Source organism: Impatiens glandulifera, chromosome 4 (genome assembly GCF_907164915.1).
Source record: "Impatiens glandulifera chromosome 4, dImpGla2.1, whole genome shotgun sequence".
NCBI lineage: Eukaryota > Viridiplantae > Streptophyta > Magnoliopsida > Ericales > Balsaminaceae > Impatiens > Impatiens glandulifera.
In genome coordinates, this window is record NC_061865.1 from 3,856,014 (window position 1) to 3,910,219 (window position 54,206).

Genomic DNA, 54,206 nt, shown 5'->3' on the forward strand with positions numbered 1-54,206 from the left:
TGAGATTCCAGTTAATTATTTGGAATTACCTCAGATTCCAGTTTATTTTTTTAAATTACCTGAACACGAGATGATGTATTTAGATAATCCAACGAACAAAGAAAATGTATTGAATTAACAATTATACTTACATTTGTATATATTCATGTTTTGTAGACTAATTAACTATTATGATTTTAATCTACGGATGTATTTCGCCTCACGCGAAATGTATAAATTTGACGCAGGTAGGGTCGATTGATCGGTCGGTCACATTTTGCATGTTTCTTTGTCTAATGTTTCTTCGTCCATTGTTTTATTTATTGCTGACCTGGATATATCTTTCATCTTCTGATATAGGGTCGGGATGACGTCATTGATGAATCAGAAAGTATCACGTGGAGCTCTATGAAGAATATGAGTAATAATCAAACTAGATTGGACTGAGACTGCACCGATATATGAATTGGGACCATTTTATTAGACATTATTTTGTTACATTAGATTCAATACTAGACTTTATATATTTGCCTTCTGTCTAATCTCTAGTTTGACAATTATTTTATGGTAATACTTCTGTTTGAAAAAATAATTGCAATGTTAAAAATATGAACATTATAAAAATTGTGAGGAACATTATAAAAATTGTGAGGAACATTACAGGAAAGACAAAAAAAAATTGTGACGAACATTATAGTAAAAATCATGACGCAAAATACATATTTCGTGACACGCACAGGTTAACAGGGACATTTCACATGCCCAAAATGTGATTTTATGACACAATATCAAAGTGTGAGTCATTTTTCTAATTTGACCCCATTATATGAGTCATTTTATCAAATTTTCTATTTAAAATGCCTTATATATACAAATTCACCTCGCAACTACCCTTAATAGAAGTATAGTTGGGCAACCCTAAACATTTATTATTAATTTTTTTTTATTTAATTTAACAAATATCTCATATTGATAAAGTGTTTTCACTTCATAAATATAATTACTTTTGTGATTAGTAAATGATTGAACTCTTGTATGTATATAAAAATTAGAAAAATAATATTTTTAACCAATTAGGTTTTCAACAATATGGATTGAGCCTCCAACTGAAAAAAATAAATAAAAGGACATCTTGGATTAATTCTAATAATCATGGAGGGCCACATTAAACAGGAGAAACAAGTATGAGGGCTAGATTTATATTCTCTAATTGCTTAATTTTTGTCCTAGTGTTGTGTTCAAGGGCTAAAGGTTTTTAACTCGTGAAAGTTGATTTATTTTTCCTTATTATTACACGTGTCTCCTTCTGATTGGTTCTTTCTATACTGCATTCTCCACCAATTTTTATTTTTCTTATAAAATATTCTCCACCATTTCTTTTTATAATGTATTATCTCATGTCCTTCTCAGCTTTTTTTGGCTTATATGTATTAAATAAACTATTCCTTGGATCACACGTTCAATAATTTTTATATAAAAAATATACAGAGTCTAATAGATTAAAATTTTGAATAGGTAAGATTATCTTGTTAAAAAGAAATCGGAGAACTTTTAACAACGAAAATAGGTCGTTAAAGATTATTCATAATTTCATTATTATAACGATGTTGGAGACTAAATTCTAATCAATTAATTATTCTAATGTAATCAATTTGTACCTAACTTTTTTCATGTCATACTTTTATCGTTGTGCTTTGACGATTTTTTTTATTAAATTGATATTTAAAAAATATATATTATGATATGCGAGTGAAATCGTGTTAATATTTTAAAGAAATAAAATAAAATTAAATAATAAATTTGATTGAAAATTTTAATTTAACTCACTAACTAACTTGAATTAAGAAGTTCATACTTAAAAAAGTTAAAATATTATTTTTGAATTTTACTGAACAAATTTAATTGATGATTAGGAGGATAAATTATTACTACCTCTTTCAAATAGTTAACTTTGATAATAAAAAACAAAACAAAATGATTTGATTAGATATTTTTAAGCAAAATGAAAATAAAATGTTACTTAATTTGCATGAAATAAAGTATTTAAAATTATTGTTTGACATGCTTTATGGTATAAGTTTAGTTTTAAATTTTAGAAACCGAATGGTTAAGGGCTCTTTATTGGGATTAATCGAAAAGTTAAACTTATTCTTTCAAATTTAACAATTTGGATCTTATCGTAATCTAAATTTTGTCTTTAACGGTTTCAAACAACACATTTATAAATAAATATTTATGTCACTAATTTAACTATCACATGATTTTGATTACTTATTTTTTAAAATTCGATAATTAAATTAGTGATACTGATATTTTATTTATTTATAAATGTTACATAAATAATACGTTAACGAAGAACTCGTTAATATAAAACCTCATATATAATTTTAATAATAATAATCTCGAATTGTGAGGTTATACAAATTAACCAATAAAGAAACCCAAATTTATATTTAAGTAGATAATAATATTATTTTTGAAAAATGTAAACTTTTATTAAAAATAGCGCAATATGCGATCAAAGGTAAAAGGAGAAAACAAAACAAAAAATAAGAAAACAACGTAAAAATTTTAAATACCAATAAATCAAAAAACTTTCGTCCCGTATTAGCTCAATTTTTTGGATTAAAACAAATGCGTGTAATTGTTACTCTTTTGAGACGACAGTGTCTATAATTTTTCATTAAAAGACTTTTATTTCTTTCTTTAAAATTGACTATTCAATCAATTAAAGATGAGGTAGGAAATAGCTAATGGATAAATATTCTACTCTTTTAAAAATTAAAAAAATAAAAACAATAAAAAATGGAAAATTTGATGAAATGGCCCTACTAAAGGGCCTAAATACAAAAATGGACCCCGCTTGATAATGTTGGTAAAAATGGTCCCTTTGTCCTGCGAAAAGTCTGTAATACCCCTCGCGCGCCTAATTACCGCTCAATTACGAGAAATGTCATTCACGCATTTTTATCTAAAACGCATGAGTTTATAAACGCGTTTTAGATGAAACGCGTAACATTTCCTGTAAATAGAAAGTCGAGAAATGTCACTCACGCGTTTAATCTAAAGCGCGTTTATGAACTCACGCGTTTTAGAAGAAAAAGTGTGAATGACATTTATCGTCTTTCATCGTAAATATACTTTTGTTTGCCCTAATTTAAAAAAAAAAAACTCATTCACGAATATCAATCGACTCTACTCTCAAACTTTACTCCCCTAATTTCAATGCATCTTCCTTATCAGAGCAGAACACGAATTTTGAATGAAGGTCAGTTGTTCTAACAAGTATTATAAGGTCTTTATTATAAGGTCAGTTGTTCTAACAAGTTGCTCGTGGTCGTGGTCTTCAGGGGAGTAGGGTTTGAAAGTAGAGTCGGAGTGAAAAGTGAGAGAGTCGATCAATATTCGTGAATGTGTTTTTTTTTTTTTAAATTATGGCAAAAAAAAGGTATATATACGATGAAAGACGAGAAATGTCATTCACGCACTAAAACATGTGAGTTCATAAACGCGTTTTAGATGAAACGCGTGAGTGACATTTCTCGACTTTCCATTTACGGGAAATGTCACTCACGCGTTTCATCTAAAACGCGTTTATGAACTCACGCGTTTTAGATTTAAATGGGTTAATGACATTTCTCGTAATTGAGCGGTAAATTAGACGTACGAGGGGTATTACAGACTTTTCTCTTAACAAAATGATCATTTTTTGCAAATATTATCGATCGGGTCATTTTTGTATTTAGGCCTACTTAGTAGGGCCATTTCATCAAATTTCCCTAGACAATAGGTTGTGTTTGAATGAATCCAAAATAAAAGTTGGTATCTTTCATTTTTATAATCGGAGACGACGATCCCGCCAAAAGTCGGTCTCCATTGACGTTCTTCCTCAGTTGAATAAAATATACAACTTCTTCACCAACTATGAATCTCTCTCTATCCGACTCCAGTCTATTTCCCTTCCTATTGAACACGGAAGCAGCAGCAGCAGGTGTACTGAACTCAGTTGCAGAGGTGATCGATTCCACTGTTTCATTATTCATTAGTCTCGTATCGTATTTCTACCTATTGTTAAAGGAATGAAATCAGCTTTGTAGTCAAAAGAACTTAATTTGAATGAAGGTCTATTTTAGAAGTATTGTAGTTAGAGAATCAACGATACTTCTGATTCAAACTAAGTTAAACAACTAGAAAGAGCTCAAATGCAAAATATCAATTTGAACATTTTCTTCTTTCATGCATGCGATGTTAAAAAGACAGTTGTTGGAGCAATTGGGTTGTTCATTTTACTAATGCTCATCCTATATAGGTAGAAAGTGGCATATGCTCTGTGTGATGTACTGATGTTAATTTATGTTCCGATCTGGTATTTCAATCTAGTATTGTTAATGATGAGAATGACTTTTCCTTCCTCAACAGGAATATAGACAACACCCAGACAAGTCATTTCTGTCACTGAAGCTTAAGTGGTTGCTGCAAAAATCTGGAAATTACTAAACAATCAAGATGAAGCAATATCAAGTTATGTGCTTCTGTTGAGGAGTATTATTGTATAAAACTAGAAATGGGCTTTCATCCTTTTGTTTGGTTTTGTCGCCCAGTGGAATATGGTGGTATTTGGGCACATGAGACAAATAGCACTTTTGGTGCATATGCACCGTGCGGGATCGACTCCCTTGCAATCACTGTCACTCATTTAGTTTTTCTGGGCTTATGTTCGTATCGTATTTGGCTGACTATGACGAGCATTAAAGTGCAGAGGTATTGCCTAAGATCAAAGATCTGCAACTATGTGTTAGGTCTATTGGCAGGCTACTGTACTGTTGAGCCATTGTTCAAATTGCTCATGAGAATTTCAATGTTTAATTTGGAGGAACAAACTGATTTTGCACCTTTTGAGGTATGTGTTCATTAACTTTTCATATTCAGAGTATGATAATCAACTATCAGAATTGAGTCTGTATCTTAGATGTTTTGGCATACTGTGATAGGTTTTGTCAAATTAAAATAAGAATTCTGCTTCTAAATATAGTCATTTAGATTGTGCATCTCTTGTGCAATAATATTATTTTTGTACACTCCGAACGTTGGGAATGACATGTGAGAAGAATCTACATTTATATTTGCAACTTAGACAATCTATGGGTAGTGGATTCTAATTACAAAACCAAAATGTGCTATAATAACTACAATGCCAAGAGTTCCTTAAGTCAATTTTAAGTCCTAATTCATGCACAAAATAAATCATAGTATGTGCAAAGTAATAGTTTCCTGTTGTTTATCACAAAATGGTGAATATCATAATTCCAAACACCAGCCAGGATAACAAGAGTCCACGTCTTAAGGGTGGCTTGTATACAATTCTATTTGTATAATCACTTAATTTTTGCTTTCAGGTAGTTTCTTTGATCACTGAAACTATAGCCTGGTGTGTCATGTTAGTTATGCTTGCTACAGAGACTAAAGTATACGTTAAGGAATTTCGCTGGTATGTCCGATTTGGAGTTGTTTATGTTTTGGTTGGTGATGCTGTCATGTTAAGCCTCATTCTTCAAGTGACAGATTTCTTTCCGAGGTTAGTTTTTATTTATAATTGAGACAACTAATGACGTACTTAGCATTTTTGTGTTCTGATTTAACTTGATGTATTTCGTTTCGTGCACAGATAACTAACTAGGTGTTTGATGGCAATAAATACTCACTGTCTTTTTTATTTGTACAGATCCAACTTCTACTTGTATGTTGCCAAACTATGTGTCCAGGTTTGTACATTTACTATCTTTTAATGATTTTATAGTTCATTAATTTTGTATGGCTATTAAAGACAGTGGTTAAGAAGGTTCTCAATCAGATTAAGTTGTAGAATACATTGCTCAATATTGCCGGCTGTTAAATTTTCAACTCTTCTAGTGAACTGCATACAAGTTGTCTAGACATTGCATTTTTTTTAAAAAGGTCAACTTTTATTAAAAAGAACGCAAGATGCATTCAAACGTTACAAAAGGGAAGTAAAAAACAAAACAATAAATAAGAAAACAACATAAGAATATTAAATGCCAATAAAATCAAAAAATTATCATCCCGTACAAGCCCCTCGTTTTCGGATTGAGGCGAACGCGTGTAACATAAATCCTTTGAGACGCTCGTATCCATAACTTGTCTAGACATTGCATTGATTAGGTAGAAATAATTGCATGTTAAGTTCAGTTCTCTCTTTGGGGAGTATATAGTTTTAATCTTGATGAGAAGGCTATATTCTTTTTTTTAAGAGAAAAAAATGTCAAGTCTGATACCAAGGTCATGATTATAAAATGCAATAAACGTGACGAACATAATTGTGTACATTTACTATTTTTCTCTATTTTTATTTACATATCTGCTTCAAATTTTTGAGACGTCTTCTGTGTGGAATTCAGCTATTTCCGTTCTGCTCTTTCATATGTTATATTTTGTTTTGGTTCAGGTTACAAATATATATTTTATTTATGACCCTCAGATCGTTTTAGTGATTGAAGATTTTATCTTGGTACAGAATGACATGGGTTCAAATCAAGCCATTAAGGAAAAGATTGATTTTATGCATATTTGGTTTTAGAGAATGAGATATGTTTCACAGGCATGCAAAGATAATGATAAACTTCAATAAACTTAACCTTCGAGATAAATCAACTTAAAACCTAACTAATTAGGTAATCATGTTGTGAAATCTACTATTAATGTCTTGAGGTATCAATTTATATATTGAAGTACCTATGTCAAATTATGAACTGACTTTTTTATACAAGCTTTAAAAATATTATTATAATATATGATAGAATTCTTTCAATCTCATAACTCCTCTCAAATCCAATTTATAATTTGGATTTTTTGAAACATCAACAAAAACGCTAGTTAGTGTCAACATCCACAGACAAGGAAAGAACGCTAACATAAACAAAGGCATTAAATGGAAAATAGCCCAAATTTTCTGGTTACTAACCACTAGAAAATGCACAAACTTTTAGCTAAAAACCTTTTGAATTCATCATCTATGGAACTTCACAAGCGAAAGGAGAATTGAACACAACAATGCAATAATAAATCTACTCTTAAAACAAAGAGAATTATAGACACATAAATGTAAACTGCTTGCAAAACCATCTAAATTTGATAATAAGCTAAGTAAAAGGGAAGTATAGCAACGTTATATATTATTATCTTGAATTTCAAATAGATTGATCATTTTTTCATCCTGTACAAATCCCCCTTTTTTGGATTGATACAAGTCCATAAGCTTCATCTACCACGGGTCTCTTTTTGCTTTCCAAACATATTTTCATTTTTGTTCTCAACATTTTGAGAGAAAAATGGACTTGTATTGATACCTTTTATTCGAAGAAAGGTCATTTTATATAAGTTGTTGTGATAACGATCAAAACAAATTACAAGCTGTATTGATACCTATTGTTACCATGTAGGTTTTTTTTGGTGCATTTCTTCTTTCCTATGTTCCTCATTTGAACCCTTATCCTGAATATGTCCCATTATCGACCGAGTACCCTGATGATGCCAAATATGAAATATTACACGGGGAAGACCATATTTGTCCAGAAAGGCATGCCAACATATTTTCGAGTAAGCAAACACAACACAACTGAGCATTACTAAAGTTTTTTTTATACCATTTTTTCTAATTATGAAATGCTTTTGCTGATTTCTTGAATAAAGCATCTATAAGCAGCATGAAGGTCTTGGGGTAGTTTGCATTGATTAATGAAATTCAATGATTGTTGTGCAATGTGTATGATTCATTTACTTCTTATATGCTGATGTCTTATGCAGCACCGTCAGATGGGTTAAATCTGGCACAATGTTGTTGTCTCTTTTTATGATGTTTCTACCCTTCTTTGGTTCTCATTCTTATTAATTAAGCACGTCTTAAGAGCAATAGGACAATACTTCAAGGAAGAAAATTATAGCTTCTAATGCACATAGGTCATGCTTTATAGGGCATCCCTTTCTTAAATCCTTAAATATCAAATGATTTAAAGAATGACGTTACTTTATGATCACAAGTGAGGTGATCACAAATCTCTGGCTACTAAGATTAACAATAGAAAATTGGGATTTTTTTTATAGGAATCTTTTTTAGTTGGATGACACCTCTCATGAAACAAGGGTATAAAAGGCCTCTCAAAGAGAATGATGTTTGGAAGCTAGATGCATGGGATCAAACTGAAACATTGTTTACAAGGTTTGTTATCTATATAAATGTTCTCATTGTATGTGTGAGCACTAGGTTGGCCATACTTTTTTGATCTTCCTTGGGGACGTTTTAGGTTCCATCATTGCTGGAGTGAAGAATTAAAGAAACCCAAACCTAGGCTTTTGCTAGCTTTAAACTGTAGTCTTGGTGGAAGGTATTAATTGACTTCTCTTCTTCCAGAGTTATATCATTGCTTCTCTGCAATGTTAAAGATCTTTCTATTTTCGCAACATGTGATATCTTGCATGTTCCCAACTTTTCTGCAGGTTTTGGCTTGGAGGCCTCTTCAAAGTAAGACCAACTTTCTGTGTTTATAAAAGGCATTAAGGAAATAGAAATCTGGATGAGACAAATCAATTCCCAGGTCATTTCAATCCCTAATTATGCCTAATTAATCTTTCTCAAATGTCGTGCAGATTGGCGGTGACCTAGCTCAATTGATGGGTCCAGTTTTATTGAACCGTCTTTTACTGGTTAGCACCGTTCTCCTTTGCAATCCACGATTCTTCCTTATGTTATTAAGTACAAATCTTCAAGGATCTCTCCCATTTGAATTTAGAATGTTATTGACATTGGTGCAACCTTATTTGCTGGAATGCATGTGTTTTACATAAAACCATAATGATACGATTGTTTATCTCTAGATCTGTGTCCACCCGACTTTCAAAGTTTAAATCACTGGTCTCCTATAGATATATTAATATAAATCTATGTTTAGGTCATTATCTTGACATTTTAGGTACAAAATAACAATTAAAAGTGTTGGATGGATTGTTTGGTTTTCTATCTATATCAATTTTAATAGTAGTCAGTGTGAGATTAATTTTTTTTTTTGTGAAGAGAGTAGTTGTATTACTTCTGAATGAATTAAAACTAGTATCCCCTATTATACAATCCAATATTTAAGGAAAATATGCTAATAAATCCAATATATCAATTTTCTTAATTTGTTTTCCTAGAAGAATCTTGGAACAATTCTACAATCAGCAATACCAAATCTTTTTATTGAGATCCTAATCATTCTAAGTTTCTAACCTATGATGTTCTCATGCATTTTTTTACTTTTTGTGTGGTATTTTAAGCTCTTTATACTAGGCTCCCTGATCATTCTAAGACTAACTTCTTACTGTTTACAGTCAATGGAGAAAGGTGATCCAACATTGGTTGGTTCCGCTTATGCCTTCTTAATATTTATTAGTGTGGTATGATTTCCATCTTATCGTATTTATCTGTTTTGGTTCTCAACAATATAATGTTATTTACTTACAGTTACATCAATGTCATTTCTTTTTGTAGCCTCCGGAATATGTAACTTGCTCATAAAGTATTGCACCTCGTAACTCTATCATGTGTATAAAAGAAGCATTTATTAGGTCTAAATAGAGGTGTATTTTTGTGTTTGCGTATTGTATATCATAACATACAAAATCAGAATAAAATAAATTGCAGCAACGATTGATATAAATGTTTTTCTTTCTGAAAATATTACCTTAGAGGATTATATAGATATATATATTTACCATTGTACATATGGAGATAGCTCTCAAAGCCATTACTATATATGAAGCTTCCAATCATTTCTCCTTTCCCATCACCAAAGAGAAATGACTATGGTTTGTCCAAAACTTCTTATCATGTTAAGTTTAAAATTTACCTGAAAATTAAGTTGTTTGGAGATGGGCCAAAAAAATGTTATCGGACTTACATTACCGATTTTCAACCCCTGAGTGTCCATGCATGTGTACATAGCGCATAAAATGATGTAGCAGAATAACAGAGCATGGAGTTGACAGGTTTAAAACCAATGACCTCATGAGCTAGAATGGGAACTACTTATTAATAACTGACAACCAGAACGGATAGGACTACCACTGGACAAATGGAGGTGGCATAAGAGTCTTTCTGTCTGGTGCTTGGCAGAAAATACTTTCTACTTCATCTTTGGCATGAGTATCTCCTTTTTATCCTTCAAAAAAGCATTTATTATTCATGTTTACTGGGAACACTGTACAGTTAAATTTGTTGTTGATCATCTTCTTTAATTTGTTAGAAGTGGCATGTCATTCTCCTATACTTAAGTTGATCTAATGACTCTAATTGATTCAGTTATTTGGAGTGCTGTGTGAAGGTCAATATACTCAGAATGTCTCGCGTGTTGGCTTCAGGTTAAGATCCACACTGGTAATATTCATCAATGATTTCTTTGGCTTCTTTTTATGTGTCTTGCTCATTTCTGCTTCCATTTGGGCCATTGTAGTACTTCTAACAGCATTCAAAAGGATATAGATTATAATTTATGTACGTGTTCTGGTTGTCTTCTTTCGTTTTATGGCATCGGAATTCTTCTAACATGATGAGGACCAGGGTGGAAATTAGATTTGTCTCAAATTTGACTCTCATTCACCATACAAAGCTTTCTCCAAACTGGAGAACGTAAAGATTCAGATTTACACAAGAATCAGGTCGTGTAGGAAAATGATCAGAAAGCCTAGAAGTGCCAAGGAGAATGGCTATATACCATTGTTTTGTCAGACATAACTTTTTCTCTCTTCCTCAAATCTTTGGTGACTATTTGTAACCTTTATGTAAATGGTTTACAGTTGCATAAGTTGTTTAGAACTTCTTTTCTGAACTATAAATAATTTTCAGTTTCAATAGCTGACATTTTTTTGTTGGGAAAATGGCAAACCATTTTATTAAAAAAAATTAAACCTCAGAGTAATTACAAGACAAAGCAAAGAAATTGGAAACACGACTCATCTCCAAACATTCAAACAAACAACAATTGTTCTTCTGAACCATTAATCAAACAAAAATTCATCTTCAGGTATGCTATTCTCTAGTTTATTTGCTTTTGCACAACACATCTTAGCTTATGCAAGATATGCATTCATGTTTATGCTTCTGAATTGTTACAACCGAAAGGGATTAAAATAAATTTGCTTTCTAATTCATGTTTAAACTCCTTATTTTGCTAGCAACTGTATTGGATTATCTTAAACATTACGCTTTTGGCCTCTAGGTGGCTGCTATTTTCCGCAAAACATTGAGACTAACCCATGAAAGCCGCAAGAAATTCTCAACGGGGAAAACAATGAATCTGATGACCACAGATGCTAATGCTCTTCAGGTATTCTATTCCCTAGATTCTTTGCTTATGTTAAATTAAACAAATTTACACCTTCCCGTCTCTCAAACCTTATAGTCGTTATGATTTCAAAATGTAGTGTCTGAAGTACAAAAAGGGAATAGATAAACTAAATCACCAAATAACTAAAAACTTACCTAGGTCTAATAATTTATAAGGAAACTTGTGAAACAAATTAGAGCTGGAAAATCAATCATGTAGTGAAGGATGAAAACAAAAATATGGGAATAGAAACTAATGTAAGATGGTGCTTCCTGTGTTTAATTGGGCAGAAAATCCTATATAATGAGACCTATGAAAGTACTCTCCCTCTTCAGATGTTTGAATTTAACTAAAGTTGTGTCTACTTTCTGCAGCAAGTATGTCAACAACTTCATAATATGTGGTCATTTCCATTTCGTATCACCATTGCTTTGATTCTTCTATATCAGCAGCTAGGTGCTGCTTCACTGTTTGGCTGTCTAATTCTGGTTCTGGTGTTCCCATTACAGGTAATGAACTTTCACCTTCCACTTTCACTTCCACTTAATATCTAGAGTTTTTGCTTTGAGTAATTGCTCCCATGCTTTATCTACTAAAATACTCATCTAGTTGCATTTTGTGCTCTTTCACTTGAAATATGGCTTTTCTCAACAGGCATTTTTCATAAACAAAATACAAAAATTGACAAAAGAAGGACTGCAACGAACTGACAAGAGAGTCAACTTGATGAATGAAATTTTGGCTGCAATGGACACTGTCAAGTATGCGTATATCTGATTTGGGTTTTACCTTTTAAGCTTATATAATTCTGCTGAGAACAGTGAATTTTTAACATGTCCTGTCTAATTTTTCAGGTGTTATGCTTGGGAGAATAGTTTCCAGTCAAAAATTATATGCCTGCGAGTCGATGAATTATCATGGTTCCAGAAAGCACAGTTTCTTAGAACGGTAAAGTAGCATTTTCCTTTTCCGTTAGCTTCTAGTGTAATCCTCTGGATTGGACTCAAGATTCACTAGCTACAAGGTGACTGTTGATAAGATATTTAAGTTTTTTGGGGGGTGGGGTAGATAGTCTTGTGAAATCAGAACCATAGGATACCTATTAGAATGAACTATATGTTTATTTGTCAAAAACTGCTTACTACTGGTGCAACCTAAGCCCTGTGCTTATTATTTTTATTTTTAAAAAGGGTCAACTTGTATTAAAAACTAATATGATGGAGCGGTCAATTTTACAAGAATGGGGGAATAAGAGACAGGAAAACAAAAAGCCAAATACAATAATTAGATTCCTATCAAGTCAAAAGCAATCCCATCCTGATCCCTGTGCTTATGATAGTGATGCATCTGATTGACCTGCTTCCATTCTTCCAGCCTATTCAAATATTTTTGGAGTCTCTCTTTTTCAATGGAAGGAGACACATTGGTACTAAAATGCAATTTTCTTTTTCTGAATGAGAGATATCCATGATATGATGATCTGAAGTGATGTTTTTCTTGCATTCTTTATACTTACAAGTTCTCCCCTTACGCTTTACGATGGAAATCATCTTTCTTGAGTCTAAAGGATGTATGTTTTTCTTTTTTACATTGAAACTTGGTAACTAATGAGAATTATAAAATTATTAATGAATGTATTAGTTTCTCCCATCAGACTTTAAGGGTTCAATTAGTTGATTATTTTGTTAGTGGTAGTTTAGTCTCGTTTTCATTCTAAGACTTACTAATTTTCTTTGTGTTTTACAGTTCAACTTCATTTTATTTAGTATCATTCCAGTTTTTGTTACTGTGGTATCATTTGGAACGTTCATGGTGCTTGGTGGAGATTTAACACCTTCAAAGGCTTTCACATCGCTTTCTTTATTTCAACTTCTTGGGTCTCCTCTAGGCATGCTTCCCAATTTCATAACAAAGGTCTGTTTTTTTAAGAATTTATTGATATTTCCTCACTTATGTAAACATTTTATATTCTTCAGCTAAGACAGAAATCTGTGATTGTATATGTCCTATGTGTTTAGCTTCTTAGCCATCTATTTGAACTGGTAGCTTATTACTCCAATCCGTTGAATTTTATTGACAAGTAGGTAGTAGTACATAAGAAGGAAACATTAGTAATGAAGTACTAAATTCAAGACCATTCTTAAGAGTAGATATGTGATAGTTCTAGAGGCGCAGTTATCAGGGGTGCCGTCTTTTGAATTGACAAATATCTGCACTTATCATGCAATGAAACAAAACTTTTTAACCAGATTAAACAAAACTTATCACAGTACTTTCCTTTTTAAGTAACCAAATTGCTGGATTCTTATAGGTTCTTTTTGTAAATTTTCAATTAGAAGTACATTTGAAGATGGTTGCTAATGATGATTTAATTGAAGGCTAATCTTTACTAAATATTGATTCAATATAAATAAACAGTTTAAACCAAAGCTTTTAACATTTATAGAACAAAATGATTATTAATTTATTGAACATTATTTATTTGCTTTTTAATGTCTTTTGTTAGTTAATAGATGAAAATAACTTGAAGATGTTCTTACCTTATATGCTGTTTACTTCCTCATAAAAAGAAACATTATTTACTCTTTATGTCACTTATTTTCTTTTATTCTGAGGAAGTTTAGAGGATTAGATGTCTTCTGGAATAGCCTACTAGAAATTCTTTTTCAACTCACTTGTAAATATATCTGGGCTTTTCATCAAAAAAAGGGCTTTTGGTTGTTTCTTTCTTCCTTTTTTTCTTTCTTAATCATGTAGTTTATGATTCAAGTTGTTTATTCACAGAACAAAGAGATTGTAATCTATTTTTTCCATTATCAATATAATAGGTTATCTATATGCATCAGATATCCATGGAGATTTTATTTTCAAGCTTCAATGGGAAATTTAAAGATAATTTGAACAGTTACCCTAAAAAGGATTGTGTTGGTTAATTTATTTATATGAATGTTCACTTGTGTACTATACTGAGGCATTAACCTTTTTCGGCTTATACTTCTTAAATTCAATTTAAGTTTATTGTGCTATCATGATGTTATAAGTTCTTCAAACTGAATGCAAAAGAGAAGGTTATCTTGTTCACTACTGCCTCTTATATTGTAATTGCTGGCAGATTGTTAATTCATACGTATCTTTGCAACGTTTGGAGGAACTACTTTTTTCTGAAGAAAAAGCTCTCTTGCCTAATCTACCTCTTGATCCTGAATTTCATGCCATCTCAATCAAGAATGGATACTTCTCATGGGATTCTAAGGTTCATTTTCCACATCCCTAAATTCTTCTACGTGTTCTAGTTTTATTGAAGTTTGTTTCAACATCCACAAAGAAATAGTTACTTGAGTGGATCTAGTGTAAGAGTAATCTTAGTGATCTATATGCTACTGGGAAAACATTACATACATTATTATTAATATTGTTTTCTGAATATCTGAATAGTTGTTCCACTATGAAGTCTTCATCTTGGTTTCTGTTGTAATGCTAGTCTTCCAAAAACTAACTACTAGATTATAGTTAAAAATTTCAGATCCTTTTCCAGATAAATAATGGTGTAGTCACATTTTACATACTAACAAAATCATCTTACTTAAGTATGCAATATCTTTTTTCTTAAAAAAATAAATTATTGTTAAAATTAAATAAAAAGGGCCCAACCGGGTTCGAACCGGTGACCTCTTGATCTGCAGTCAAATGCTCTACCACTGAGCTATGGACCCATGTGCTAAGTTTTACGCATCATTATTATCATAAGGAAATAAACAGAATATGAATCTATTTTATACAGGTAATCCTATGTTTAAAGATTCTTAAGTGTGTATGACTTGACAGAATAGTGTTTGCTCGTACATGGAAAATGATAATGTGTTCTATGTCTTTATGCTTGTTAAGTTCTTGGAGTGCTATACTATTGTATGTCTACATTACATAACACTTGGTCTTTTTCTGTTTAATTCTTTATCTTTAGAAGGTGAATCCCACATTATCAAATATCAATTTGGACATACCAGTTGGGAGTCTCGTTGCAATTGTTGGTGGTACTGGTGAAGGAAAAACATCGGTTATATCTGCAATGCTCGGGGAGATTCCTGCTGTAACAGATGCAAGTGTGGTCATCAGGGGAACTATTGCCTATGTTCCTCAGATATCCTGGATTTTCAATGCTACTGTGAGTCTAGTCACTTCTTATATTTTTCAAGGTTTCTAAGTTAAGTTACGATTTCTTGTGCTAACATGCATGTCTTTCCAACAAAATGTATCTTACCTGTACAGGTACGTGAGAACATATTATTTGGATCAGATTTTGATACTTCAAGATACTGGAAGGCAATAGATGTAACAGCACTGCAGCATGATCTTGATCTGCTACCAGTTAAGTGTTGCGAAAATTTAATTTATTTGGTTCTATTGGGGAATAAGAGAATGTTTATTTGATTATAAAAGTTGTTTTGATTGCTGCATCTGTTGTTTTACCAAAATTAACATCCTCACAGGGTCATGATCTGACTGAGATTGGTGAAAGAGGGGTCAACATTAGTGGGGGTCAAAAGCAAAGAGTTTCTATGGCTAGGGCTGTGTATTCAAATGCAGATGTTTATGTATTCGATGATCCCTTAAGTGCTCTTGATTCTCATGTTGGTCAGCAGGTGAAATGTTTGATGACTAAATAATTACCAGTTCTGTAACTGACTGAAAAGGCAATTTTAAGGCACTATATAATGTATATTGATCCTAAACTGTTCTATTTACTTTAAATTGTCAATATTTTCATTTTTTGTTTTTTCTTTTCTTTTATCTTGATTTAATTTCGAACTTTCCTCCAGGTTTTCAACAAATGCATTAGTGAAGGATTGCGAGGAAAAACCAGGGTGCTTGTCACAAACCAGCTACATTTTCTTCCTCGAGTAGATAAAATAATTTTGGTATCTGATGGAATGATCAAAGAAGAGGGAACTTATGAGGAGTTATCTCGAACTGGCACACTGTTTAAAAAGCTTATGGCAAATGCGGGCAAAATGGAAGAACATGTAAATAGTGCGGAGGATTATATAAGTCTGGAACATAAGCCTGTTACATCCATTGTTAATGAAATAGAGAATGGTTTTCCACAAAGCATGACATCTACGAATAAAAGGAAAGAAGGTAAATCTGTTCTGATTAAGCAGGAAGAAAGAGAGACTGGTGTTGTGAGCTTTAAAGTTTTGACAAGGTAATATACATTTCCAGTAATATTATTTTTCCACAATCATCTTACAATCAGTTTGTGAGAGCCTCAAACATTGTGTATTCATGAAAAAATTATTAATATGCCTGAAATTCTCTAATTTCAGGTTTAAAGATGCATTAGGAGGTTCATGGATTGTCATGATACTCTTTATCTTATACATAGTGATAGAAATTCTCCGGATTCTAAGTAGCATATGGTTAAGTGTTTGGACAAAGCAAGGCTCATCAAGCAGTAAGGGGCCAGGTTTCTACATCCTCATTTATGCTGTTCTATCCATTGGACAGGTATTATTCCTATCAAGTTTCTTTCTTAATATATGAACTTTGAATGACCTCTGTAGTCCTGTTCAGAGAAACATACTATATTTATCATCTAACCTAATTGAACATTTCTAACAAGTTGGAATGGTACTTCAGTGTTTTCATGTTATTAACTCCTTGTGCTGCAACCAGGTACTTGTGATACTGGCAAACTCACTTTGGTTGGTAATATCAAGTTTTCATGCAGCTAGAAGACTGCATGACTCCTTGTTGCACTCCATCTTAAGGGCTCCCATGGTATTTTTCCATACAAATCCTATTGGACGAGTAATTAATCGATTTGCAAAGGACACATGTGATATAGACCGTGAAGTTGCCATGTTGATTTATATGTTTGTGGGTGAAGTGTGGCAGCTCCTATCAACTTTTGTGCTAATTGGTGTTGTCAGCACCATTTCACTTTGGGCTATCATGCCACTTCTGATTCTTTTCCATGCAGCATATTTATATTACCAGGTTAGTCTTCCTTTGAAAAATCTTGTTTTCTGTTTTACACTGTAAAGTTGTGTGTTGAAATGAGAAGTTGGGGTTGAATCAGCTACCTTTACTTTTGTAAAATTGTTAAGCTTGTAAAAAAATATATGAATATTTTTTATATTTTGGCATGTTCTGCTGGATTAAGGGGGAAATCTGTAAGTCACATAAAGCCAATAAAGTTTCTAGGACATAAATTTGTAAGAATGTACTTTGTTTGATACTCTCTTTTGTTCACTTTTTATAAAAGACTAAACAATTAGGAAAAAAGTAAAACGAGTACCTCCTCGTTGTGCCAATTATGCTTTCAGATCCTCAGAAAACAAAAGGTAACTTAACAAGATACTTATGATATGAATGGGATTCCATGGAGTTAAAATGTTTTGTCATGTTGCATGTTTATTTCACGCATCCCATGCTCCTATAGTGTTGTCTTTTGCGACTCCTCTTATCTCTTTATCTTTTTGTTTCCTATAAAAAAATTAACACCTACTTCCGAGATTACAAGCGAAATTGTTCTGCAGGACACAAGTAGAGAAATAAAACGTTTGGATTCCATCAGCAGATCTCCTGTTTATGCTCAATTTGGAGAAGCACTGAATGGTTTGTCAACTATTGGTGCCTATAAAGCGTATGATCGAATGGCCAAAAGTAATGGGAGATCTATGGATAATAATATTAGATTTACCCTTGTCAATTCAAGTTCAAACCGATGGCTTAACATAAGGCTGGAAAGCTTGGGAGGTCTTATGATATGGTTAATAGCTACCTTTGCTGTAATGCAGAATGGAAGTACAGACAACCCATTAGCATTTTCTTCTTCAATGGGTTTGCTTCTCAGTTATACACTTGACATCACAAATCTCATGAGTAATGTTCTAAGACAAGCAAGCCAGGCTGAGAATAGTCTAAATGCTGTTGAGCGTGTTGGCACATATATAGATTTGCCATCAGAAGCTCCAACCATCATTGAAAATAACCGCCCTTCACCCGGGTGGCCTTCTCAAGGTTGCATCACATTTGAAGATATTGTCCTTCGTTATCGGCCTAGTCTTCCACCTGTTTTACATGGGCTCACTTTCCATATCAAGCCAAGCAAAAAAGTTGGCATTGTTGGAAGAACTGGTGCTGGAAAGTCTAGCATGCTTAATGCTTTATTCCGAATTGTAGAAATTGAAAGAGGAAGAATCATTATCGATGGTTGTGATATATCAAAGATTGGGCTGACAGACTTGCGTTCAGTTCTGAGTATTATACCACAAACACCAGTTCTTTTCTCAGGTGTGTGATTTATGATAAGATAGTAGAATTCTTAAAATATCTCAACTAATCATTCTAATATATCTAGAAATAAATTATAGAGTAAAATAAACCTAGTTTGACTATTTCCACAGCTTCTTTAAATGAGATGAACTTTGTTCAAAAGTGTAATGCTTCAGTTGCTCAACATCAATTTTTCTTAATAGCTCCCAATTTTTCCAAGATAATGGTCCCTCTGAAACTAAATCTTGCCTTTTAACTTCCCAGATGGGATAAAAGACATATTGTTTAATGGCAACTCAATATTTCTGAAAGGACTAAGAATGATGTGTAATAATCATGCATTACATTTGTTGAAAAGTGTGTTCTGTTTTGCCCAATGAACATCAATTTGTACTTAAATGGATTTCTTCAATCACACCTTTGTTTTTGTTTCTCCAGGGACTATTAGATTTAATCTGGATCCTTTCTGTGAACACAATGATGCTGATATCTGGGAGGCATTGGAGAGAACACGTCTAAAGGATGTCGTTAGAAGGAATGTTTTTGGTCTGGATACTGAGGTACTAGATTAATTTAAAGTCTTCAATTTCCTCTGATAATACTTCCATCCTGATTGGAAGGTTATACATCAAATTTACTGACTAGCTATCATACTAACTATTGTGCTTTGCATATACTTATGATGCATTAAAAGGTCTAGTATAAGGTGTTTATATTTTGCAATACTTTCAGATTTTCATTTTGCATGACTTCAATTTATTGTAAGAAACTCTTTCAGAATGGAGATTATCTAAAATGCATATAAGTGTTAGTTTGATTCAGCTTATTCACTAATCACGTATGTATGTTTAAGCTTATTCGCAAATCGTTCTGGTGATATAGAGAGAAAAAAATATTGCTAAGCCTGTTTGATTCAACTTATTCGATATACTTATTCATTCACAATCACAGCTGAATCAATGGAGCACTAAAACTTGTAGAAGTTGTATAGAGCCTGATCTACAAATACTTCCCTGGCAAAGAAAACTATCTAATCAAAGCTAGTTCATTTGATCAATCTTATATTTATCAAGTTCATTGTATTTGAAAACTTCATAGACTGAAAATGATGATGTTGTCTACTTATCTGCTTTGATTTTTATTTTTGTGCAAGAAATGATTTATTATGTTTCTTTGACTGTGGTTAAAGGTCTTAGAGGGAGGGGAGAATTTTAGTGTTGGGCAAAGGCAATTGCTTAGTCTTGCCCGGGCATTGTTACGCAGATCAAAGATTCTTGTTCTTGACGAGGCCACGGCTGCTGTTGATGTTGGAACAGACTCTCTTATACAGAGTACCATTAGAGAAGAGTTTAGGTCTTGCACAATGCTCATCATTGCTCACCGCCTAAATACCATCATGGATAGTGACTTGATTTTGGTATTAGAAGCTGGACAGGTAATGATTCTTTTCTCCATTGTTGATTCTTTTTTTTATTACTTTGCCTGAGGAATTCATTAAATGTCTTTTTAGGTATTAGAGTATGATACTCCAGCAAATCTATTGTCAAATGAAGGCAGTGGTTTCTCAAAGATGGTCCAGAGTACTGGAGATGCAAATGCAGAATATTTGCGAACTTTAGCCCTCAGAAGTAGTAAAGACATCATAAACTCTGTAGCCTCTTCGAGATGGGCTGCTGCAGCGAAATTCGCCCTTATTTCAAACCTGACTTCTTCACATAATAGCCTTCAGCCCTTTTTAGTAAACGATGAAAACAACATCTTCAAGAGGACAAAGGATGCTGTCACAACAATACAGGAGGTTCTTGAGGGCAATCATAATGAAGTTATTAATACAACTTTGGAAGATCACCAACTGCCTACAGATGGTTGGTGGTCATCTCTGTATAAAGTAATTCGAGGTACGGCTAATATTATTTCTTCTAAATCAACCTCTCGGTCAGATAATTTATCAATGTTTTCTCGTCCAAAATCAGCTTTAAATAGTGTTTATAAATGGGTTTTCTTGTTAGTTTTGAGATTGATTGATGTCTTATGGATTTCATTTTCAGGATTTGATATAATAAGCAGATTGGCTCAAAATGGGTTAATAATAGATGAAGCTTACAGAAAAATCTTTTGGAGGACAAACCACAAGATTTGGAACATGTTGATAGGGAGATGATAATCTGATGTTTATTTTGAATGTAAACAAACTTGTATTATAATTTAACAATCTGGCATGTAATAAGACTGCTGAGTGTTATTTGTTAAGTCAATTTAACGGTGAAAGTGTTGCTATATTCTCTAAAGAACATTGCTAAATAATTACAACAAATTTTTGTTTTTCTAAAAGGAGGTGAATTTTTTTCTTTATTTTCTAAAGCAAAATATATATTATTAGCTTAGGGTTATCACAATAACATGCGGTTCATTACTTTCATACCATTTAAAATATATATATATATATATATATATATATATATATATATATATATATATATATATATATATATATTATGAACAAATTTGTTATAGGTCATGGGTGAGACTTAAAAAAAAATTAATAAAGGAGACCTAAGCTAAGCAGAGTCTTTAAAAAAAATTATATATATATATATATATATATTATTCTTTTTAAATTGCTAATATGAAAAAAATTGAACAGTGGGGGTTTCTAGTAGGGATGGCAATGGGGCGGTTCGGGCCCTTCGAGGCGGGGAATGCATTTACCATTCCCGCACCATTTTTATTTCGGGGATTTTTTTAATACCATCCCCGCCCCGTTCGGTTTTTTTCGGTTTCGGGGAATCCCCGCGGGGCACCGTTAATAAAATATATATTTTTTAAATAATAAAATTATCCAATAAAATTATATAAATGAATTTTTTAATATAATATATATTGTAATATATTGAAATTTTAAATTATTATAAAGAAGTAAACTTACTATTCTTATAAAATATAGTGAATAAATAAATATATTGATGATTTAACTATATTTATAGTGTTTGGGGCATAATCGGGGTGAAATCGGGGCGGATCGGGGAAGATCGGGGCGGGGGACACAAATACCATCCCCGCCCCATTCTCGTTCGGTTTCGGGGGAAAACCATCCCAAACGGGAACAATTCGGTTCGATTTTCGCGAGGCGGTTTCAAATTGCCATCCTTAGTTTCTAGCCTAGAATCAAGATTTTTAATGCTTTATTTCTTCAATCAATTCTTAACCAATCTCATATTTGCAATATCTAACATTGTTTTTAAATATTTTTTTAATAATTTAAGCTTTATTATCAAAATCAATTGCATATTTACAATATCTAACATTGTTTTCAAATATTTTTTTTAATGATTTAATATTTATTATCAAAACCAATTGCATATTTGCAATATCTAACATGGTTTTTAAATACATTTTTAATGATTTAAGATTTATTACCAAAACGACATTGTTTTAATGGGTAACAGTTCAGATCGGATATCCGCGATTAAACGCAAAACTTGAATCGCTTTGGTTCATGTAGAGATGCAAACGAACCGAATAATACAAAAAAAAATATAAACGATATTCAAATTCGATTCAAAGTTTGAGGTTAATTCGAACAATATCAAACCATAGCTCAAAATAATTCAAATTTGTAATCTCAATTATTTTAGTTCATATTTTCATCTTTTAATCAAACAAATATAAAGTAAAAAATTGAGTAGAAAAAAAAATATATATATATAAGTGTTGTTAGATTCTCTTCAATTATCACCAATTAATCCATGAGAAGTGAGCATGAAAAACGATGTAGAAATCAAATAAAAATTCAAAATATTATGTTTACAAAAAAAAGTGAAATTTTTAAAAATATATTTAATTAATATATATATATATATAAATAATATAATAGATAATGCGTAAATAATAAAAATATATAAATATTAAACAAAAGTTGGGGAATAAAATATTGGGTTCAGTTCAAATTCAATAATTTCAAACTCTATATAGAGAAAAAAGTTTGTGAGCCTGCTCGTTTCGTTTGCACCCTATGTTCCTGATTTATGATAATAGCACTCTTTTCGGTTCAACATTTTCATTAATATTTTCGGATCGAATCGGGGATGCGGGTCAACATGTATGGTCGGTTTTCTTGCCCACCCTACTGAGTTAAAAAGGAAACTTCCGTCCACATTCAATTCAGTTTTCCCTATACTATGGAAGTCTAGATCAAGTTACATAAAAAAGTAGGGAGGATTAATGATGATCTTACATATTTGTCAACATCAAATAATGGATGTTTGAGTACAAAGGTTTAAAAACCTGTTTTTAAAAGAAATGAGCGATTTCTTGGATCCAAATATATATGTATGGAAAGAGATTCAACAATATGTCATTATCTAATCTAAGGTGGAATCTCTAATGAAGCATTGATACTTCAATAATGCTTATATAATTGGGATGCAATCAGCTTATAAAGATAAAATTTGAAGTCTATAATCACATTGTACATATATCTTAAGATTGATAATAGATAGGTTAATAATTAATTCAACAAAAAAGATACATTTGACCCACTAAACTGAAAATGTTATAGACAAACTTATAACTTCACCAATATAGGCAGCCTATCTATATCGACACAAAAATCCCAAAACAAAAAGTCTTTTAACACGCAACCTAGGTCCCCACAAAAAAGAGCGGTTAGAGAGGTACCTACCGCCTTTGACTAAGTTGTAGGTTATGCGAAATAACAGCAATTTCATCATGAGGGCAAAATCTTTTAAAACACCCGCAAAAAGAAAAAGCATATAATAAATAACCTGAATATAACTGCTTTCCTTAATCACTTTTAGCTATAATTACCTGAAGTTGTAGTGGTGTAGAAGCAGGGTCGAGCTCCAAACAGCCCTTAAGATAAGGAGGTGTTTCTTCTTCTTGGCCTCTAAGCAAATGACAAGGAACCCTATGAGAGAAACGCGACATATCTTCTTTCCTTATTGCGATCGCTTCCTTAGTATCCACATGATAATGAAACAACGTCTTAAAACCAGCAATTTTCACCAATGGAAGTACAGAAACGCCGATATTTTCATCGTAGTCTTCGAGCACCTCTACAACATCGTAGGCGTGAATATCCTCATCCGATGTCAACTTGTCCCAGTTAGGAGACCAATTTTTATAAAGAGCCCAAACATCGCCTTTTTCAGGAAATATATATATATCTCCTTCGTCACCCTTTTTTGTCCACTTTACTTTGTGCGAGAAAGAATTGAGGGAACTATAATCTTCGAGCTTATCTAGTCCATATACACCGCAAGCCTTTTTTAAACCGGAAGCCACAAGGTGACCGACATCGTCATGTTCATTGTAAAATTTAGATTTTAGCCAATTGAGCTTCACTTTGAATGGATTTATTGAAATCACGTTAGTAATCATGGCATAATGGCGAGGCATACCATCGTAGGAATCATATACAGCCCAAACCTCGTTCTCCCCAAAACACCTCTCTGTTCGATCGTTGTCAAAAACGTAAAAATGTGGATAGGAAACATCCGTTGTCATCTCTCCTCTTTGAGGCTCTTTTTCAATAATATCCTTTTTCTCGATTGATTCAGAAATACTAGCATGGCTCGGGTTTGTGTCCTTTAATTTACTGTGAATTGTTAACCTGGCTTTCTCGGATAACATGGTCCGGTGGTTGTCAGTATTATCTTGATTACCTTTTGTAGTAGGAGCTTTATAAACCTTGAATAACTCTGGAATTCCTCTTTTAACCTCTGTTCCTTTATGATCCCCATTTACTTTTCTTCTTTTCGAATCTCCACCCGTTTTCTTGGAAGTATGAGTCTTCTTCTTTTTAGCTTCTGCTAGTGCCTCTTCCCTCTTTCTCTTCACTTGTTCATAAGCCTTCTGAACCATTGATGCAGCCTGAGCAGATCCTGAAGAACCACCACCGCCTGCTCCAGAAAATGGAACTTGATTTCTCAAATTATTGGGATTCTGATGCTCAAAATGTTTTTTCTGGTTGGCCACTTTAGAAGGACAAGGGGCTGTATCGGATTCCATTGCGTAAAAAGGTTGTTGGCAGTTAGGGCATAGAAGATTATGGTGGAGATATACTCTAAGATATTCGTATTGCACCAGGCAGTTAGGGCAGGCAGTCCAAAACGATGTATTCTCCTTATGAGACGGAGGAGGAGGAGGAGCAGTAGAAGCAGTAGGAGCAGTAGGAGCAGTAGGAGCAGTAGGAGGAGTAGGAGTAGGAATATTTGAGGAGCTTCCTTTGCTATTATTAGTAGAAGGCTTATTATGAACCTTCGTATTAGGGCATTTGCTTTTAGTGAAGTTAGGGAATCCATTTGATTGAGGAGAAGGTGTTGGTTTCGGCACATTTGATGTATTCTCCTTATGGGACGGGGGAGGAGTAGGAATATTTGAGGAGCTTCCTTTTCTATTAGTAGTAGAAGGCTTATTATGAACATTCGTATTAGGGCATTTGCTTTTAGTGAAGTTAGGGAATCCATTTGATTGAGGAGAAGGTGTTGGTTTCGGCACATTTGATGGTGGTGGTGGTGGTGGAGCCTTTTGTGGAGCTGTTTTTTTAAACTTCATCTTCTGATCAAATGCTGAACGTTTAGCTTTATCAGAAAGCACCCTCCAGGACTCTGAAATCAGCTTAAATGCACCATCAGCCCCAATGCACTTATTCTTATCAGGATGAAGCAAAAGAGCTAACTTTCTATAGTGCTTCCTAATAGTTACCTCAACTGCCGCTGGATCAACACCAAGTATTGCATACCAATCTGATTCCCCGTTTATTTTGGTTTCGGCAGCAATATATACGTCTAGAGTTGACAAGATTTGATGAATACCTTCAATCCCGGGGAATAATGATTTTGCTTTCAAAGCGAATTTTTTTGCACCCTTTAAATCCTTAGCTTCAAACTTCTTTTCGGCAATTTCTTTGGCCCTAGTGGCCTCATCTCTATTGCATTCCATTATCCACTTCTCTGCAGTTTAATTGTCTGTATTCAAAACGTAAGCAAATAAAGATGTTAGACAATGGAATAGTAGTTTCCACCGGAGTTATAGCAAAAAAAAACTAGTATTAGCTTTTATATTTGTAATAACTTCACTAACTGGACATTGTGTAAAGAATGGGATTGGATCAGATCAGATCAGATGTTATCCATGATGCATGTACTTAGAAATGTAGCTGATTAGGCTAGATTGATACTTTTATGATGAAATTCAGGATGTATATTTTTTGCTTTTGAAAATGAGATCCGAGCTTCACTTTTCTATTGTACAAGAATATGTGGAGCTCAGCATGCCTGAAAGCACGGAAGAACATCTTTTGCTGATATTATTACAGGTATTCAATACTGGGTCATTCATAGCATTACTATACCTTCCATTGTTTTTATTTTTTTAAAGAACGCAAATTTTTTTCCATAAAATTAATCAATTAAAAATTGGATTTGTATACGGATCAAAAGAAAAAGAATAGCTAATTTTGTATTTTCAAAAGAAAAAGGTGGAAAATAAAATTTTGTTGCTCAACGTCACATTCAAATTTTGTAATCTTTTCCATTATTAATACAAGGTTTTTCCTTTTTGCAAATATATATAGATAGATTTATAAGTCCATGTTTGGTCAACTAAGTTGCCTTTTGAATGTAGTAGTTATTGAGGTTACCTTTTATGCATTTGTCGTATCCTAAAAAATTACTAACTCCAAGAATGTAACTTACACATACAAAAAACAAACAAGTATTAAACACCTCAAAATATCATTCAATTAAAAGTATTCCATAACTAAAAACTTATTTTAAGATGTAAGTTTTCAAGTGAACTACGTACAACCTTATTATAGACATGCAATTAAGCTGTCGGTGATTTCCCAATCAACAAATATGCACATAAAGGGTAAAACATTTAAGAAAAAACGTAAGGCTCAATGGATTTGGTTATAATGGGTGTATAACTAATCACAAGAAACCACATCGCAAAAAAACAAAATCATCCTTTAAAATATGAGAAATCAGTCTAATTTGACAACATTTGTAGCAATAACATGGAAAGAGATGATAAGAGATATAAATTATGAAGTACCTTTAAGATCAAGGACATACAAACTTTCAAGGAAACTCTTTTACACCAAATAAACCTGCCATACAAAAAAAAATACAGATTATTGTAACAAAAATAAGCAAATTTAGCATATTAACTTTCAAATAAGGTCATAACAAAAGCCAATAAGAAAGTTTTTTTAATTTATGCACATTTGATCATCTTTAGTTATTTATTCTTCTAGGATAATACTTCGATATATCAATTCATTGAGGTTAAATTTGCATATTGTCTTACTAAGGAATGATTCAGCCCACGTGGTCTCACAAATGTATGTTCATTGGCTAGAACTATGTAGACAATATCCCAATAGTATGTATACCTAACCTAAAACAGCTAATTAGTCTCAATTTACACTACATTACAATCATTGAACATGCTTAGACATCATCAATATAACAACAACACGTTCATTTTCTCAAGAGAAATGTCGGCATTTCAATTAAGAAAATCGAAAATCGATTTGCCAGTCATGATAGTGCTAAAACATTTACAGAAAGTGTGGAGTCAATGCCTTCAACAATCTCACAATGCATGGCCTGCAACTACAAATTTCCTCAAAACAATCAGAAGGAATGCAGTAAATAACCAGTAGTGGATAATGTAATAGTTTCAGTGGTTAAATTAGCTTGTTTAATGTTAATGGATTAACTACCTTCTCCTCTACCAATCCTATCTATTTTTTGAAGTTAACAGGACAAGTTTGATATCAGAGTCAAACATCTCGTGCATATGAAGAAATCAACCGCCTGCAATATCTCTTTCTATCAACTATCATAGCCTTCAGTAATCATTCGCAGATTAATCTCGAGATTTATATCCAAAATAGATAAATTAGAACCAGAGAATTCATCTTACTACAAAATTTCATTGGAGATTGATCCACTGTCTAGGTTGTCACTAGAAGAGTCACCCGAAATCGCTGTTTCGAAGCAAAAAAACAACAGCCGCGCCGCTATCTAGAACGCAGAAATAGTGATCGCCATTCCGATACGGCTGGATTGTAGATTCCTTTCGTCTCTTGCAATAGTCGCCGTCGCCGCCGCCGTCGTCAGAACCGTCTGGAGATTCGACGAATCTCAAGCTCCTCTCTCTCTCTCTCTTCTTCGTGGAGAAGAATGAATTTTAGGTTTTATTTTATTATTATTATTTACATGAAGAAAAAACTATTTTATTTTATTTTTAATATATTAAATTTAATTTATAGTTTTTTTCTAATTATTTTTTATTATTTATAGTTAGTTGTTACCTGAAATATTGGCAGATTTATCTAGGATATGAACTTGATTACATCTAATAAATCTTAATGGATGTAAATCTTTTATAATTTATAATAGAGATATATATATTTTGTTCTGCCTATTATTTGAAATCATAACTAATTAAATACAAATATTTTTACATGTTGGAAAAAAAAAGTTGGTGAAAAACGTATGCGTTACATCGTATAACAAATATGCGTTACATCGTATAACAAATATGCGTTACATCGTATAACAAACATATGCGTTTTATGCGTTACATATATAACAAACGTGTATGCGTTACATCGTATAACAAACCGTAACGTAAAATTAGGAGAAAAAAAATAGATTACAATCTTTTATCGTGTTTAATGTATGATTTTAGAACATACATCAAATACAAGTGCATTGAAAAGGTATGAGAATGGAATGCGATGAATTACGTGAATATTTATCGACTTTTATTTAGAAAATAAGAAGAACAAGCATACCTTCTATTGCCCTTGGAGACTGAAAAATCCAAGTCTAAACAATAATTTGTACCCTTTTAAAAAAAATAATTGAGTTATTATTCTTGTGTTAATAAGTTTGAGGGATAATTGTATCTATTTTATAAGGTACTTTTTCACTTGGAGGTGAGGTGGAAGTGCAATAAATACTAAGAGATAGATCAGGGGAGGCAAAATGGCTAGGTTCTACTATTGCTAGGGTTTTGCCAACAACTTTTTGTAACATTTTATTGGGCCCGAGTCCAATAGGTCATCGGGCCCAATAGATTTCTATCGGTCAAAATTATCCGACCTGGATAAGAAAAACTATTTTTCGAACTCAACTCAATAGGGTCGGGTATATTAACGTGTTCACGTCCCTAAATTTGCAGATACAAAAAATACGAGGAATAACCGTGTTACTCGAGATAGTTGTTACCATAGTTGCAATGAGAAAGATTGGTGACATGGATAATAGTTTAAATGTGATGTCTCGATTCAATAAACTTGTTAGTCTTAACATATACTTAACGCGAAAATTAAAGTTAGAATCCCTTCTTCTAGCCTAGCGGCAATAAAAGGTGAATATCTTCGACCTTCCTAAGGTCCTAAGTTCGAGCTCGTACAAATTATGCGTCTAGTTAATGGTTATGTGTGTTATTATAAAAGAAAATTTAGAAGAAAAAAAACATATAAAAGTTTGATAGTTAATATGATATCTCCTCATTTTCTAATTTTATAAATTTAATTTGATTTACCTGTTTCATTCCTAATTTTCTAAAAAATATTTAATACCATCCAAGAATATTTCATGGCCACCTCGTCTTCAATTATTGAAACTCTAGAAATCTCATTAGGATGAATAGTGTATTCAAATAAAAACACTTAAACTTTTATTCACATTTTGGATTTTTATTTTTTATTTTTTTCAATGTGCCAATTAGTTGGATGTTTATATCTATTATTCCTTGATATAAACCACATATTGCGGATTGGAATTGGTCCACTTCTTTCAATAAATTTATATTTCACTCTAGTATATCAATTATATTTGGCCGATTGAATATATATAATATTAAGTCAATTTGATATTTTTATAAATATCTCCCTCTATTAATTTATTAAGATAACTCAAATAATAAAAAGTAATTTTTAAAAGATTATTCTCACAATTTAAATTCTTAATTAAAAAATCTTAAATTAAAATAATAAATAAATATTATACTCTATTATTTACAAATTCACTTTTAAAACAATTAACTAGAAGAAATCAAATACAAATTTATCATTTCAAATGTATTATTTAATTAAATAAAATACCAACAAATTATCGTATATTTTTTTTAAAAAATAATTTATATATATTAAACAATTATAACAAAATCATAACATGTGAGAATAAAAAATAAAAAGTCAAAAAATAATAATAATAATAATAATAATAATAGAAGGAAATAAAGATTGGTATGTTATATTAAGAGCTGATTAGTACGCGGTTTTGTACTTAAAGATGAGAAAGGGATTAAGTTTTGAAGATAACAAATTTATAATTTTTATTTGATTATTACTTCAAATTTTATAAAAAAATAATTTTTTTTTGAATTAGACTTAGGATAACTAATATATATATATATATATATATTCTATTGGGCGTCAACTTTAAATACAAATCACATAAAAAAATCTTCCATTTTTTATTACTTGTAAACCTAGAAATTAAAGATTTCCTCTCAAATTATTGAAATATCTTAATATTTTAATTATATATATATATATATATATATAATCTTTTACAATAATTAAAATGTTATATATCAAACTTAAATATATTTTTAAACTATATATATATATTGAAGAGAAGAATTTGATTTGTTTATTAAAAAAATAACAAATTTTTTTCTTTTTTCTTTTCACCCTTTATTATTTATTTGTGATTCAGGTGTTGACACGTAATTTTCTTTCCAAAATTTCATCTTCTATCACCCCTCATATATTAATTCATACTTAAATATAAATATATTATTTTTTAAAATATTTTTAAATTATATATATAAATTATCAATTATTTCTCTTTTACTCTCAACTAACTTATTCTAGTATAAGAATAAAAAAATAAAGAGCTATTAATTATGTTATATGCTTGAGTAAAACAAATTCACATAGGTTACAAAATAAAAGGGCTTACAATATCAATGAAATATACATTTAGATGTCAAAAAATGTATCATTTAAATTTCTCTCTGGTTACATAACAAGAAACATAATATTATAATTTTTAATTTTTTTTTTTATATATATATTCATAAAATAATATATATATTTATATATTGTTAATTTAATTTGTTTACTCTCTATTATTATTTATTTTAAAAATAAATTAATTAATTAAGATAAAATATATATTTAAAAATTAAAGAAGAGAAACAATTAATAAAGAACAATAAAAATATATAGAACTAATATTGTGCTTAGTCAATCCTAATTAATATTTTTAATCATTCTATTCAAATTTTTATCTCCTATCAAATACAAATTTATTAATAACTTTTTCTCTTTCTTTTTTTTAACTGTATTCACCTATTTGATAGAATGAAATCTAAAATAGCATTATAATAATAACATTATTAATTAGATAAATTAGATATTATGATATTTCAAAATTTTGCTATTTAAAATAATTTTCAACTTAATAATTTGATCTTAATTATCATTTCAAAGTTTTGCTATTTAAAATAGTTTTCAACTTAATAATTTGATCTTAATTGAATATATGTAAGGGTGTTCTCATCTTTCTCGAAAAAGTGATTCGATACTTATGAGATCGATGAGATTAATATTTAAATATTTCTTCTTAGAGCGTATGATTTGACCCCATAAGCGGGATCACCACCCAATCCACGAAATAATTTGATCTATGGACAGCGTCGTTGTGGTAAAGGTCGTAATGCTTTCCTATAAGTTCTAGTATCAATAATTGTTCATATGCCTATTGGTGTTCCAAAAGTCCCTTTTAACCGGTCGGTTAAACGGTTCCGATTAAGACCGAATTTGACTTTTATTTTACAAACCGGTTAATCGGTCGTTAATGGTATCGGTTTTACCGGTTTTGGTCGGTTCGGGTCGGTTAACCGGGTTTAACCAAAAACTGATAATTCAATTTTTTAAATTAAGTAATAAATTTATGAAATAATTTTATTTTTTTAAAATTATTGTTTGCACTCTCCTATTATACTATTCTCTATCCTTTTTTGTCTCTATTATAATATAATATATTTTATTAATATATTTAAGAATATGTTATAATATATAATTTTATGGTAACACTATTTTGTTAACTTTTTATAGATTAGAAAATTTAAATTCATTATGTTGATTAGTGTTTTGACCAACTAAATATATGCGAATATGATTAAATATCTTTCTCCTTATGTCGATTATATTTTTAATTTATTATTTGTATTACAATTTAAAACTTTGATTTTAGGTGTTATGAGTGTTTTCGTGTTGGACACAAAGTTAAAACATCAAGTGAATCTTAAAGATATCAAATTTTAATTTGTTTAATTAATTTTATTTTGTTAATTTATAATTCCAAACAATTTTACACATTTTAATGAAATTATTTCAATTTTTTTAATTTATTTTTGTAAAAACTTATATAGATTATAACGTTTTTTAAAAATAATTCTATAAAAATTATAATTTAAAATTTAAAAATAATTATTTTTATAAATTATTAAATATTATTTATAATATATCTATTATTTATAAAAGAACTAATACAAATTATAAAATATAAAAATATATAATTAAATTATTATCGGTTTACTGGTTAAACCGTTAGAAAAATAGATAAACCGAAAACCGAACTGGTTAACCGGCCGAAACCGTTAGAACCGATTAATCAATAAACCATTAAAATAAAACCGGTTAACTATTGGTTCGGCTGGTTCGGCTGGGTTACCATGCAAGACTACCTTCCAATACCAACTAATCATATATATATGAGAAATGATTGGGAGAGTGAATTTGAGAGAGAATGGGGGAAGGAATGATGTGCCGCAATTTGATTAGCCAAAAAAATAATAAAATTTGTCTTTCTTCTCTCTCGTCACCTTTTATCATTTTCCAACTAGTGATGTAGTGACACATTATTCCCTCCTTCAAATTCCCTCCATGTATCCCTGTATCCCTCCTCTCTTTCTCTCTCTATATATAATTCTATGGAAATAAATATAAAAAATGTTAGAACCAAAATCTTTAAATAATTTTAGAACTTCTAAAATATGGAATCAATAAAACAAAAAAAAAAAGACTTGATATTCTATATCTTCTTTCTTCTTTTTAAAATATTCATTCATAATAAGAATAATAATATAAGGACAAAAGTAAAAGTAAAAAATAGATTTCAAAATCGAAAGAAAAAGACTGCATACAAGACTTGACAAAGAAAAGTTGTCTACCATATTTTTCAATCTTCCCTTCACAAATTTCATATTCGCAATATTCAACCTTGTTTTTCTTTATTTGGTATCAGAAAGAAAACAAAAAAACTAGAGGAAGAAATTAGATTTTTTATTTATTTTTGGGATTTTAGATTTATGACGTTGTTTTGATGAATAATGGTCCGGAGTTGTCATCTCTAGTTAAACACAATTTGAACCGCTTTCGATTCAGTTCAATTGGTTTCTAATTTAATTTAATTGTAGTTTATTCGGTTTAACATTTTTTTTATTTTGTTGGATCGATTCTGGAATGGCTCGACTGGTAGGTCAATTTACATGTTTACCCTTCCACAATAATAGTAGCTTTATAGAAAAATAGGCATTGAAAAAAAAAAGTAATAAACAGGTTCCATTCTAGAAATATTTAGAAACTAATTTCATATATTACTTTTATTGTTGTTCAAATAAACTATATATATTTTGAAGTATTGGTACATTATTTTGTATTTTGTGATGCGTGTTTATTTAGAAGATGATTAACATTACCATGTTTAAATTAGAAGTTTCTTAATAGGAATAAAATTAAAACTTATTTCTCTTTATATTATTACTTTATATTTTGTTTTTATTCAAATATAAGAATAAATATGTAATATATCAATTAAAATAATTGCACACGCTCTTCTAGAAACGTTGAATTCACACCACTAGCTAAAATGCCTAGAGTCGATATTTAAGAGATCATATGTCACGAGTTTGATTCTCATTTAGAACGTTTTAAATATAAATGAAAATCAACGTGTTAACTAGTTAAATTAATAAAAAAAATAACCACCACAAGGAAAGGATAAGATACAAAATAATGACCTAAAGCTAGGAACAAGATATTGTGAATTCTGATTGGACTTACTCTCAGAAGTTATAGCACATTTCTTAAGAATACCCTGTTTAGAATTGTTTTAATTAAAGACAACCTACCTCAATTTTACCCCAAATTGAGCATCACAGAAAATAACCAATCAGATCAGGTCAGCTATTCGCAATTTTATGATAGAATGGAATAGTTTTGCACTTAAAGAAAACATTATCTCAATTTTTCAAACATTGACCACTGTTATGTCCACGGATATTAAAGAAAATCTAGGATGGAATTGAATACACCATCAAGATAGAAAGGTTCAAGAACATCTTCATACCACCAACATTAAACTATAATATAATGAAATCCTTAATTTTTCAACATCACGGGTTACTGTCACAACCAAACTATCACTAAACTACATAGTATCTCTCTGATCTCATATGCTTAAAAAGATATGATTTTTAACAAACAAACAAACAGTCTCATTTGCACTTGGATTGGCGTAAAACTTGTGATTTCATCCCTTGAACTGCCATTCTCGACGACACATGGGGCAATGAGCTTGAGGGGTCTGTGAATTCACCCATTTTAAAATGCAATGGAGATGAAAAGCGTGGTTGCATGCACCCCAAACTACAACAAAAATATGCAAGTAAACTTGTTAGGCCTTTCTTCCTCCTTTGATTGATTGCACGTGTTATAATTTCATCTTAAAAACCTAAGATATATCCTGCACCAAAATATGCAGTTGAAGTCTATCAATGTCCACTAACTTCCATACAAACAGATCACTGAATTATCTCAAAAGTGATCATGATGATCCATCATAAAAACAAAAACAATAACACAACTGTTTCGAAATAAGCTTGTATGATTTTCACTTTAAGAACAGCTTGGACTAACCACAAAGGCATCATTCCAATTTGCTGACACTTATGTAACCAATAGCAATTGAAATTTAAGATAATACTACTACAATCCATATAAAACTCCTAGCATACCAAACAATGACTAAAAACTCAAAAAATAAGTGAATTTACAAGGCAAGTCATGTATAACTTACTTAATGGGCAATCATCACCAGGGAGTTTACAATCCGGGCAACAACCATCAAAGGCCATCCTACAAATCCCACATGAATCATCTTGTGCATCCCATGTCCACGAAGCAATTGCATGCCACCTAAAGGACATTTATCTCACCATTACATCTCCCATATAAATGTTTTAAACACTAAGAGAAGTGAAAAAGATAAAAGATGATCACTTACTCTTTTTACAAGCCCAAAAACATTCCAAAGGGTTTGTAGTCAAGAAAACACATCATCATAACCAGCTCAAAATGTGAAACAAATCGTAACCCAACTGATTCGAGACACGTATAAGATGAAAAACAATGTAAATTGGACAAAAAGTAGAGACATTTGAATAATAGCAAGAAGAAATTGATTTTATCACAAAAATGAATAAACAGGGTTGTATAGATCCTTATGAGTATATGTTTGTCAATTACAAACCCAGTAAAGTAAACGAGTAAATAATCAAGTAAAAAGTCTAAACAATAGATAAAACATATAGAACAACAACAGTTACTAGAAACCTAAAAATTAGGTTAGCCCACAAGAATTGAAATGAAATCCAGTAAAAATTACAGAAATCAAGATAAGGATACGTAATAGTTTCACTTTCATGTTCTTTCCGCGCACTATTCCGAACAGAAGAGAGAGCTTCTTTCTCAGATGATATTTTGTGATTTTCTTCCTGTGCAAGTGCAATGCTTACAAAATTGAGACTATTGAACTTAGCGTGTTCGTGAATCAAGTGAATGATAACGAGTTCAAGATATTAAAAAACTCCCCTGAGAATAAATTCAGATTGAAATCGCAAGTTATCTCGCCTGAACAAAGAAAATCTCGCCGGAGAAGAAAATCAGATTGAAATCTAGCCCTTATAGAGTTAATACTTAATAATACAATATAATATATATATATATATATATATTTAAGAATTGATTTATTATTTTAATATATGTAAAAGAGGAATAATAACATGATTTGTAATATATATAAATATATAATTTCATCAAATATATAAATATTTGAATATTTTAAATAAATTGATGTATACGAAATTTTTTATATAAATACTTAAATAATAATAATTTTAGAAAAAAATATTCTTTTAAACAAAAGTTATTTTATTTAAACTTTAAAAATAATTAATAAATTTATTTATTTATATGTAATTTTTTTATATTTTAATTCTAAGAAATTTCAAATTTTTTTTTACAAAATTTCATAAACTATCTCATTTTAATATACTTTATTTTGCTTCTATTATTACTATTTATATTAGAAAAAAATATTAAAATTTTAAATAATTTTACATTATAAAACTTTTTTATTTATTATTTAAAATTAAAATATATCATATAATCTTTTTTAATATTAAATTATTTTAATAAAAATACACTTACTTAAATCACTTTTAATTTTTTAAATTATTATAATTTTAAATATAAAATGTTTTAATATTTTAATTCAATTAATATATTTATTTATTAAATAAAATTTTGAATTGATAAATCATTATAAATTTCAAATAAGCCAAAATTAAACGAGAAGAGAACGAATCAGAAGAGAAAGGGCAAGATTACAGATTACGAAGAATAATTTGTTTTGTAATTAAATTTTTTATTTTGTTTTTTTTAGTATATTAATTCCTTTTACCTTTTATTTATTAACATGATTATCAATATTCATGTTATTTTAATTTTAAAATAGGTATTTCAAAACAAATTATAAATATAAAATAAATAATAGTAATTTATATTTATCCGGGTTTTTTCTGTTTTTATTTTGTTGGCACATGCTTAAATATAAAATACTAAAAATATATAAATAAAAATATTTTAATTAATAATTAATTATTAAATAATATGATAAATAAGATTATTATTTTTATAATTTACATAATTATCTTGTTTATATAAATTTTCATTATATATATATATATATATATTTGGTTTAATTTATGATTTCAATTTGGTTAATAATTAAAAAAAATTACACTATTTAGGATTTAGTATGGACTTTAAAGAGGAGTATGACTAGCAATTTGTAAAAAAAAAAAAAAAAAAAACCTCTTAGAATAAGTTCGTCAAAATTAATTTAATTTGAGTAAATGAATACATTGTTTTGTTTAGATGGTTATGTTCCAATTATTATATAAGATTCTGAAACATATTTGTTATTGAAAAATAAATATTTATGTAAAGTTAAAGATATGAATTTTTCTTAAACAAATAAAATTTTAAAACAATTTTTAAAATAATAATTAATATATGTAAAAAAATGAAAAAAATAATTAATTAATAAGTAAAAATAATATTATTTATTGGTAAAAAAAGTTTAATACAAAACTAGTATGAGTTAAAAAAAAGTAAATCATATTAGTTAAATAATAATTTTGTGTGCACAACTTTGTGGGCCTGATTCATATTAATGTAACCCGGTGTATCATACTTAAATATAAAATAATAATAATATTATGTAGCTAAAAATTCTAATTATATTTTATTAATTTTGTTTACCTGTTATAATATCACAATTTTTTATAATTTTAATTTCTTAAAGATTTTATTGTATAATTATATATTAGATTTGTGTCTTATTTTCAGTTCTAAATAATTTAATACTTTATTTGATAAATTATCTTTGAATCACTCTCAACTTGTATTAAATAAAAGTAATAAGAGTGGGAGGTTTGATTCCTATTCAAATAAACTTAATTTCAAACAAACATAATTGTTCCAAGCAAATGTTTGAATTTGTGATTATTTGGTTTGACAACCTTTGATTATTTTTATTTTTATTAGACACATAATTCCTCTTATGTCATTTGTGTTTTCTATTTTTGTTACCTCAGACCTAACAATAGATTCCACCCCAATACGTTTGTATATAATCCATAGCTTTTAATCAAGTAAGAAACTTAAGATGATGTGAAATCAAATACAAAGATCCATGATTTTACATAGGATTTGCATGACCTTAATCAACTTTAATTACTATTAATTAATTTTGACTCTCATTTTTGTTTTCTCAACAAACCTAAATTGTTTATGAACCGAAAAATCTGAACATTTTTATAAAGTATATTTAAAATAATTGTAGGTACTCTTGTGGAAAAAAAAAAAAAGAAGAAATTATGATTCAATTGTTATTCTCAATATCATAGAAGGATAATAAATGGTTATGTTCCCCTCTTGGATGCTTGATGATTTTTTTAGTCTTTTTATATCATTTTTTTAAAGATTTTATTTCTCGAAAAAAATGCCATCACTACACATTATCTTGAATGACCATTTTTAATGAGAATATATTATATGATATGCAAGACTCTTTTTACTTAAATTATTGTTAAGCTATAATTAATTACTCATACGATAAACTATCTCATCTTAATAATCACTTGACCGATAATTATGGGTTGTTCATATTATATAGTATTTAAGAAATTATTTAAAACTTAGTAAATAAAATAATAATAATAAAGTTAAACCTACATTTAATATTTGACAATCCGAACACTAAGATGCAAGTTCAAATAATCCTGCAAATAAACTGGTTTGGATGTTTCATTGATGGGTTTCAAGATCTAACATCCTATCAATGGCTTGAAAATGGGATTCATTAATGTTTTATCCAATTTTTTTTATTCATTTTTTTTCAAACTATCCATCCATTTATTTATTTATTTTTCTAAGATACATATCTTTACCTCTCTCAAAAATTAAAATAAAATAAAAATCAATTTAAAAATTAAAAATTATATAAATATTAAAATTAAATTTATTACTATAAAAATTAAACTGCACTGTAAAATTTATTAAATTTACAAATTTTATAAATATAATATATATATATTAATTAAAATTAAATTAAATAATTAAAATATTAATAAAATAAAATATTATATATTAAAATAAAATAAAATATATATGATATTGCCTTTTTTTAGTTTATAGGTACTGGCGGAACAAGAAATCCACATGTTCGGGGATAATTACAGGCCTTAATATTATACATTCAAATAATTTTACATTTAAAAGATTTTATTTTTTATTTAGTTATTTAAAAACATTATTACATAATCTTTTTAATATCAAATTAATTTGATAATATTACTTTACTTAAATCACTTTATTTTAAATATAAAATATTTTAATACTTTAATACAAAAAGATATTTATTTATTAAACAAAATTTTAAATTCATAATCCACAAGTGTAAAAAAATAAGGCAAGATTAAACAATAATTATTTGTTTTTGTAATTTGAGATTTCTTTTTAATATTTTTTTTACTTTTATTTATTATTTTTTAACATATTTATCAATATTCAGATTATTTTCATTTAAAAACAGGTAATTCAAAATAAATTATAAATATTAGTATAAAAAAAATTATTATCAAAAAATAATTTATATAAATAAATAAGATAATATATCACAACTCCAAAGGTTGGCACAACACTTAAATATAATATACTAAAACTATATAAATGAAATGATTTTAATTATTAATTAAATTATTAGATAGTATGATAAATAAGATTATTATTTTTATAATTTACATAATTATCTTGCCTATTAAGTGATTTCCAATATATATATAATATTCATTAAAAAAACTATTTAGACATTTGGTTTAGTTTATAATTTCATTTTTGTTGAGTCATTAATAAAAAATAAAAAAAAAAGACAATATAATATAAATAAACACAAGTTAAGATTTAGTCTTACTCGAGTTAGAATACTCACTAGTTAGAAGGAGGAGTATGACTACCAAGTTTTTAATTAATGTAATTAAGGAGATAAAGAAAAATTGTTTGAAATAAATTTGGAGTCAGTATCACCCAACCAACAACTAAACATTTTAACTGTATTCAAAATTAATTTAATAATATTATAAAAAAACTTAATTGTATGATAAATTAAAAATTAAAATAGTTAAAAAAAATTAAGAAACATATTTGTTAATACAAAATAAGTATTTTAAGTAAAGTTCAAAGATATTGATTTTCTCTAAACAAATATAATTTTAAAACAACTTGTAAAATAAAAGTTAGACAAAAATATGTAATAAATTGAACAAAAATATTAATCAATTAAGAATTAAAAATATTAATAAATTATTACCAATTATGTGTTATAAACATTTTAAAACTAGAAAATAAAATTATATCATATTGTGCTAACTATAATATTGTCGAACGAGTATTACTGTGTCATATTGTTCTTATTGTGTGTGTCATTATACTTAAATATAAATAATCATAATATGTAACTAAAAGATTTTAATTAGAACTTATAATAAAAATGTTAACTTAAAACCAAACATTTGCATATGTTATTATTAATTATAAGCTTATTTTTTACATTTATTATTATATCATGTTTTTCAAAATTCATTATAAGCTTATTCTTTACAAATGTGAAAGATGTATGCCCTTGAATATTAATTGACTAGCATAAAGGGTGATATAAATTAATTGGTGTAGTTTTTAATTTTAAGGTGTTTTTAAAATTGGGTTATTTAAAATTCAGTTGGGGGTTATTGCTTATTAAGGGTTTAAAAAATTGAGTTAATTGTTTTTAAAATAAATAAAGTATTTTAGTACATAAATTGACTAATTAAAAAATAAGTGTGAAGATAATAAATAACTCTAATAAAATAAACCCATTATAAAACTTATAATAAAGAATCTCTTAAAAACTTTAATTTAACAATATGTTATAATACATTTAAAAAAAATCAAAATAAACATAATAATAATAAGTACAGTATCTTATTTTTTAATCGTGCTTTTCTATATGGAATTGTGGAAAGTTTGATTAATATTCAAATCAATTTAAATTTGAACAAACATTTTATTGTTTCATTTGGTTTGACAAAAATTAATTTTATTTTTTAGATTATGGTATAATTCCATATTATGTTGTGTTGCTTCATTGACATAAATCAATTCAAAGGTACGTTATTTTACATTGCATGACATTAATCAACCTGAATCACCATTAATTTTGTAAGTAATTGAATGTATTTTTTAATTTTGGTTCTCAATTTTGCTTTCTCAACAAACTTACATCATTTTTGGACCGCTGAACAATCTTAACTTTCATTTCTTGAGATGTTCCAAAAGATCAGACCCACACACCTTAAGTTTCTGAGGACCTTGATTAACAATAGATTCCCCCAACAGGTTTGGGTATAATTCATGACCTTGATTTTACATAGGATTTGCATGTCATTAATCAAGGTCATGATTTTACATAGGATTTGCATGTCATTAATCAATTTGAATCACCATTAATTAATTTGTATGTAAGATGAAACATCAAACCTCTCGAATATTTGTATTTGTTAATTTTGGCTCTCATTTTTGTTTCCTCAACAAACCTTCATCGTTGTACATACACTTATAGGGAAACAAAACCTACATTGTTGTTGGTACACTTATAAGAAAAATCAAATTATGATTCAATAAGTGTGCTAAGTAAATGAATCATCAAATGAGTGAGATCATAGAAGGATAATACATGATTAGGTTCTACTCTTGGTTGCTTGATGAACTTGTGTCTTTTTTCCATTTTATTTAACCATCAGAGTTTATATCTTGAAGAAGGCTGTTTGACCTCACCATCAGAGTTTATATCTTGAAGAAGGCCGTTTGACCTCACTATTATGACTTAATATTTAAATCAAAAAAACGAACATCAAAAAAACGAACATAAGATCTTAAGTAAGACTCTTTTCAGTTAAATTATCATGAAACTATAATTAGTTACTCTAACTCACTTGTAAACCACTTTATTCTTAAGTATAAAGTAATATCCCATCTCAATGATCACTTGATTGGTAATTATTTGGATAAATAAGTAATTGCACATAACTCATACTATCTCTTGTATAATATAATTAAAAATCCATTTTTAAAAAAACTTTCAAAACTTGGTAAATAAAATAATAATAATAATGAGGTAAAACATACATTCAAAAGTATTTATCAATCTGAACACTAAGATGCAAGCTTTACATAATCTTACAAATGAACTTGTTTGGATCTTTTTTTTTACAATCAATGCAATTTTTGAGCTGGCGATGAATGAAAAGTTATATTTCTGTAAGAAAAAAACGGTTACCTTTCATTGACGGGTTTCAAGATCTGGTCTCCTGTCAATAGCTTCAACTGTTGAACCCTCGGAAAATGCATCTGGGTATGTAGCAACAAGCTTCGCCTTCATGTTCCTTGCATTATGGGACAATAAATTCAGATAATACAAGATTGCACAATGAAATTTCAGACTTAACATCTGACGACGATGAAGTTTGAGAGCCAATTGCAGAAAGCATCCAAAGCCAAAAAAATATGTCTTGAATAAGAATGAAAATATCAATAATTGGTCCAATTACTATTATCTTTAGTTTTATGAAATGAGAATAACCCAAATGCATTTAATGACAAATTTGCTAGAAAGAAAAAAAAAATGTATACAAGAACAAGAAAAATCAAAAATAAGTCTCCTTTCTAACAATCAAATCTTGCAAGCCTTGAGCTTATTTGAAAACAGATATTATCATCTCTTGAAAATTTCCCTTTGGTATAATTTTTTTTTTGGATCATTATACAACAAAATTTAGATAATTATTCAAATAAAATTGTATTTTTTTTCCTACATTTCATATAAAAGTACATATCATAACAAATGTAGATTTTTTGAAAATGTGATATAACAAATCAGCTCAGTGAAACATCCAAACTAAACCAATGAGACGGGACATGACATGAAATGTGAAGGAAGAAGATAATCTTTTGCTAAATGTAAACATTAAACACACATTTCTCCCTACTTTCCAAATTCCTGTATTCGAGCAGGTCTTAGAATGTTATTCATTCAACCTTGATACTATCAAATTGACCAATAAGTTTACCACATTCATCTATATATTTCTTGGAAAAAAAATCCAAAGTAATTAACAGCCGACCAAACAATTTACACAAACAAATGAACACATCATGTCAATAAGAGAGAACAATAAACAACAGAACACACATACCTCAATTTCAGAAATATGTAATCGAGGTCTGTCTTCATAGACTTTAAGATGCGAGTATTTCTTGCCAAATCATTTGAAACAGACACATAACAATTCTCTGAATACTCATTGTAGTGGGTAAGAACAGCATTGCTATCTTGAATTCTTCCCAGACTGTTAACAATGTGCATAAACAAATATATAAGAGACAAGTAGGCTGAAAACTAAGGAATGCAAGATGCATGATAAGAATGCTGTGAATTATCTTCTTTTTCTTATAGCAATCAACCGATCTTAAAAGACAGGGTAGCCTTTCAGAATTGGTACTATGTGCAGTGTTCTAAATGGCGGTCGAGGCGGCCGCCTAGGCGGCGCCCAGGCGGTAGGCGGTCCAACACCGCTCCGCCTATAAATGAGGCGGTCAGATTATTTAATTATTTATTATTTTTAATTAATTAATTACTAATATTAATATATGTATACATATATTTAATAAAAAAAAACTCTTTATCACCCACTATTTAAATTTTGAAACGACTATTTACATTCCAATTCATTTATCTTCTTCTTTTTTGTTTCTTATCTCATTCACCTCATCTCACCTCCTTGATCATCTACATTTTCTTAGATTATCTAATCATCTATCTCTTCTCTAACTCGTCTACATACTTATTTTTGTTAAATGTTACTATATTAGAGAATATTAATTTGACTTTTAGTAAAATGATAATTATGAACATCTTTATCATATTTATATTCAACCGCCTAGGCACCGCCTAAGCACCGCCTAGGCACCCGAGGCAGTAGGCAGTCACTTACCGCTCCGCCACCGCCTACCGCCGTTTAGAACACTGACTATGTGTAATGAATATGTTATAAATTCTTTAGTGCAAACTTAAATCAATCCCTAAAATCTTGTCTGAACAAGAAAGTGAAGTGAACATGAATTGGTAAGATTCCTAAGGATAATCTAGTTTCATGACAAGCTAAGAACGATGCTAGCAATGAAGCTCCAAAGGTTCTCCACAAATTAGATTATAACTTCATTTGGAAGATGGTAGTATTATGATCAATGCTTGAGTTCTTACTAAAAGTCTCAAGTATGATAATTGGTAAGAACATGACAGCCTGAATAACTGAAATCTACACTAAGGCTCTGTTAGAATTCTAATCAAATTGAAAAGCACCAAGATTGAGCTCATGATCAAGCAAACATGCGAAACAAATCCTCAACTATCCATGATTGGAAAAATACTCCTGATACCTATCTTACATCAAGAAATGTTTAGAATTCTGTGAAATCCTAAACTATCATATGAACATGAAACATCTAAGCAACTAATTCATCATTCATCCTGATACCTATCTTACAGCAAGAAAAGTTTAGAATTCTCTACCGAAATCATAGTCCGTAGGTGATGTATCGATAAGGATACTAGCGTGAATACACACATATGCATAAGTCAAGAGGAAGAGCATACATGAGGTTCTGCATCTTCTTGAGGGAATCCAAGTCCTCCGAATTGATTAGGGTTTGAAACTCGCGGGATAGCTCCTCTGAAGCTGCTCTGATCGATTCTTTCTCAGATGGATCCATTCTCTTTTTCTATCCTCTTCTCCTTCTTGTCATGTAACACTTCAACTCCTTAGAGATGAAGAAAAGGGCTAGGTACATGGGAAATATTTGCAGCAATAACATTGACAGAAAGGATAAGAAATATAAATTATGAAGTACCTTTAAGAAATATCAAGGACATACAAAATTTCAGGGAAATTTTTTGCACCACCAAATCAATCTGTAATAAAAACAAGAAATATTGTACCAAAGATGAACAAATTTAGCATACTAACTTTTCAAATAAGAACATAACAAAAGCCAATAAGGAAGTTTTTGAATTTATACTCATTTGATCGGCCAAATTTGATACTAGTAACAAAGATGAACTAATTTGATACTAATTTACAGCATCATATAGCAGGAGACATATCCAAATACAAAATTAGTACCAGAGAAATCATCTTACTATTGATCTTCAATGGAGGTTCACCTTCAGCAGTAGTCGAGGCGGCTGTCTCCACTATCGCCGGAAGTGGTTTCGTCGGAGGCAAAAAACAACAAATTCGCGCCGATGTATAGAACAAATGCATAAACGCCGCCGTTCCACTGCCGTCAATTTTCTGTTCTAGAGACAATCGGCGCCGGAAGTCATCGTCATCGTCACCGGTTTGGAGCTTCAACGAGATCTCAAGCAGGTTTCTCCCTTCTTTTCGTTTGAGGCAGGAAGTTCTTTCTTATTAGGTTATTTTAATTAATATATTGAATTACAAACATAAATATTAAATTAAATAAAAAATATTGTATTCATTTTTTTTTTAATTTAGAAAGATAACCCATAATTATATTCTACAATTTTTATTCATATTATATTATATTATTAGTGATTAGTTATAGTCAAATAAATTTAATTAGACTATACACACTTATAAAAAAGATTAGATTTATCAAGATATTATATGAGTTTAATATTTGTTTAAATATTCAAATTTATATATCTAATCATTTAAATTTAATATTTTTAAAAATTAATTTAATTTAAATTTATTATTAGTAAGCAAAACATAATAACACATTAAGGCCTGTTGCTTGAAGGTTTAGTATATATTCAAGCTTGAATTCGAACTTTTATAATAAATGGACTCAAACTCGTTTAAAGCTCGTTTATCCTATAAGAAGGATCAATACGTGCAAAAAGTTAAAATTGTATTTTTTTATTTATAATTATATATACTACTAAGTTAAGTGAATGATAACTTATTAAATTAAATTAAGTATTTTGGACTAATCCATTACGATTAACAAAAATAAACATAGTCAACCCATATTTCATTGGGTGTTACATGTACTTATTATAAACAAGCAACTCAATATATACTTGGCAGCTGACTCAGCCTTGGATGCTGATGTGGCATATGAGTCAGCTGCTGACCTAGCTCTCACTATATATTATTATCTTTTAACATGCCTTTAATAAAAAAAATTCCCAAAACATTAGTAGTTATCATCAACAACCTCAATTAAACTTGGTTCATAATCACTAGGAGCCTGAAACCCATGTAGATTCATAACCGTGGCCGCCACATTAGCAAGACCACCATCGGGAACATCTTTGCGAAACCTCACACCAGGTGCTAACCCCGGTCCACCAATCGCAATAGGTACCTTAATTTTCACAAACAACAAATAAAACATAAAAATATGTATGGTTTCTATGTATCTAACTCGAGACATTTGTTTTGAACTTACATGTTGAAGAGTGTGAGAGGTTAATATTTGAATTTTCCCATTCTTATTGAGTAAGGGTTCCCCGTTCTTGTTCCTCTTCACCATATCCTCGGCATTTCCATGATCAGCGGTAACAACATATATTCCACCAACTTGCTCAATTGCATCAATAATAATCTGTTATTATGCAAAATCAAGATACATCAAGTGTTTTCAAATAAAATGGCATCTAATAAATGGTTTACAAAAGAATTTATGTATAAAAAACAATGAAAACCATATATACCTTGACAGCTTCGTCAGCAGCTTTGCAGGCTAGAATTGTGGCATTTATATCACCAGTGTGACCAACCATATCACCATTTGGTATGTTAACTCTAACCTACCAAAAGAAAGGAGACCAAATTTTAAAATTAAAAGTGCAATGTGTAAACAAACTAATAATAAACAAGCAAAATTGGGTCAATCCAAGTATCCAACAACCTTCATATGAAGGGACATTAAAAAAATAAGTGTTAAGTGGTTTGTAAAAATCTCTATCGTTATTTAAATTCTCAAACTGCAATGAGTTGGTTCAAGTGATAAAAAGTCGTGAATTCAATTCGTAACTTTCTAAAATAAAATATATATATATATATATATATTTTAACTAAAAAAATATGAATATTTGTCTCCAATTAGTGCTCGATTTTTAGGTTCTATAAAAATAAATCTTATTTGTTTAAAAAATGGGTTATTTGACATTTGTTTAATATATAAATTAAACAAATGTATTTGTATTTAAAATTTAAATAAAAATAAAGATGTTTAATATTTTTATCAATAAATTAAAAAGATATTAATATGATACAGAGAATTAAAAAAAACTCAAAATAACCCAAATTGAGCTTAAAGTTATTCACATAAGAAAAAAACTCAAAATAACCCTTAACCCAAAATCAAATTGAGCTAAGCTTGGAGTTGCTCAAATAGCCTCAATCATCTCATTGAAATGATCATCCAAAATACTACTAATTTCATTTTATTTATTTTTATTTTAATATTATATATATATATAAAGTTTTATTTTTACTTAAATTAATAAGAATAACCAAAATTTTCATAATCTCAAACAATGGAGTTCTATTTCATAAATCTCATCTATGTGATCTACATCTAGATATCCAGAATTCCAGATAGATACTATAGACAAATAATATATGCCTAATTTGGAAATGCCATCTGGATTGGGTTAGAAAATAATAATCTAAATATACTAATTATGTATATATTATCAAAACGCACATTATTTCAAATATATTTAACTAACCTTATCTAAAAAAATGTTTTCAAATAATCCAAATTTACCTGTTGAAATTTGCCACTAAGAATAGCATCCCTAGCCTTCTCAGCTATTTCCAATGCCTTCATCTGTGGTTTAACATTGAATGTTATTCCACTATCACTTGGAATCTCCACATATTCTTCCATCTCTTCATTAAAATACCCAGATCGATTTCCATTCCAAAAGAATGTCACATGCCCAAATTTCACTGTCTCACTGAATATAATAAACACACAATATATACCAAACCATTAAATGTCAAAATAACAAAATTTAAGGCTTAAAATACTAACCTGCATGCAAAAGTTCTTATCCCATTATGCACTAAATATTCACCACAAGTTCTCTCAATTTCAGGAGGAGAAACAAGATAATGGCTAGGAAGTTTCAACTCTCCATCATATTGAAGCATACCGGCATAACGAATATCAGGGAACCGAACACGATCAAATTTATCAAAATCTTTATATTCGAAAGCCTTGGCAATCATAACCATTCTGTCTGCTCTGAAATTGAATGTCACAACTGCATCACCATCCACAATTGGACCAACCGGTTTTCCATGCTCATCAACAATCACAAATGGAGGTAAGTATTGATCATTCACGTTTAACTCCTCTCGCAATTTCTTCACTGCTTCAATAGCTTTCGTAAACTTGTGTGGCGCTTCGCCAAGAATTTGTGCATCCCAACCTCGTTTCACAACATTCCAATCATTCTACATACACATAGTTCAATTAATGTCTTAAAGTACATAATGTCTGATTTTGTTTGTGTATTTTTAAATAAGTATAAAACGCACTTTAAAGTTAGTTATAGATTTATTTCATAGTAATGATAAAGAGCGAGAATTTTGTGTCATGAATGATGTCGGAAATATGTGACAACACGTGATTAAACTTATAAAATAGAATTTCTTCATCATATTAGATTTAAGTCCAATTACGTGTTGGCACCATATTCCCCGACACCATTCATGACACAAAATTCTCGTTTTCTATCCTTACTCTTTATTTAATAGAATAAAAAACAAAATGACAATATAGAAGCTTACCAATTCCCTCTTCAAATAACTAGAAACAATTGAAACAACACGAAAAAATAGTTTACCTCATAGCGATCCATTGTAACATACATGCGACCTCCACCCGAAGCAACCCGAGCATCGACTCCTTTTTCTCGAAGCTGAAATAGATCGTTCTCAAGGGTTTCTACAAATCCCACACTCGAACCATCCAAGACATCTCGTCCGTCTGTAAGGATATGAACACGGATTCTGTTTGCACCGCGTTCTGCAGCGCCTTTTAGTAACAACTGCATGCACCCATCATTAAACAGAGGAAATTTTCAAAGATATTTTAAAGAATTAACATGGATGGTTAAATTAATCGAACCTGCAATTGATCGAGACGAGAATGAACACCACCATCACTTAACAAACCAATGAAATGCAATGTGCCCGTTTCAAATGAATCTTTAATGTACTTGAATCCATCTTCTTCGTATATTCTTCCAGATGCAAGCGCGAGATCAACAAGCTTTGCCCTGCCATATTTTCAAAAGACTCTGTTACTATTGAGACTCAAACTTGGATCGATTTTATCTATTACCGTTTTAATCATTTGAGATTGTTTCTCATTTTAAGTGTATCATTATCTCACTTTTCTTTTCCTACAAAATTGGCTTTATTGATTAAAAATCGTGTGATCTTTGAGAAAAATCGAAAAAGGATAGATTTGATATTTATTTTTCACCAAAACTACAAATTTGATGTAGAGGAATGATAGAGAGCGCGACTCTGAGACAGCGACTGGGAGCGCGATGCCTACGTGGGTAGACAGGTAGAATATTCTCTTTTTATTAATTATTTTATCTCTCTTTTTATTAATTAATTTCTCTCTCCTCTTATTAAATAATTTCTCTCTCTGTCTCTACAAATTAATTTATCTCATTTATCCATATTCTCACGATTATTATTTTACTCATTTATTTGATATTTATTATCTCTCGTTTAACGGTTAAAATAAATCAATAATTTACAACAAATTCTCACATTAAATATTTTAATAATATGTTTAAATAAATTCTAAACCCTAAACCTTAAACCCTAAACTCTAAATCCTAAACTCTAAAACCTAAATTCTAAACCCTAAACCCTAAACCCTAAACCCTAATTAATATCAATGATTAGTTGAATTATGAATTTATCTCTTTTATTTTTATGACTTTTCAATTCCTTTATTTATCAAATATTTTTTATGGCCTCTTTTTTCTTTTTTTATTATATTTTTTTATATTGACTTATTAATATTTTTTTTAGTTTTATTACTTATAAATAAATGTTTATCTAATATTTCTATTCTCACGATTAATTATTTTCTCTCCAGTAACTAATTATTAATAAGAGAAATGATTATGTGAGGGAATTTGGTGAGGGAATGATGTGGCATAATCTTATTCGCTGAAAAAATCAAATAATTTCTCTATTTTCTCTCTTTCCTCCCACTTTTACATTTTACAACCAATGAAGGTAATGTCACGTCATTCTCTCACCAAATTCCCTCACTAAATTCCCTCACTCTATCACTCCTCTATTAATAATATGAAAGAGAAAATAATTAATAAAAGGAGAGAGAATATTCTATCAACCCACGTAGGCACACACGTAGGCATCTATCATTTTTCTTTGATGTATTTGAGTTCTAAATTTAGCATTTTTTTTCTTAATATAAACGCTCTGGTTCCAGACCAAGTATGGTTTAAATTTATTAAAAGATGTGTGATATGTTCGAATAGTTAAAAAAATCAAAAAATAAATATTTTAAAATATGAATATGATGTTCATTTGTTCTGGAGAAAGTTTCCACTAAAATAACTTAAATAGTTTAACCCATATAAATCAAAGTTCAAGCATCAATTTCCACTAAAATTGAGATATTTCGATCCCAATTCAAAATTGAAGACTCGATAAAACTATTCAAATTCCAGACTAAAATGTGGAAAATTGAGATATTTCGATCCCAATTCAAAATTGGAGACTCGATAAAACTATTCAAATTCCAGACTAAAATAAGATAATTTGATGTTATAAATGGTGTCAAGAATCTCTCCCAACAAAACAAAACAAACAGAAGAGTTACTTGAAAAATGAAATTTCTCCCCTATTTTATTTTAATTTCAAATAAAAAAAAAAAAAGCGTGGCTAAAGATTTAGTGACTAAATATAAAAATACTTACCCTTGAGCATAAATACGACCAGCTCCAAGAGCGTTATGACCAACTTCACTATTACCCATATCATCCTCTGTAGGAAGACCCACAGCCGTACCGTGCGCCCTCACCAGTCTCCATCTTTCTGGATTAACCTAATTTCGAATTACAGAATGATCAAATTATATATAGTCTTATATATATAGAGAGAGAGAAGCCATTAAAGAAAGAAAGAAAGAACCTTTTTGAGTGAATCCATGGTGGGAGTTTCTGCAACATGAATGCAGTTGTATTGATTTGGAGTAGCTTCACCCCAGCCATCTAAAACCACCAAAGCTATCACCTTTCCCTTTTGAAGCTTTGGATGGTCTGCTAATTTCCATGAACTATCATCCATTTCTATTTGTCTTCTATTCTCAATTTCCAAGCTCTTATTTGTAGTAGTATAAAAATGGCGGATGGATGAAAGAGGAACTATAAGTTTCTACCATATTCCAGGGTTAGTTCGATGCTACCTATACAGGTAGTGCCTGTATCCATTAAGGCACTGCCATTTGTACAAAGAGAAAATAATCAACAAATAAGGAAGGTGATGCTTCACTTTTATGTATAGGTGTCATTTTATGAGTGGAATACATGTACTACCTGTATGGGTAGCATCGAAATAACCATATTTCAGACTCTCTTTCTCTCTCTAGACAGAAACACGTGTTGCTTTTTTAAGTCTTTATAAAAAAAATTAATATACTTGTGAAAATATTTTAAATTTGATATTTTAAATATTTATATTTATTTATTTTGAATACAAGAAATGGGACTTGTTTGAATTTGGAATTTTGAGAATGTAAATTTTATTTTTGATAAAAAAAATACTTAAAGTGTATTAGTATATGATAAAGTATTAAATAAATAAGAGAAATTATTTATTTATCTCCTATTAATTAGTATTAATTAGGCTAAATATAATAACCAATTCCTAAATTTCTTCAACAAACAGATGGTCAAAATAATACAATTCAAATCAAGAATCCAAAGTTTAAACAATGGCATATCCAAGATCAAAGGGTACTTGCATGACTCTTTTCAACATTGACCGACGAGATTCGTCAACAAGTCTCAAAATCATCTTCGGCACAAGAACTTTGGAAAACCTTAGAGAAAATCTATGTTTCTCAATCAAAGAGCCGACTATTTGAGTTACGGAGTCAACTCCTAAACGCACACAAAGGTAGTGGTTCTCTTCTTAACTTCATTCAACACATCAAAAACCTATCAGATGCACTTATCGCTGTCGGACAATATGTTTCTGATCAAGATCTGCAACTAACTCTACTCAACGGGCTTGGAGACGAGTTCGAGCCGATGATATGTGCTCTAACTTCCGGACAAGATCTATTGTTTAATGAGATGATAGACATCCTTCTAAATTATGAACAACGACTCATATTCAAGAAAAGAAAATTCCATTATGAAAATATTTCGCGCTCAAACGTTTCGGCGAATGTTACTTATATTTATGGGCATGGAGGCGGAAAGAACCAAAGACAGAACCGAGACAATAATCGTCCGCAATGTAATTTTTGTCATAAAATTGGTCATCGCTCCGAAAGTTGTTTTTATAATTCATCTTGTCAAATATGTAATGTACAAGGACATAGTGCTCTCGAGTGCTCTCGTTTTAATCATGAAAATATTTCGCGCTCAAACGTTTCGGCGAATGTTGCTTATATTTATAGGCATGGAGGCGGAAAGAACCAAAGACAGAACCAAGACAATAACCGTCCGCAATGTAATTTTTTTCATAAAATTGGTCATCGCTCCGAAAGTTGTTTTTATAATCCATCTTGTCAAATATGTAATGTACAAGGACATAGTGCTCTCGAGTGCTCTCGTTTTAATCATGAAAATATTTCGCGCTCAAACGTTTCGGCGAATGTTGCTTATATTTATAGGCATGGAGGCGGAAAGAACCAAAGACAGAACCGAGACAATAATCGTCCGCAATGTAATTTTTGTCATAAAATTGGTCATCGCTCCGAAAGTTGTTTTTATAATCCATCTTGTCAAATATGTAATGTACAAGGACATAGTGCTCTCGAGTGCCCTCGTTTTAATCCTTCTACAAATCCTACAACAATGTTAGTTACATCGTCTACTATTGTAGATCCCACTTGGTGTCCAGATTCAGGTGCTACCGACCATATTACTTCCGATCTTAATAATCTACATGTACATGCTCCTTATACAGGCACTCAAACTATCAAAGTCGGAAACGACCGAGATACGAAGATAGTGCTTCTTAAGGGATTACTCAAGGACAGACTTTATTGCGTTGAACCTACTGAAAGTTCGTTTTCAACATGTTCTAATAAACAAACATTTATTGGTATTAGATCTCCGGCTCAAATTTGACATTCACGACTTGGACATCCTTCTAGCGCTACTACATCTTTAGTTATATCACACTTTAAATTACCAGTTTCAGGTAGTAATACTATTTCTTTTTGTGGATCATGTCAATATAGGAAAGCACATAAACTACCTTTTTTAGCTTCAAAATCTACATCTATGGCTCCTTTAGACCTAATTCATTCAGATGTTTGGGGACCTGCTCCTGAATTTTTATCTAATGGTTGTCGTTATTTCGTACATTTTGTGGATGATTTTAGCAAATTCACGTGGATATATCCGCTAAAAAAAAGTCGGATGTCTTGAATACGTTTATCAACTTTCTTCGACTTGTTGAAAATTTATTTAGTCGTAAAATCAAAATATTGCAAACTGATTGGGGAGGAGAATATAGAAATTTCAAATCATTAACAGATAATCATGGTATTTTACATCGTTTATCTTGCCCACATACTAGTGAGCAAAATGGCATTGCTGAACGAAAAATTCGTCATATTACGGAAACTGGTCTCACTTTATTGGCTCATGCATCTAGGCCACTACATTATTGGAGTGAAGCTTTTGAAACAACCACATATCTAGTACTGAATTTGAATACCGTGCTCTTGCATATACAACTGCTGATTTTTGTTGGATTCAATCTCTACTTAGTGAACTTCGAGTTTCACTTTCTTCTTCCCCGGTTCTATGGTGTGATAATATTGGTGCCGCATTCTTATCAGCAAACCCGGTATTTCATGCTCGCACAAAACATATTGAAATCGATTTTCACTTTGTTCGAAAAAATAAAAAATAAAAAAAAGTTGCTCGTAAACAACTACTCATTCAGTATATTCCTACTGAAGATCAAGTGACTGATATCTTCACCAAAGGTCTTTCTTCTCATCGATTTGATCTTTTACGTAGCAAGCTCACGGTTTGTGCCTCACCTTTTCGGGGATGATAAAGTATTAAATAAATAAGAGAAATTATTTATTTATCTCCTATTAATTAGGCTAAATATAATAACCAATTCCTATATTTTCTCAATTTAGTTATTTCTCTATTACTATTATAAATAGATAAACTATTGTAAAATTATTCATTCAGTCAATAATATTATTTCAATCTTTCT

At 30.1% G+C, this 54,206-nt stretch overlaps 5 protein-coding genes and 1 non-coding gene across 7 annotated transcripts; 1 reads left to right on the forward strand and 5 right to left on the reverse strand.

The window, feature by feature from the left end:
- The first annotated feature begins 3,837 nt into the window (after positions 1 to 3,837).
- On the forward strand, positions 3,838 to 20,967 carry LOC124936127 (ABC transporter C family member 12-like). Of its 2 annotated transcripts, none has more exons than XM_047476590.1 (28): positions 3,838 to 3,993; positions 4,399 to 4,879; positions 5,376 to 5,554; positions 5,702 to 5,741; positions 7,437 to 7,593; positions 8,098 to 8,212; positions 8,298 to 8,378; positions 8,491 to 8,515; positions 8,641 to 8,697; positions 9,361 to 9,426; positions 10,331 to 10,405; positions 11,247 to 11,354; positions 11,729 to 11,863; positions 12,009 to 12,115; positions 12,209 to 12,302; positions 13,101 to 13,268; positions 14,467 to 14,607; positions 15,316 to 15,516; positions 15,621 to 15,719; positions 15,842 to 15,994; positions 16,172 to 16,557; positions 16,679 to 16,859; positions 17,028 to 17,351; positions 17,894 to 18,650; positions 19,071 to 19,192; positions 19,822 to 20,067; positions 20,143 to 20,530; positions 20,681 to 20,967. In XM_047476590.1, exons 2-28 carry the CDS (start codon positions 4,544 to 4,546, stop codon positions 20,791 to 20,793), a joined length of 4,854 nt encoding a protein of 1,617 aa, XP_047332546.1. In that variant the 5' UTR covers positions 3,838 to 3,993; positions 4,399 to 4,543; the 3' UTR covers positions 20,794 to 20,967. The 2 variants fall into 2 exon arrangements, with proteins under 2 accessions (XP_047332546.1, XP_047332547.1); XM_047476591.1 differs by having other exon boundaries at positions 15,319 to 15,516.
- TRNAC-GCA lies at positions 14,996 to 15,067 on the reverse strand. The gene has a single exon. It is a non-coding gene; the product is annotated as a tRNA-Cys (tRNA).
- Positions 20,968 to 23,027: 2,060 nt separating the features above from the next.
- Positions 23,028 to 27,831, reverse strand: LOC124936250. Its single transcript, XM_047476734.1, has 3 exons — positions 27,588 to 27,831; positions 26,712 to 26,766; positions 23,028 to 25,621 (listed from the first exon to the last, which is right to left on the reverse strand). Exon 3 carries the CDS (start codon positions 25,593 to 25,595, stop codon positions 23,436 to 23,438), a length of 2,160 nt encoding a protein of 719 aa, XP_047332690.1. The 5' UTR covers positions 25,596 to 25,621; positions 26,712 to 26,766; positions 27,588 to 27,831; the 3' UTR covers positions 23,028 to 23,435.
- Positions 27,832 to 34,075: 6,244 nt separating this feature from the next.
- LOC124936431 (anaphase-promoting complex subunit 11) lies at positions 34,076 to 35,593 on the reverse strand. Its single transcript, XM_047476928.1, has 3 exons — positions 35,440 to 35,593; positions 34,832 to 34,950; positions 34,076 to 34,401 (listed from the first exon to the last, which is right to left on the reverse strand). Exons 2-3 carry the CDS (start codon positions 34,887 to 34,889, stop codon positions 34,286 to 34,288), a joined length of 174 nt encoding a protein of 57 aa, XP_047332884.1. The 5' UTR covers positions 34,890 to 34,950; positions 35,440 to 35,593; the 3' UTR covers positions 34,076 to 34,285.
- Positions 35,594 to 41,783: 6,190 nt separating this feature from the next.
- On the reverse strand, positions 41,784 to 44,676 carry LOC124936269 (kxDL motif-containing protein 1). Its single transcript, XM_047476752.1, has 4 exons — positions 44,602 to 44,676; positions 44,348 to 44,511; positions 42,888 to 43,040; positions 41,784 to 42,077 (listed from the first exon to the last, which is right to left on the reverse strand). The coding sequence occupies exons 2-4, from the start codon at positions 44,461 to 44,463 to the stop codon at positions 41,975 to 41,977; spliced, it is 372 nt and encodes a 123-aa protein (XP_047332708.1). The 5' UTR covers positions 44,464 to 44,511; positions 44,602 to 44,676; the 3' UTR covers positions 41,784 to 41,974.
- A 1,010-nt stretch (positions 44,677 to 45,686) lies between these two features.
- Positions 45,687 to 51,089, reverse strand: LOC124936602 (2,3-bisphosphoglycerate-independent phosphoglycerate mutase-like). Its single transcript, XM_047477115.1, has 8 exons — positions 50,925 to 51,089; positions 50,711 to 50,838; positions 48,868 to 49,018; positions 48,584 to 48,787; positions 47,767 to 48,191; positions 47,497 to 47,689; positions 46,436 to 46,531; positions 45,687 to 46,326 (listed from the first exon to the last, which is right to left on the reverse strand). Exons 1-8 carry the CDS (start codon positions 51,078 to 51,080, stop codon positions 45,916 to 45,918), a joined length of 1,764 nt encoding a protein of 587 aa, XP_047333071.1. The 5' UTR covers positions 51,081 to 51,089; the 3' UTR covers positions 45,687 to 45,915.
- Positions 51,090 to 54,206: the final 3,117 nt, after the last annotated feature.

Bases quoted from the DNA above. Each gene is read 5' to 3' on its own strand.
- LOC124936127 (XM_047476590.1), top strand. From the start codon at position 4,544: ATGGGCTTTCATCCTTTTGTTTGGTTTTGTCGCCCAGTGGAATATGGT. The intron at 12,303-13,100 runs GTAAAGTAGCAT...TGTGTTTTACAG, and splicing joins AAGCACAGTTTCTTAGAACG to TTCAACTTCATTTTATTTAG. The intron at 19,193-19,821 runs GTACTAGATTAA...CTGTGGTTAAAG, and splicing joins TTTTTGGTCTGGATACTGAG to GTCTTAGAGGGAGGGGAGAA.
- LOC124936431 (XM_047476928.1), bottom strand. From the start codon at position 34,889: ATGGCCTTTGATGGTTGTTGCCCGGATTGTAAACTCCCTGGTGATGAT. The intron at 34,402-34,831 runs GTAAGTTATACA...TTTTTGTTGTAG, and splicing joins TGGTGATGATTGCCCATTAA to TTTGGGGTGCATGCAACCAC.
- LOC124936602 (XM_047477115.1), bottom strand. From the start codon at position 51,080: ATGGATGATAGTTCATGGAAATTAGCAGACCATCCAAAGCTTCAAAAG. The intron at 50,839-50,924 runs GTTCTTTCTTTC...ATTCGAAATTAG, and splicing joins CCATGGATTCACTCAAAAAG to GTTAATCCAGAAAGATGGAG. The intron at 46,532-47,496 runs GTAAATTTGGAT...TTCTTTTGGTAG, and splicing joins TTAGTGGCAAATTTCAACAG to GTTAGAGTTAACATACCAAA.
- LOC124936250 (XM_047476734.1), bottom strand. From the start codon at position 25,595: ATGGAATGCAATAGAGATGAGGCCACTAGGGCCAAAGAAATTGCCGAA.
- LOC124936269 (XM_047476752.1), bottom strand. From the start codon at position 44,463: ATGGATCCATCTGAGAAAGAATCGATCAGAGCAGCTTCAGAGGAGCTA. The intron at 43,041-44,347 runs GTATGCTCTTCC...CATTGTTAACAG, and splicing joins AAGAAGATGCAGAACCTCAT to TCTGGGAAGAATTCAAGATA. The intron at 42,078-42,887 runs GTATGTGTGTTC...CCATAATGCAAG, and splicing joins TACATATTTCTGAAATTGAG to GAACATGAAGGCGAAGCTTG.